Genomic DNA, 60,948 nt, shown 5'->3' with positions numbered 1-60,948 from the left:
CCTTGAGTTGGTAGGAAAATACAGTAGCATAAAATTTGTGGCTTCAATTAACAAATTCTATCCTGCTATATTAATGAGGCTGGTGATTAGTACTGTTCTTACTGTTTTAATAAGGGGCAAGTTAAGAAAAGTAGATTTCCCCAGCTTAGTTTCCCTTCTAACCAGGCATTGGCTGTGCGTAAGAAAATAACAATTAGTGGAATGGAGCAAGGTTGGATGAATGTAGACAGGTGTTTGCGATGGCATGCAAAGTTTTAGGTGTGGAAAAATTGCATACCTGTAATCTCTCAATGTGGGTTTCTCTGAACATGGGTCTAATGCTTTTCTAGAACAGCACAGAACCTGCTATTTTTTGAATAGATGGCAGGCATGATAGAGGGACACAGAATAAACTGACAGTAATAAAGAGAGGGCTAGTACTGTTTTACAAGATCCAATACTGTTTCAAAAAAGGATTAAGGTAGCTTAGAAGTTGCCTGCATAAGATCTGATAAGGTGTCTAGTCTCTCCTATGATTCAAGCCAAAATAGTATGAAGATCAATGTAAGGAGAGAGAATCTTAAGAACTGCAGTAGCCTTGAGTGGATAATATGAGATGGACAAATCCCGCCTCTGGCCACATAACTGATTGCTAGATTGTCTTCATGGAAAAAATGGTGTCAAGGGAAGAGGGAAACCAGAAGCCTTCTTATTGGGTATAGTCGGAAAAGAAATTCCCAAAAAAGATGTTACTTTCTTTCTGTATGCCACAACAGCGGCGAGAATTTTGATAGATAAGAATTGGAAGACACAAGAAATACCAACGGTGGAAGAATGGCAGATGAAAATGATGGACTATATGGAACTTGCCGAACTGACAGGGAAAATCCGTGACCAGGGAGAAGAGTCGGTGGAAGAAGACTGGAAAAAATTCAAGGATTATTTGAAGAAATATTGCTATACCAACTAGTTTGAAATGGACTTGGAGGTGTTTATAGGTTGTAGTTTTAGAATTTAATGTTTAGCATTAAGGATAATATGAAATAATGATTGTTAAATGATAAGAAATTAAATATAGGTAGATATTAAATACGATTTAAAATTATGAAATAGAAATTGCTAATGAGGATTAACGAAGAAACGCAGATAGGGGGGATTCGAGGAAGTCACCCGAAAATGATTAGAAAGATTAGGAATAATGGAAGTTAAGTATTCTTTTTGTATTTTTGTTGTTGATTGTATTGTTTATGTCATGTCTTGTTTTTTATATGTTTTTTTTTGTTTAAATATATGTTTATATAAAAGCAATAAAAAAAATTTTAAAAAAGGGAAGAGGGAAAATATTATAACTGGAGTGGCTAAAGACAACTTTAGGCTGATAGCTATAGGAAGGGTGGTTCAACAAGATTTTAAGCATATGGCAGACATAGTCCTTACAAGGTTTTTTTGTATCATGTAAGTGCACAGCTGTTTGCTGGGATAAAATATGATTGGTTACTTGGTCATTAACAATCTGATGCATTATGCCAGACATGTCAAACTCACAGTGTCACATGACGTGCAACGTATCGGGATGTATTTGCCATTGCTGGCAATGGGGGTGACGTATCTGGCCCACAGGCCGGCAGTTTAACACCCCTGCATTATGTAAATCCAGACAATTTAGCTGACAGATCATGGTTCAGTTAAAATATGTTAATAATAATGATAAAAGCAAGTTTGAGACAGAGGAGAGAAAAAGGCAGAAATCATCTGAAGTCTGAAACCAAATCTCATAGGAGAAAATCATATTTATGCCAAATGAGAAGCCTTCTTTCAAAATGAAAGATAATCTTGGAACTCTATATGGTTGGTGGCTTCCTTCTTCTTTCTATATATCTGTATATTTCTGTTCTTTCTATCTGCATTATTTTTAAAAAGCAATCAAAATTTTTCCCACAAACATATTTGCATGGCTTATTCTTTGGGTTGGGCAATGACATCTTTTTATTCTGACCAAGGAAGCTGGACTGAAAAAACGGAATCTTTGGCTCTCTTTTCCAGTTGGCTCTCTGGTCAGAAAAAAACTAGGGTGCCAGAGACACAATAAGACTAATGGACATCTGATTATTATTGGGGGACACTTGGAAAAAAGTGGTTGTGAGAAGGGAAACCACTCCATCTTGCCAGAAGCTTCACCCTGAAGTAGAAACCCCAGGAACATACATAGATGGATTAGATTAAATACAATCTTCAAATTAGTAGGAGCAGTCTGGAAGCTTTGTGTTATATATTATTACTGTTATCATTACATTATAGTTAAGCATTATAAACCGTGAGGTAAACCAATAAGATTCAGGCACCGCGGCAGCCGTTTGACAGCTAACAGCTGTCAAAGGCTGCCGCCAGCCAATCGCGCATGCGCGGCGGCCGGCCGACAGCTGACAGCTGTCAAAAGCTGCTGCCTGCCAATCGCGTATGCGCGACAGCCGGCTGACAGTTGACAGCTGTCAAAACTACCAGCCGAGTCACGCAGGCGCAGTTACATGGAGCTGTCAAACCTGCCAGCAGCCGATTGGCCACCGCAACAGTGGCGGGAGAACGCGCCACGGGGATTGGGCGAAAGTTTGACAGGACCTGTATAAAAGGAGGATTCCTTCCTGCTGTCAGCTGTCCGGTGTTCCCCCGAATAAATGCTTCATGAACCAAGCCAGCTGTCTCTAGTGATCCTTACACGCTGGACTTTTCACCTGGCGATGAAGGTGGGATACGAGGTCACTTCAGAGCTAAGTCACTGAGCTAAGTCACGAGCCAAGGAAGGAAAACCGATTCCGCCAGCCGCTGTAGTCACTCGCTGAAGTCACTGGCTGGGAAAAGGAACCCTTCACTTCTCTCAAAGCTTAACCACGGACCCAGACAGCATGGCTAATCTCAGTCACATTGGGGAGTTTGACATCAGGCAACCGGAAGGCTGGGAGTCACACTGGGGGCAGGTTGAAGGCTACCTCCTAGTGAATAAGATCACCGAAGACCGCCTTAAGGCCGCGGCATTGCTATGCCTCAGCGGACCAGTGGTCTACACCATTGCTGTTGGACTCTGCAGCCCAGACCCGGTCGCCACCGTACCTTACGCAGAACTGACTGAGCGCCTCAGCAAACATTTCATGCCTAGGCGGTCAGAGTTATACTGGGAGTTAAACTTTGCCCGCCGATGTCAGCAACCGGGTGAGTCAGCTACCGCCTTCATCGTGGGGGTGCGTCATACCGCCCGTAGATGCCAGTTTCCCGACCTAGAGGACCGGATTCGCAACCAAATAATAGCTGGGCTGCGGAACAAATGGTTGCAGTGGAAGATAGTGGCTAAACCAACAATGGACCTTGCTGAAGTCACTCTGGAGATCATGGTGTATGAGGACAGTCACCGAGAAGACTTGTCCTCGCCTGGCCGCGGCCCCAACGGATCGGTCCACCAAGACAGCATAAAAGAACATGACAACAGGGATCCTGAGGACGACACCGGAGTCGACGCCATCCTCCCATGGTTCAACAAGCCCCAAACACGTCACGATGGAAACAGAAGGCCAGACAGACCTGGGGCCGCAAACAAAAACCTCAACCCCCCCCAGCGCAAGGTCAAGGTGTGCCAGCTGTGGTGGGTCCCACGCCAGAGCCACGTGCCATTTCAGAAATGCCAAGTGTCACAGATGCGGGAAGACTGGACACATCCGCACCGTTTGTCGCAGCCAGAACCGGGAGAACCTCCACGAATTAGAGGCATCCCACCAGGTAGGACAAAACCACCGCCCCAGCCCAAGGAGTTCCCCTGGCCCTAAGTTCTAATTGTCCTCTCAGACCAGGGTTCCCTAGACATCCACCATTTAAGGCCAAAAGTAAAAATTTGGGTCAGATTGCAAGGGGTCCCCTGAGAAATGGAGGTGGACTCAGGGTCCTCAGTCTCCATTATTTCATGGGACACCCTCCAGGGAATTAACAGCCACAGCAAGCGTCAAATTCCCCTTCAACCTTCCCGAATCTTGCTCGCCGATTTCCAAGGGGCTCCCATAAAGCTAAGGGGGCAAACCAATCTTAGGGTAGAATTCAAAAAGTTCTGTGGGGAACTCACTGCCCAGGTCACCAAAGGGACACAGGCCAGTCTCATTGGCCTCGACTGGTTTGAAGCCCTAGGAATTCGATTAGAACAGACATGTCAAACACAAGGCCCGGGGGCCGGATCCGGCCCGCGAAATGGTTTCATGTGGCCCGCGAAGCCATCCTGGAAACAGTGAGGGACCGGCCCCCACTGCCTTGGCCCTGGCCCAGAGACCCTGCTCCTGCCAGAGACCTTCAGATCTGTCCCACTCCTGCCCAGGCCCCCATAGGCACCCTTGATGCGAACGATGTAGAGCTGGCCACGCCCACTCAGTAGGCCACACACACTCTAGCCACGCCCACCCAGTAGGCCACGCCCACCCTGGCCACACCCACCCGGCCCCCTGAGGGCAACCGCAATGCTGATGCGGCCCTCAATGAAATTGAGTTTGACACCCCTGGATTAGAAGGCACAAACCTTACACAAACCCGAGCCCTCAAAGCCGTCTGCAAACAATTTGCAGATGTGTTTGACGGCTCTTTAGGCAAATACACTGGCCCCCCAATAGACCTAAAACTAAAACCTTAGGTCTTACCTGTCAGGATCAAGGCCAGGAGGGTTTCTTTCACTCTCAAAGGGAGCATTGAGAGCGAACTGGACCTGCTGATTAAACTAGGGGTGTTAGAACCCACGGATGGGGGAACCTGGGAAACCCCTATAGTTACCCCAAATAAGCCAAATGGAGAGGTGAGGGTCTGCACTGACTACAAGGCAACCCTCAACCGCGTATTAAACCCCCACGCTTACCCGGTCCCCGCTGTTAAGGACGTCCTCTCCAAAATCAAGTCAGGCACCATCTTTGCCAAGCTTGATCTGGCGCATGCGTTCCTTCAGCTCCCAGTCACCAAGGAAACGGCGGACGCCCAAACAATTGTAACTCACCACGGGGCTTTTAAAGTAACCCACCCGCAATTTGGCATCTCAGTGGCTCCTGGCATATTCCAGGAAGTCATGGAAAAAACGCTTAAGGGAATCCCTGGGGTTTGCCCCTATTTCGATGATGTATTAATCGCAGGGGAAACCGAAGATGTTTTAGCTGAAAGACTGCAGGAGGTGCTAAGCAGATTCCGCACCACTGGTCTTAAGCTAAAACGGGAAAAATGCTCCATAGGGGTGCCTTCCACTGAATTTTTAGGTTACAAAATAGACGCTCAGGGAATCTACCCCACCGATTCAAAAATTCTAGCCATCAAAGCTGCCCCAGCCCCCAAGAACAAAACAGAGCTTCAAGCCTTCCTAGGGCTCCTGAATTTTTATCATCCCTTCCTCCCCAAAAAGGCAACAATCACAGAGCCACTTCACAGATTGCTGGACAAAGGAGCCCCATGGCATTGGACCACAGTCCACGAGAACAGCTTTAAACAACTTAAACAATTACTTTCCAACAATTCCACAATCACCCATTATAAGGAAAACAAACCCCTGTGCGTAACTTGCGATGCCTCCCCATATGGAATTGGAGCAGTTCTGAGCCACCTGCAAAAGAACGGGGCACAATCACCTGTCGCTTATTACTCCAGGACTCTCTCAAGGGCAGAACACAACTACGCACAGATTGATAAAGAGGCACTAGCAATCGTGGCCACCGTAAAAAAATTCCATGACTACCTATACGGCCGCCCATTCACAATTTTCACTGACCACAAGCCCCTGTTAGGTCTGTTTACATGGGACAGGCAGACCCCTCAAATCCTGTCTCCCAGGATGCTGAGGTGGACCACATTCTTATCTGCCTACTTGTTTAAGCTGGTCTATAAACCAGGGAAGCAAATGTGCCATGCAGATGGGCTAAGCAGACTGCCTATACCCAGCACAGACCCAGGCCCAGCCCCAGCAGGCCACATCCTAGCTATCCAGGAACTACCAGAGTGCCCCCTGTCAGCAAAAGATATTACTGCAGCAACAAGCAACGACAAAACCCTCAGTAGGGTATTGGCATGGGTCACATCAGGGTGGCAGGCCATCAGCCCTGGCACAGAATTCCAGGCTTACTTCACAAGGCAACATGAATTATCCTCCCACCTAGGCTGCATACTGCAGTCTCCGAGCTTCTTCAAGTCCGTGAATGTTACAGACTCCAATGGTGTTGGCACAAACAGGTTCTCTGCTATGTCAAACATTGCTGGGCCGCACACACATAAGAGCGTGGCGACCTTCAGGCCATCTTCGGCAACCTGGTTCATTCGAAGGTAATTCTCGACCCTGGACAGGTACGAGGACCACCTCTCTGGGTGAGTTATGTTGAATTCTTCCAGCTTTCCGATCTTGGCCATTTCTGCAGGTCTTTGTGGCTGGAGCTCGCTGTCTTCGCATCCTGCTCCTCCATTGCCCAGGGACTGGTCCTTTGGCCGTGTGGTCATTAGCGTGGCTGTGCTAGCCGACCGTAAGGGGGGGGGAAATTGCTTTTCCCACCAGGTGTGCTCAGTCTCTCCCCTAGTGACTCTTCAGCTCAGTTGGAGGAGCAGGATCCCATCCTCGTTGCTAGTGTTAGATACTAGGTTCGTTGCTTCAATGACAAGACGAGGCAAGTGAGTTCAGCAAAGATCATTGTTTATTGCTTGCAGGATCTGATCTGAGAAACAGGGCTGCGAATGCAGCAATTTATACCCGGGCCTCTAGGTGGCAGCCAATAGGTTTAAAGCAACCTATTGCCACCCTAGAGGCAGCCAATGGTGGCGCTGGAGACGGGTTGTCTGAGGAGATGGGAGCTGTTAGCCAGCTTCCCTGCTTAAGCAACCTTCCAACAAGACAAAGCCCAATATATTACATTCTGTTCTTTATTGGGGCCTTTCTGTAGTCAATGAAAGAAACATTGACTTAACTTCTTTGTACTCTAATCTGCATTGAAGATCCTAAATATTGTTTTACTATCATGTAAAATTAAAAATATTGTGCAACAGTTTGCATCATCTGTTCAGTCCCTTTTATTTGATATTGTTGACTAATCATTCTTCAGATTTTCTAGCATTGTTTGATTATAATCTCTAATGATTCTTCTATATTTCTGTAGAAATTACACCAAATCTTTAATCTTTTTAAATTGTTTTTTAACTTTTGTATTTTGTACTGCTTGATTTTAAATACCCTGTAAACTGCCCTGAGTCCTTCGGGAAAGGGCGGTATACAAATCTAATAAAATAAAATTAATTAAATTAAATTAAATCGTGTAACTTTCTGATTTGGTAATGGCCTGAATGGAAATCTAACTTCCTCTTTCTCTTGATACCTGGATTTCAGTATATACCGTCCACTCTGATTCTTTCTGAATCAGTTCCTAGCTATCCATCCTGTAAATTGTAACACACCAATTTGAGTTGAAACCTCCTTCTGTGTTTGGAGATATTTTTTTTACATATTTTCTTTGTCCTCCCCTCTCCTCCCTCCCCCCACCCAATGACTGTTTTCTTCGTTAGTTCTTTACAGATGCTATAATACTGTTTCTGTGCTGGTCAATCTGCCTAATGTTAAGTAAGTATACGTAATACTATTTCCTGTCTCTTTTAATTACTTCTGAAATGCTTTGTGAAATTTCCTTCTGAAATGTTTGTCTTTCTTGATTTTGGCTTCTCTTCTCTTCTTAGCATTTTTTTTAGTTGATTCTAACATGCAGTTTGCTTTCTTCTGCTTCTTGGTCTTTAATAGTGTCTTTTCACATTTATACATAACAATTTCAATTTATTTTCATTGCATAACTCCTTTGGTTTTCTATCAATGAGATTCAGGATGGCTAGAATGGCTGCAAACCACTCTACCTGCAGCATTACTTTCTTCCTTTAAAAATAAAACCAAATCCTTCAAGTTCTATAGGAGATTGATGTGAGGGGTCAAATACCTCCCCTCCCAATCAAACATCGGTTCCCAAATTTTTATATATTTTATATATTTAAATTAAAAAGTCACAGTAAGTGCTAACAAGTCACGCACTACAAAAATATTTGACCTATGGGTCAAAATAGCTATTATCCATGGTTTGGAATAAACCTAACTAAACATGAAATCATACTTACAGAACTTCATTATGACTTTTGAGGGATTGGCTCCCTCTGGAGGAAGAACAATGAACCTGCTTTATATGCATTCTATCAACCACGAAAAATCAGTTGCTGAAAGAAACAGTGGCTCTACTGTACTCGTGATACAGAATATAGCCTAGTACAAATAATAGATGATTAGCAGTTTTGATGTAATAATGGGGTTGGTGTATTCATGCATTATGGTACTTCTGGGAGTCCTATTTGTTTTATTTGTGTTTGGGCAGTATTTTTTCTTTTAACTTTTTATGAATTGTATACTTTTCCCACCATTGGAGTTGGGCAGTTAATAAATTTGAACAAACAAACAAATGAACAAATGAATGAAGTGTTCTAGTGGCAAGCATTTCTTAAACCCAATGCCTAGAGAGCAATTATTTTGGAACATATCCCAGCCACGTGCACTAACTGAATGGCAATTCTTCCACCGTTAATAAACAGCAAACAATAATTCAGAGTGACTTCAAAGTGAGATATTAAACACCACAGAACTGGGCAAGATCAAGAAAGCAAGTTAGAAATATTTTTAATTCTACTCTTATTGTATGTATACATTTTAATTCAAATTGTATCTTTCAGTGTGATTTGTTTATAATGTATCACACATAAAACAGGTGAATTGTAGTTTATTATGTTTAAGAACTACTCATCTCTCTATCAGAGAGGGTGCTATGCAGTAAAATATTAAAATCATAAAAATATATACAATTTAAAAGAAACAAGGAATGTTAAAAATTAATTAAAAGCAGAGGGGGACTTTCCAGGGCACTAACCAGCCCCACAGCTGCATGCCTCTTTGTGTTCCCCAAGCAAGGTTGCAGAACTATATTTTTACCTTTTACAGAAGGCCAAGGCAGTGGGGGCCCATTTCAGCTCTGTTGAAGTGTCCCACAGGTTGGGGACAACAGTAGAGAGGTCTCCTTTTCCAGACCCCACCAGTTGGAATTTTTTTGACCAAATGGATTTCCACCATATCTTTCTTGCCTGATTGGGTGGGATGGGCTAATGTATAGGGATGAAGACAGTTCTATAGGTAACCTGGTCCCATGCCATGTAGGGCTTTAAAGGTCATAACCAGTCTGGGAAGCAGACTGGCACCCAACACAGCTCACACAGAAGAGATTTACATGTACCAGAGTTCCTGTGCAGTCGCATTCTGTATCAGCTGAAGCTTCCGAATACTTTTTAAGGTCAGCACCATATAGTGCATTGCAATTGTCCAAGCAGGAGATGGCCTGGGCATGAATGACCAAATAGACAGCCTCCCTATCCAAGGGGTCAACTAGTGCACAACACATAATTGAGCAATGGCCCTCCTAGACATAACTGCCACCTGTTCTTCAAGTAGGAGTCATGATTCCAAGAACCCCAGAATACCCACCAGGTCCATCTGGGTTGGTGCAAGCCTATCCAAGATGCCAAGCTCCTGGATGCAGAAGCATGCCCTACTCACAGCCACTTCATCTTCCCAGAGTTCAGTCTGTTGTTCCCTACCCAGATCCTCACAGCCACAAAAACTCAATTGGGTCATGAATCTGGGAAACATTACAGCCAACCCTGAGATGGCCTCCAGCAGTTCAGGCACAGACGGCACAATAACAACAATCCCAACTTCTTCCATGAACCTAACTTCAGAAATAGGGTATTATAACTGGCAACTTGTGGAGCAATGCCCCTGATGGCTGCCTGTGTTTCAGACCTTTCCTCTCCTGCCTTTCTCTGGAATCTTGGCTGATGCCAAACTCTAAAACCAGTGAGAGAGGGCAACTTCCCTCTGAGTTCAGCCAGCTCTTGTAATACATAGTAACAAATCCCCATCTTGACTTTTTTTACTGGTAGATATGCAACAGATCAACATCTCTGGTAGAGCAATTGTTGAAGTAAGGGTGCGCTAACCTCTGTATAGCTTACCCTATTTTACCTGCTTGGTTGTACAAGACATAGACAGCCCTCAACTTACAACCATTTGTTTAGTGAGTGTTCAAAATTACAGTGCCATTGAAAAAAAGTGACTTACAACCAGTCCTTGAATTTATGACTGTCACAACATGCTAGTCATGTGATCAAAATTCGGATGCTTGGCAATCAGCATGCATTTATAATGGTTTCAGCATCCTGAGCTCATACGATTGTTGTTTGCAATCTTTCCAGCTGGTTCCTGACAAGCAAAGTCAATGGGGAAAGCTTGGATTTACTTAATGACCATGTGATTCACAACAACTGCAATGATTCACCTAACAATTCTGATAAAAAAGGGTCATAAAATTGGATGTGACTCTCTTAATAATTGCTTTGCTTAGCAATGGAAATTCTGGGCTTAATTGTGGTAGCAAGTTGAGAACTATTGAAGCCAAAATGAGACAGAAATAAGACGAGTGAGAGCAAAGCCATCTCTACCAGTTTTTAGCGATAGACCACAATATCTCCTTGCCAGCAATTAACATCCAGATTAATAACAAGATTAATATTAGACCAACAATATAATATCCCAATATCCCAATCAAGGAACTACCACTCAGATAAACAATCAAACAGTAAACAGCCTAATCAAGGAAACACCAAGAATACTCCCACTAAAACTGAAAGGGCAAAATATTTGTATATAAAATGATCAAGCCCATTTCCCTCTAACACTGATAATGTTACCTAGTTGGATAATTAAATGTCTGCAAGAAAGCAAAGAGAGCACCAAAGACCCCTCAGTCATATATCTCTAGCTGTTCAGTCAAGAGTAAGCTTCACTAAATTCATTGGGACTACATTCTACGTAAATGTATAAAAGATTGTCAGTTTCTTCTACAGCAATGTTTCTCAAATATATTTTTAATGAAATATTTTATTATTTAGAATATGTTGACAGAATATGTGATAATTCAGAAAAAGGAAGGTTTTGTAATGAAAAACTTGCTATTTCAGAATATATATAAATATATTCTTTGAAAAATAAATTTTGAATCTGTAAGAACTAATAGTACAAATTTCATACTGTTTTATAAGCATTTCACTTCCCAACAGTCATTTCACTTCTATACGTAAAGGAAATGCTCTTTTTTTTAATTAGAAAATTTTATTAAATGTACATTTAAATACAAAAGTGGACATGATTCAATTTCCCTGGCTACAACACTACTATTAATATTATCTTATGTTACAAAAAGAAAAAACAAAAACTTAAAATACATTCTATGACAGGACAGAGCATAACAAACTGTACATATAACATCTGTAAATTTTGTGGTAAACTCTCTTTCAGTCGTCAGCGTTATATTTACATATCTTTCAGTTGTGTCCTGATATAGGTGCTAATAAGAAGTCCTTACGTTATCAACTAATCAAACAATAGTCATCTCAGTGATCCTCCTTATCTCTAACCAATCGTACAAATTTTGCCAAATTTCATAATACTCTATTTCAGTCTTATTTTTGATCTCTAGGGAGCTGTCAAACGGAATGGCTGTGTTGAGACGCCGCTCCGAATGAGTGTGCCGATCTCATAGCCTTTTCTCTGTTCCCGGTGGGTTTTTTAAAAGCCCCAGATCTCTCGGAGGGAGATCAGCAGCGGAGGTGCCCAGCTGAGCAGTTCAGGACGGCAGTCCTAGCTGCAGAAAGCAGGAAAGCCTAGGAGAGAGCCGGGTGAAGGAGACGGCCCATCATGGTGGCTGTGAAGAAATGACAGCTGTCAGAAATAGCAATGACTCAGCGGGACAGCGATTCAACTAACCTGGCAGAGGAAACACTCAGCGAACTCTTGTAAGTGTTCCGGATTGCAAAATCTCTCCAGAGAATTTCAAAGAACAGAAAAAAAGAGGAGAAGCCCCAGAGCGAAAGGGGAAATCACCTCCCCTGTCAGATAGTGGTGAAAAGGAGACGGGGGAACTTATATGTTTAAAGCAATCTATTCCAAACAAGAGGCAAAAGTAATCATAAACGGAGAATTAACAAATAGCATTCAAATACAAAAAGGTACAAGACAAGGCTGTCCACTATCTCCTTTATTATTCATCCTTTCCTTAGAAGCACTCACAAGAATAATCCAAAAAGATAAGCTGATTAAAGGATTAGAAATCAGAAAAGAGACATTTAAATTACAGGCTTATGCAGATGATTTAGTTTTCATTCTGGAAGACCCATCTGGAAAAAGATTATTACAGGTGCTGGAACATTAGACTGAGTTCCGCCACGTGTTTATTAGACCCGTGCCCCTCCTGGCTGGTATATGCAGCCCGGGAGGAGACATGAGGCTGGTTCCAGGCAGTAATAACTGCTTCTTTGAGGGAGGGTACCTTCCCTGCCGCCTTGAAGGAGGCGGTGGTAAGGCCCCTCCTCAAGAAGCCTACCCTGGAACCCAGCTATTTTGAACAACTATCATCCGGTCTCCAACCTTCGCTTTCTTGCAAAGGTGGTTGAGAGCATGGTGGCACTTCAGCTCCCTCTGTTCCTGGAGAAACTGATTATCTGGACCCATACCAATCGGGCTTCAGGACCGGGTACAGCACGGAGACGGCATTGGTTGCGCTGGTGAATGATCTCTGCCGGGCTCGGGACATGGGTTGTTCCTCTGTCCTAGTCCTATTAGACCTCTCAGCAGCTTTTGATACCATCGACCACGGTATCCTACTGCGACGTCTCAGGGGGTTGGGAGTGGGAGGCACTGTTTTGCAGTGGTTCTCCTCCTACCTCCTGGGCCGCTCGCAGTCGGTGTTGACGGGATGGCAGAGGTCTGCCTCGAGGCCTCTCGTTTGTGGAGTTCCTCAGGGATCGGTCCTCTCTCCCCTCTTGTTCAATATCTATATGAGGCCGTTGGGTGAGCTCATTCGTAGTTTCGGGGTGGGGTATCATCAGTATGCTGATGATACCCAGCTTTTTCTTTCCACCCCGAACCAACCCAGTGATGCCCTCGACGTGATGTCCCGTTGCCTGGAAGCGGTCCGGGTTTGGATGGGGAGAAACAGGCTTCCTCTCAATCCTGCCAAGACTGAGTGGCTGTGCATACCGGCATCTCAGACTAACCAATCTTTTCCATCGTTAACTATGGGGGGTGAGGTGTTACCCCCTGTTGATAGGGCCCGCAACCTGGGTGTCCTCCTGGATTCACAGCTCAGTTTGGAAGATCATATAGGAGCTGTGGCCAGGGGGACTTTTGCCCAGGTTCGCCTGGTGCGCCAGTTATGGCCCTATCTGGACCGAGATGTGCTACGCACAGTCACCCATGCACTCGTGACCTCCTGGCTAGACTACTGCAATGCTCTCTACATGGGGCTGCCCCTGAGGATCACTTGGAGGCTTCAGCTGGTGCAGAATGCAGCCGCGCGAGTTGTGATGGGAGTCTCCCAATACTCCCATGTAACACCTCTTCTCCGCGAGCTGCATTGGCTTCCGGTTGCCCTCTGGGTGAGATTCAAGGTGCTGGTGATGACCTATAAAGCCCTAAATGGCATGGGCCCGGATTATCTAAGGGAACACCTGCTGCCAGGGTCAATTTCCCATCGTCCTGTGCGCTCCCACAGGGAGGGCCTCCTCAGGGTACCGCCGGTCAAGGATTGCCGATGGGCGATCCACAGGGGGAGGGCGTTCTCTGTGGGCGCGCCTGCCCTATGGAATCAACTGCCAACGGAACTCCGGACTGCCCCCGACCTTCGTTCATTTCGCCGGGACCTAAAAACCTGGCTCTTTGAGCTATCTGGTCTGGACTGAGGGATTTAATGTTTTTAAATTGTGATTTAATTTTTGCGGCTAGACTTAATTTAATTTAATTTTAATTTTATTATATTGGATTTTTTCATTTTGCCTTGTAAACCGCCCTGAGTCCTTTGGAAATAGGGCGGTATATAAACCAAATAAATAAATAAATAAATAAATAAATAAATAAATAAATAAATAAATAAATAAATAAATAAATAAAATAAAATAAATAAATAATGGAGATGTTGCAGGATTGAAGATCAATAAAGAAAAAACTAAAATGTTAGTTTAAAATATGTCCAATTTACAAGAAACTGAGCTAGTAGAAAAAATTAATATCCAGATATCCAAAAGAGTAAGGTACTTGGGGATCCAACTGTTGGCATGACGTATTACACTCAAAAGAGAAAATTATGACAAATTAATAGACCAAATTACAGCAGACCTAGACAGATGGAAAAACTTGCAGCTCTCCTTTATGGGGAAAATAGTGACAATCAAGATGAATATACTTCCCAAATTACTCTTTTTATTCCAATGTGTACCAATTAAATTAGGTAAGGATTTTTTTTGAAAATTTAAACAGAATTACATCCAAATTTATCTGGCAAGGTAGAAAACCAAGAATTAAATTAAAATTATTACAGGATTTAAAGGAAAGAGGAGGGATTGGCCTCCCGAACTGGGAAAAATATTATCAAGTAGCAATAGTGGTATGGATAAAGGATTGGATACACTTAAGGAACAGAAGACTCCTAGCATTAGAAGGTCATGACATGCAAGTTGGGTGGCATGCTATAAAGTGGGATGGAAAATATAAGGTTCATCAGTACTTCCAGAATCATCATATTAGACAGGCACTATTAGACGTGTGGATAAAAATTAAAAAATTTAATTATATAGAAATCCCCAATTGGCTATCCATATTAGAGATTTTCATGCACCCCAAATTCATAAATTTAGGAAGAGTAATCACATATAAACATCTCTTAGATTAAAATGGAGACCTGAAAACAAGAAAAAGATTATTAGAAGATGGTATAGAGTTGGAATGGTGGGCATACTTACAAATACAGTCATGATACAGAAAAGACAAAAAAGAACCAGGGATAAAATTAGAATGTGGTGACTGACTTTTTTATTCACAAATCTATTTTTGGAATATTATATAAAAAAAGAATTGTAGTCCATAATGAGATCACAACTTCCTATTCTATCAGAGAGGAATCAAAATGGCTGCTGTGGAAGGGGGGGGGACAAAACCCCCCCCCCTGAATTCTTCCTTAGTCAACCATCCAATCAAAAGTTATTTACCATTTAATCAAGCAATGAAATGACATTTTCAGTGGAATACTGAAGGTGCGCTTGCAACTTCTTCTCACTGAAAGATTTGCATCTATGTATTAAGATATACAGCATTCTTGAAAGCATCTAAGTTTACTCACTTATACAGTGCTAGAACAGGCAACACAATTTCAAACACAATACATTTTTAAAAAGTTTCAGATTCAGCAAAGGAACCATTAGCTTGTATCCGATTAAAAAATCCATTAGAGGATGTAACTTCAGAAAATTTAACATTTAGAACAGCCATGTTAAATTGCAATGCAAATTCCACATCCTTTTTCAGATTTCCTGAATGAGTAAAATCTTTTTTATCCTCCAGAATTGCTAGAATAGAATAATCTGGGTCATCTGGCAATTTGAACTGTAATACATCCTGAGCTGTGAAGCAGGAGTATGCTTTATGCTTATGAATGGAAATGTAGTTTAAAGAGATTTCTTCCCTGTTATAATTATTTTTTCCATACCAGTTCTTAATGGCTTGAATCTTGAATTTTGAATCTTGATCTAGCCAATGTTCTTCTGTCACATTACTATCTTCATTACCAGGTTTATGTTCAATTGGGTGAATCTGGATTATTTTTTCATTATCAGTTCCACGTGTAACTTTATCTAGCTCATTATCATCATTTTTATCATCATCATCAATATTAACCAACTGCCTTTTTTTCAAATTAATATTGCCTTGTCTCTGCATCTGTTCCTGGGCCTTTCTTTTACGGTTGATTTTTTTCTTAGAGAACATAAAGTTAAGAAGTTTCTTAGGTATTTTTTCTGATTTCTTACCACTAGAAACATTTTGCAAAAATTCTTTCAGTTCACCGTTTCTAAACAATTCATAATATTTCTGAGCAGTAAATGAAAAAAACTTATTCAGCACATTACACATCAGTTCTTTTTTCAGTGTCTCAAAATTATCAGGTTTCAGGATCTTTTCTAGGTGCATTATTAGTTGGTCTTGATTCTTTGTTGCATAGTCTTGCAGATCAAAAAGTGTGTATTTACCTACAGGTGGGGAAAACATGAATGAATGAACTTTAAAATGTTTTATTTATTTTTTTATTTTAATTCCATTTATATCCCGCCCTTCTCCGAAGACTCAGGGTGGCTTTACAAGCTTAGCAGTAGCCTTCATTCTATGTATATGCCTGCTTATTAGGGCTTTCACACACACACACCAGCGGCATTATTACAAAGTCGGCTTAATTGCCCCCAACAATCTGGGTCCTCATTTTACCTACCTGGGAAGGATGGAAGGCTGAGTCAACCTTGAGCCTGGTGGGATGCGAACCTGCACTAATTGCAGGCAGCTGGTGTTACTTAAGGAGGCATTAGTCCACTGCTCCACCAAGGCTCTTGTGTTGCAATAAATGCAAATGTTGCAATAAAATTTTAGTTTTCATGAAAATCAAGCTTTACAGATTGGATAATGTGTTGAAAAAATTCAGAGGTAAGTTGATAATAACTAAAATTATTAGTTATTAAAAGTATTTAATAATCAATAGCAACTTTGCATGAGTAGGAAATATACTTTGTTTTTCTTTAAAGAGGTACGTAACATATCTATTCTTCCATGCTTACTAATGTTTGATTAGCAACAGGTACCAGAATATCTTTTTACTTTTGTTTTATAGCAGGGGTCTGCTCTAATGATCAAACAGACATAGTTCTTAGCATCTTTCTAGACTCTAAATAAATATTATTGAATAATTCTGTTTTATTAACCTTGCATTTTTATACATACTGTGCATGGCTGTTACTATTATAATAAAAATGTTCATGTTTGGGAGAGAATGAAGATGAGAGCAAAAAACAAACTGGAAGGATGACTGGTTAATAAAAATAATGTTTTAAACACAAATTTATGAACACAACATCGCTTCTAATTATCTGGCAGGTCCACAACGAGAATTGTTCAATATGTCAGCAAAACAATAATTCTAAAGTAAAAATGAGGTGCCCAAAAATCTCAAGTTATTTTAAAAATTGCAAAAACTGTATAGATTCATTTCATCTATACCCTTCTGCACATATTTTATAGTAAATGTTGGTAAGCCATCTTCATTTAGTTATCTGTGAAGCTATAATTTAGTGACATTGAGATAATTTAAGAAAATAAAATGCATGGCATCATGTCAACATGTGGAGCCTAATCAACATGTGGAAACATAGTTCAAGAGACAGTTGCATGCTTATCCAAAATAAGATTAAACCAAACATGGCCATTTTAGAATTAACAATTACATACCAGTATATGGTGGACGGTCAGTGTTTACTGGGCAGGAACTTATTAATGCAAACTTCTCATTATTTTGAGCTTCACCTTTATTCTTCATTTCTGCATTTCACAACAAAATATAATGCTTTGATATAAATATTTTCATTAATACAAAATATAAAATGAATAACACTGGATATAACAAAGTGTTACATCTCAATAATGTAGATTATGGTTGTCCCAAAAGTGCTTTTCTAAAAAGAAACTGGACCAACTTGTTTTTTTTTCTTTGAAAACGTTTTCCTTCTCATCCAAGAAGCATCTTCAGTTCTGTAGAACTGAACTGAAGAAGCTTCTTGGAAAAGTGAAATGTTTTCAAACAAAAAAACTCCAAGAAAGTGCAGTTGTCTTTTGGAAAGGCACTTTTGGGAAAACTGGATATACAAAAGTTTACATAGCGTTATATAGGTCAGTGACTATTTACAAGGCTGAAAAATATCCATAAAGATTGAAAGCAAACTAATGTCTTATTTGTTTGCTAATAAAATTCTCTTCCAACAGTTAAAAAACAATCCTTTTAACCATTACCTTCATTTTACATCTTCACTTTTTAATTTTGTTAATCAAACTGTCTGCCAGATGTGTATAATTTTGTTTTGCTTTGTAGTTGTTTAATAATCATTACATATACAGCTGATAATGCTTCAATGCCATTGACTCTAATGCATAAAAAATAAGTATTTGGAATTGTACACAATAGCTGGGCTACAGTTGTTAATTATGTTATGCTTATTGCTATTCATTTTTATTTGTCTATATTCAAACTGAGATATCAAATTTTTGTTTTAATGTTTTTATGAATGCAAAATGCTATGAACATGTGTTAATTAAATAAATTGTTCCAAAATGTCATGCAATTTTTGGAATTATTCAGTGTCATATTTTGACAGACAAATAGTATAAAGTCAGCTAGAATAGTCAGTTGTTTTGTTGCTGCCTTGTCAAGTCCATGCAGTTTTATGGGCAAGATTTTCAGAAGTTGTTTGCCATTTCCTTCTTCTTAGAACGAGATGCAACAGATGGAAACTAATCACAGAGAGAAGCAACCTAGAACTAAGGAGAAATTTCCTGACAATTAGAACAATTAATCAGTGGAACGATCTGCCTACAGAAGCTGTGAATTCTTCAACACTGGAAGTTTTTAAGAAGAGACTGGACAGCCATTTGTCTGAAATGATATAGGGTTTCCTGCCTGAGCAGGGAGGTTGAACTAGATGACCTCTAAGGTCTATTATTATTATTATTATTATTATTATTATTATTATTATTATTATTATTATTATTATTATTATTATTGTTGTTGTTGTTGTTAAATGGAAAGGCAATATTCAGCCCTTTACCCCTTACATCAGGAATATCAAAGGTTCCTATTGACCCCTCCCTAATTGTATAATCTTCCTTGAATTATTGGCACTGCTGGCCACAAACCATCTTTTTGTTCATTCATCTTGCAATAAGCCAATCATTCACACAGAGTGGAGGAAAGTGGAATTCAAACACTTTATGTCTGCATACCGGTAGGAACAAAATGTCTACTTCAGCTGATGGTTTTTGTAAATTTCAGCTTAAAAGAAAATGGGCATGCCAAGTGAGATTTAAATCATAGCTTTTATATTTTTTTCAAAGAAGTACGTAGATACAATGCCACTTATTGGTTATTAACATTTCCTGGGCATGCTGATTGCCCATGCACTCACATGTGCTCTAGAACATGTTTAGCATGATCTCTAAGTTGCTCATTTAAATACTCAAGGACTGAGTTTTTAATATATTAATGATGAACTTTTGTTCACCTCTGGACCCCTGCCCTGATTTATGTCCACAGCTGTAAGCTAAAGCACAGTTAAATTACTCTAAGTAATGGCCCCCTTGCAACAGAATTGTTTTCAGACGGTATCCTGTCATCAAACTTCCTCTAATTGGTCGCTGCCTTCAACAAAGCAACAAAGCCAATTCTTATCTGTGGTTTATTTCTGCTGAGAAGCTTTCATTTATCTGTTGCAAAAAGCTTCTGTTTAAGTAATAATAATGCATTTTATGCAACTTAGAGCATAATTTTTACCCGAGACTCCTTTATAAGTTAATATTAAAGTAGCTCGCCTTACCTGACTAGGCCTTCACTGGACCAAGGTTAAAGAACCATGCCTTCAGTATTGCAGTTGCTGCCCTGACCACTTATTTGTGGAAAGACCCCTATTTCTAAAAGTGGGTGACCATGAAATCTGCTCCATAACAACTGAGGGCACTTAACAGTTTGACCTCTGTTCCAAGAGGACTTGGAGAGAGACAACTCATCTTGCAAAATAACTGCATCATTGATAAATTTTTGTAAGATAAGATGTTTGGTTTGAATAATAATGTAATAAATTCTACTCTCAATATCCTAAAACTTTTATAGAGATTTAGAAATAAACCAATTTTGGAATATCAGGTGCCTTTAGATACTTCACCTACTATCTTCTATGTACTACGCATCATTTCCATTATAGCTGGCCATTACAAGAATAACAAAATATTTAAAAATTGGTGTATACTGTTTTCGTGTTCTCTTCCCACCATTAATTCCTTCACTGTGTTGTCTTTTTAAATAGTAGGTATTAGGGCTATGCAACAATATGAATCCAAAGGGGAAAAGATTATTCAAAGCATGGGTGGGCTCATATATTGCAATTCCCTAAAGAATTTACATGTGATCCCAGGAAAAATGTGTTTTAGGAAGTATTAATTGTTGTGATATGCACACTAATGCATGTTGTAAACCATCTTTTTCTTATGAATATAGATAAACCACATTTTTGGGGTGGGGGACGCTTGAAGATTGCAGTGAGATTTGGATGATTTGGAGGGTCTTCCTTCCATCCATATCTTTTTCCTATTTGTTGTTGCAGAATTCAGTTTCCATATGTTTTTAAAAGCAATGGTCTGAAAAAGCTGCAGGGCCACAAAATAGTTGCTGAGGAACTACTGCTTGTTACTTACCTGGGTCATAGTGGAAGAGATGACTTTGAGTCTTCCTATTGCTCCATAGAGCTATGCCAATTGGCCAGTCTCTTGTCCCTTCTGTAGTTAACTGAGGATTGCAGGGGATTGTAAAAATGAAGTGGGGAAATAGCATTTTCCTATCTGAGATCCCCAGGATACTGCCTCTGCAGTGACTGTTGTAACTGATGGTCATAGGTAGCTCTGGGTCTACCTGGCTCAGGTCAACTTAAGTTCTTATAGATATTGGGACATTGACATTGACTTTTAAATGCAGCTGAATTTGAACCCCAGCTTTGAGATTCATTATAAATTGAAAGATACACCAACAACTTTATTGATTAGCCCTTGCGCCATATCAAAGTACAAAGTTCCAGCAACAAACCGTCACCAAAACTAGATAAAAGCAATCCGAAATGGAATTTGATAAAATACAATTTAAAATGGAATTAAAATACAATTTAAGTTAAAATAGTAATAAAATACAAATTTAAGATATAGATAAAATATGGTAACGTTATATTTCGGAGTCGCCCTTACAATCTACCCCAATCAGTCCCACATATGCAGATCTTAACTGGATCATTTTGTTCAAATACTGTGCTACGTTGAATGTTATTTTCAAGTTCTGGCCGGACATAAGGTAAGTTATTTCGATATGGGGATCCCAATGGGTCATTCGTTTGGTATATAGACCAAGATACCTGTCTCTCACCCTCTTATACAGACAACAGTCAAATAGGATGTGAGCCAGGTCCTCTACCTCTGCCGCTCCGCAAATGCAGAGACGCTCATTGTACGGTATAGCATGAAATCTCCCATATCTGACCATTAGAAAGATACACAGAGGTAGAAGCAGAGTAGAAAAGGCAGAACTGAAACTGAATTATGAAAATTTAACGTTTTTACTCTCTGGTTTTGTCTGTGCATGAGGCTGCTTACCCCAGTCCCCCACTTCCCACATCCATTTTCCTTTTCTGAGAAGAGAAGGTATTTAGCTATGCTTTGTGAAAAAACAGGAAGCAAACGGTTCCAGTCAGTAATTTGCAGAAAAACATGTCCCAAAGAGTATGAAATTGAGCATCCCTGTAACAGTTAAAAGGACATTTGGGGCAGTGTCTCGATAACAACCGTATACGTGTTTTATATGTGGAATGTGGCTTCGAATTGCCACTTTCTTGATGTGAAGAGTGTTTAGTGGCAGGGTAACCTTAACAAGCATGAAAGGATAATACAGGCTCAGTTATTGTTTTCTTTTGGACTTTTTCTGGTCAAGCAATGGAAAAATGGCTTGCAGTATTTTCTGCCTCAAGCGTTCACTGGAAACAAGAGACACGTAGGTGTTCCGGAGGAAGGGTTAAATTTGCAAACCATCGCAACGCAAGCTCTGACACTTAGATATTCATCTGTTCAACGTTAGTACAAAAGGTGGAGCTTGTGTTGTGACATCATAACAAGCCTTTCACTATTTTTTTTTATTTAAAAAGTTTTACAATACATTTTGACTTTAATCCCCCCCTCCCCCACCCCTCTCCCTCTCCCCCCCTCCCTCCTCCCCCCCCCCGACTTCCCAGAGCTAAATACAGGGCATAAAATCAAAAAACAAACATAAACACCCCTATGTTATCAACAATAAACTATAAATTCTATCTCTCTCTATCTCATATAAAATGAGTACAAACAATATTAATATTACAAATAAAGTAGAAAAGAAAAAGAGGAAAACAGAAAAAGATCTTTACTCAAAATAAAATTTCTTAATCCCAGTCCTTATTCATATTAATTTCAAAAGAAAAGAAAAGAAAAAAAAACTTTCACATGCTATTTGCATTCTCCCACCTTTCTCTAATTTCCAAACAAATTCTCAGTTACGCACCAAAAGCGCTTATCTCTGTTAATCTTAATAATCTCCAACCAAACTAAACTATAATCAAAAATAGTTCTTGCATGTATCACGCCAAATGTCTCGCAGTTCCAAATCATCCTTAAGTTCAAATAAAAGTTCAGATAAAAAGAGTATATATATAAAAAAAATTTAGACAATCTCTAAGACAACTTGTTGTTAATTAGGAGCTTACATACCCACTCTTAGTTCAACACATACTTTAAGTCCATAACCCTAATATACTTTTCTAGCAAGCAAATAACATCAATCTTAAATTGTGTAAAATATTAAAAAAAAGAAAAAAAACTTTCTTTCTCCTCTATAATAATTTTACTCCATTGACATTCTAATCTAAAAATTTAATCAGCAATCTTAACGCCCCAAAACTTTTGGAGCACCTCTGTCATGACCCCCAAAACTTCTTTAGACCGCTCTCCTCCTACATCTTCACTGTAAGCACACTTTGAAGATTCCATAACTTTCTGCTGGTCTTGCTCTCGCTCTCGTCTCGCTCTTCTTAGGGCGGCACGCGTCATCTTCTGGCCTCCTGCAGCAACCGATGAAACTGTAGCTTGATCCCCTCCAACACCATTGTCCTCTGTCTGTCTATCTGCAACATCTTGAAACTTTCCCACACCGTATCCTTTTGCAGCTTCCAAAAATGATAGGGGGGTTGCTTTTAACACATTACTATAAAAATCACGTGCCTGAGCCACAGTAACCAAACGATGTCTTTTACCTTCGTGCGTCGCCACCAACCCAACTGGAATCTCCCATCTGAACTTAATATCACGTTTCTTAAGTTCCTGTACTAGAAATGCAAAATCTTTCCTTCTCCTTAGGATCTTCGGAGGGATCTCTTTTAAAACCAAAACTCCTTGCTCAGCCACTACCAAATTAGTATCATAAGCAGCTTGAATGACTTCATCTCTAATTACTCTCTTTGTAAAATAGACCACCACATCTCTGGGTAACTTCCTCTGTCTTGCAATCCATGAATTTACACGAAAAACTTTGTCCATATTTCCCTCAATTTCAGATGCTGACTGGCCCAGTACCCCTTCCAGAGCCTCAGAAATCAGCTGCTTTAAATCTTCTTTACCATTCTCCTTTAAACCCCTAATTCTAATAGCATACTGCATCTGATTATACTGAACAAGGCTCAATTCTTCGTCCATTTTATCCCTTATATTTTCATTTTCTAATACCTTTGCTTCTAATATAGAGTTCTTTTGACTGAGATCCTCCACTTTTATATCCAGCTGTAGCACACATTCAGCTACGGATTCAACCGTAGACAAGATGTCCGCCCTCATTGCTCTCAGCTTCTCTTCCATCTTCTTCTCCAATTTCTCCATTTTCTCCTCCAATTTCTCCTCCAGCTTTTTCAACTTTTCATCCATCATATCAGACATCAGTTGTGCATGCTTTCCAAGAGCGTCTTGTAAATCCTTAAGCGTCAATACCGGGGGAGATGCAGGAGGAAGCAAAGCTTGCAGTGAGGTCTCTTGCACCAGGGAAGACCCCGCATTCCGAAGAGCTTTAGAAGTTTTAGCCGCCATCTTCCCCCACTTTCACTTATTACGCACTTTCACTTTAAAGCTATAAAATCCATTGAGCTAGAGAGTAAAAATAAAGAGTCCACTTCACCTTGACCTCCTGTACCGCTCTGCCTGCATCTTGATAATCAAAAGTATTTCCTTTTGGCAGGGGTGGTTGCTAACGCCTGGCTCTGCTCCAAGAATCCCAGAGCAGAGGCGCTGCGCAGCTCGGAGCAACCCAGGCTTCGGGGGGGCTCATCCTTCAGCCGCCCAAGCTCTCAGCTCAGGCAGCCCTGGAGAGCTCAACCCCTACCTGGGGCCTCACCCCCTCCTCTTCTCCCGAGGAGGGGGCTTCAAATCCATCTAAACAGCTGATCGGCGCTGTTTACGATGGAAAAACACAGCTGCGGAGCGGGCAGCCCGAAAACGGCTGTCTTTCGACGTCGCGTCGCCACCGGAAGTTGTTCAGATGGAAAAGTTTATTCCTAAGAAGTTGGTTATGCATATTAAGCTAAAAATATTACATTTTCAGATTTCTGTAATGTAGAAATTAGAAAACACACAATGTTTGCATACATTGTTTTCATGCTCCTGAAACAAAGAAATAATATGCTGTCAAAATGTTAAAAAATAGTATTAAACTTTTTCATTATTTTGAAAGGTTCAGCAAATATATTTTAAATTCTTTTATAAGGATGCTAGAAACATTTTTTTAATATGAGCCTAAGGAAGAAAAATCCTAACTAAAAAACTATAAATCTCAGTAGGAATCATGGTGTCCTATAGCTAATATATTCCAGATACTTTCACCATAGCCATCGTGGTAAGGAATTCTGGGTACGGTAATCCCGCTCCCAGACAATCTGGAGTTAAAGAAATTGAAGTAATGTGATGTTAGATATTAGTTTATCAGATTCAATCCTTTGCTGCCTAGCCAGTTATGAGTGAGAGCGGGAAACCAATTAAGAAGGTGCCATTTGGGGAAGGGAATATAGAGCAAACTCAAGTCAGAAAGCCCATCTACTTACACATTCATTTCTCTTCTCAGCTCTTTCTGCTTTATTTTTATTGAGTTTGCCTGTCTTCTCCCTTCTCCCCATTTGTATGTCCTTGACTCAGCTGTCCCAGGGAATCTGGAGATTGTGAATACTGCTTTTTAGTAGTTTCTAGCAGATCGGCTGCAAGCAAGAGATAAGCACATTTTTAAAGCTGCTCTGGAGTGGAATTTTTATAGTGGAACCTGGTTGCCCCAGGAATTGGTGCCCCTTCGGTTAAGTCAGCTGTGGTTGACCAAGCTGCTAGCCTTTTCATTCTTCACATGGATGTTCCCCCAAATCCCACTTCTCTGGTCTGTCTTGGTAAGCACCAATGTCTTCATACGTATCAGCTAGTTCAACTGTCAGCCCCTGTTGAAGAACAAAAATGGAATCAGCCTATGAACTGAAAGTATCAGCAGTACTTTGTTGTGGGGGTGGTGGTGGTAGAAATATGCTGTCCAACTCAATTTTGTTCTTTCTGCATGCCAGTAAAAGAGCTGCTTAAAAATGTCCTAAAGGTAAAGGTAAAGGTTCCCCGGCACATGCGTGCTAGTCGTTTCCGACTCTAGGGGCCGGTGCTCATCTCCGTTTCAAAGCCGAAGAGCCAGCGCTTGTCCGAGGACGTCTCTGTGGTCATGTGGCCGGCATGACTAGCACGGAACACTGTTACCTTCCCACCGTAGTGGTCCCTATTTTTCTACTTGCATTTTTACTTGCTTTCGAACTGCTAGGTGGGCAGAAGCTGGGACGAGTAACAGGCGCTCACTCTGCTACGCGGCACTCGGGATTTGATCCACCAAACTGCTGACCTTCTGATCGACAAGCTCAGTGTCCTAACACACTGAGCCACCGTGTCCCTTAAAAATGTCCTATGGGGACATAAAAGGAATTCTCTTCAGTGAAATAAAAAGCCCATCTAGTCTAGTTCTTGACTGGTGAGCTGTTCAACCAGAAGTCAAAAATGAAAGAAGCTGACTTGTACAGTATTGAGCTAGATCCATAATCTATCCAAGACAAAATTATATATTTTAACTGGCAATGGCTCCCCAGAGTTGCAAATAGATATTTTTCCAAGCCCCACATGGAGAAGAGGGGAATTGAACATTTCTGCATATAAATTAGAGACTTCTCCATGGCTGGCTACAATCCTCTGGCCCGAAGACAATAGGACAGTATGGAATATGAAGAAAAATGCATACATTTTTATGTGGTTAAGACCAAGAATCTCTCACTCTGAAGCTTACCTCGTAAGTATGTTCGTCCCCAGAGGCATCTTTTCTGTCACCCTAAAATGAAATAGAGATATATAATCAAACTTCAATTAGCTTGATATTTTTTTCTGATAATCACTTGAGACTCATTCGTCTCAAGTCCTTTTTTATTTCTTGCTGAGCTTATTTATTTAGTAATGTTTTATTAAAAATACCATATTTCTTTATTGAGGGACTATAGAAAAGGCTAATTAATTGGAGAAGATCTTTTTAGATGAAATGTGATGGAACCAGACCTGATTTTTCTTCCCAAAAGGGGCAAAACCAAGAGTGCACTCTGTTTGCCATCTTTGTAAGGTCCTCTTACTCTATCTTCCTGCTTGGGCCTTATGTTAATATTTTTCAAAAGAATATATGCTTCATCCTTGACCTTACCTCAGCCCGTCACTTAAGCTTCTATTTTGAGGATTTGTTTCAGTGTCTGTTCATGATGGGAACTGTAGTCCAATAAATCTGGAGAATGGCAGGGATCAGGCTATGTCATCCATAGCCAGGGGTGAGGTGGGAGGAACCCATGGCTCAGAAACAAGCTTGGAAGCATGAGTTTTCTCAGCCTTCATTGATTTAAGCATATTTGAGTTTGCTCAATTTGTTGCTTCTGGAGGCAATAATCTTCAAATAATCATTTGCCAATTTGCATGTTACTGAAGTATTTCAAGTGTTTTATCATTTATTTGTCCATATTTTACATTTGTTCATTTACACATATATAAGAACATGAAACAAGAAACAAAATCATGCCAGACATATTAAAATGCTGGCACAATGCATCAGTGAAATATCAGCTTTTCCCCCAAATTTCCTCCAGAAGAGCCAGATCTCAATAGCTTTCCAGAATAAAAATAAGAAAGATCTCACCCTTGTATCTGGAGTCCACTGTTCCAGAGGAGAGGGTCTGAGAATAAGAAAGTGCACCCTCAGATGCTTACTAGTGGCATTTCCTTGGGGTTGAGTCTGCAGGAAAGCTCTCCCCAGATTCCACTTTGAGAAAGCAGTCCCACTGTCTTGAAGTATATTCCTGCAGTGCTTCAATATGCCCCAAAGCCCTTCCCTTATTCAGGGAGAAGTCAATGACATGCACTCATATCAAAGATCATGGTTACAGTCTAGTGGTCAGTCAAGGCCCCAACTGAACTGTTATTATGAAAGTCCCACTCACTCACCTTCCTTTGGGTTAAGAAGACCGGTATGCTTATAAAAAGGACAAGAAGAATTGTCTGGATTAAGATGATAGCATCTTTCACCTTGTGCCGACTCTGCACTTGCTCATAGGTGCTGATACCTTTAAAACAACAAGAGGAGCCCTCCTGACGTCTCAGTTTTGCTTGTCATAAAGTGATTGCGTACCCCACTGCCCTAGGATTACATTGACAGAAATTTCCAGTTTTGATCACTGTTTTCATTTCCATCTTTCAAATGAAAATAGTCTTGTACTACATGCAGGGCAGAATCCAGATCCTGTAATGTGGTTTAGGTACCGCATGTGTGTATACAAGCTAAATATCCTTAGCTTGTATAGCATTTCATCTAGCTAAGACAGGCTGCCAGTTTGAACTGACAGAGTCCCAGATATTAGCTGGTATATTTTTCTCTGCGAATAAAATGTATGGACTTTTATCCAAGAAGTATTGTCCATAGATAGCAATACCCAAGCATATAGCATCAGAGAGGGCAATATTTAGAAGATTAAAGATTTACCCATGACTTTGAGTTCAGTACCACAGAAGGGCTTCAATGAGTCCTTGATCATACAGTGGTAGATACCACTGTCGGCGTGCTGGAGTTTGTCGATCTGTATCATTACCATTGAATTATTTCTGGTCACATGGACTCTGGAACTGTTCATAATCTCCTGGTATTTGTCCTGCTCAGTCTTTCTATGCCAACTTGCCACAGAGCCGAAAGAACAGCTAAGGGAAATTCGAGCCCCGCCTCTTGCAGCAATGAAACGTGTATTTAACACATTCATGAAAGTGGTTGTATCTGTGTAAAAGAAGAAAAACCCACAGTAAAGAGAGAAAGATAGAGCACAGTATGGAAAAGAAGGGTAAATATCTTTACTGGACCTTCTACCAATCTTCCCCAGATAGGTTCCCTCTAGAAATGCTGCATTAACGGGCTAATCACACACAGCCAGTATCTGGACCATGCTAGACTAGGAGGATAGATTGCTCTAGATAAGCTATTAAAGCATGTATCAAGTTCCAACTAATTCCTGACTAGAGGAATGAGTTTGTCAATTCTTCACTGGAGGTGTGGAGTTGTTCCTTTTCTAAGAAGGTCTTGGGCGAAGACTTCCCAACACCCTTGGAGAGTTCCAGAGTGGGGAGACCTAGTTTTGTGTCTTCATTCATTTACAGAGCACAATAGATTAGGACCCCTAACCTATTTTGCTTTGTCTTCACCATTGGGGTGAGATTGACATATGGAGCAGGGAACTGGATAGGGTCAGGCGCTGGTTGGTCCTTTCTCAGTTCAGGCTGGCTTTTTGGGATTTGAAAGGCTCATCCTCTTACAGAGTTCAAGTCTCTTTGGATGAAAAGGTAGCCAGATGTGGGAGAGAAGGTACTGACAATCAAACACAATCCAAGTAAAAACACAATCCTTGGATTGGTCCATGGATAAACAGCCAAAGGTCTATAAGGCACCCAGCGATGTGATATAAATGTGAACATTGAATTGTTTTGCAGAAGGTAAATTGTTCCAAAAATAGCAGCCATACAACTCTTGTTGTGCTCAAAGCCTGGCAATTATTTTACAAGTGACAAGTAACACAACCTTGGAAAAAAGATTATTGCAAGGGAATTTCAGAAATAGGAACTGAAAGACAATATTATCTTGAAAGTACACATATACCTTGTTTTTGAGAAATGTTTCTTTCACTAGAAGCTTTGGTGATTGTCATACCTGGGGAAAGAGAAAAAATGGTTTGAAAAAGAACCAGTTTACCTCTTCAACTAAAATTGGAATGGGGGCTGTTTGATTTTCTTTCTGTCTTCTGTGCCTTCAAGCAGAATGACCTAAACAAATGGAGAGAAAAAAATCAAGCAACATTTCCCTCTCCCAAATTCACTTCTATAAATTTTGATGCTGGATATGCTTTCAATAGTCTTTGGATGTGTAAATGATTGGCGAAGCAGGATGTTTTGAATGTTACATCCAAAGATTGAGCAGTTCCAACCAGGGTTCGCTGCAGTCTGACAAAGGCTGCTAGAGTGGATAGAAATTGGTGTTTGGCAGGATATAACAAGAAGACTCAGTGCATCACCCAAGACAGATAAATAGGCAGCCATGTCAACATGCTTCCCTCCAGCCCTTGAGCTGCAAAGAAAAGTCCATTGGCATCAATTGCCCGGCCACAACAGACAAGCCTTATTCTGACTCAGAACCCAGGGTGGCAAACGTTCTCTTTAGAGTTTCCATGTGGAGCAAGATAAAGAAGTTGATGCATGGATTCTCTCAGTTTCATTTGTATCACCATCACCAAGCATGATTATTGTTCCAAAAAAACCTCCAACCACAAGTTGCAGTCCTTAATATCACCTGAGGGAGGGACTTTACCCTCTTCTTAAGTTTTCCAAGTCACGCATGAAGCCTATGTCCAAAATAGCCAATCAGATAGGCCATAGAGGAGATGTGCAAGGTGAAGAAGAAAGCACAACTGATAATGATCGAATTCCATCTTCATATAGACTGCAAGGGAATGGCCATGCCTGTGATAGGCAGGGTAAAGATGCTGCCTGTGGAGAAGATGAAAAGTTGTTTCCCCAAGTAATAAAAACAACAGAAAGAGTGACATCAGTAAGGAGGCAAGAGTTGCGGGGGGGGGGGGGCAGAATGGTGAAAGCAGAATTACGTGGAAAGCCCAACTTTTTTTGCACGTGCACTGTGATTTGTATGCATGTGCAAAAGGGCCAGAGGTATGGGGCAAAACCAAGCCACAGGTGCCTGAGCAACTGCTTGAAATTGCTTGTCAGCAAAACAACGGAAAACCTGTAATGCACTCACTGGCGGCAGAATCAGCAGACAAAGCTGAGAGAGCCTTTCTTGATTTGAATTCAACTTCTCTGGAGCACGGGGTTGAAATATATTGAGGTTTAACACTATTTTACTGAGGGCCATCTTGTATAAATGAGGAGCCTGTGTAAAGCCTGACAACAAGTGATCATTTTGGAAAGTTGTGGCCAGGCCTTATGTATGCAGATGTCTTTGTGGAAGCCAGGGGTCTGGCATCTTCTGCCACCCAAACCAAAATGGTCCTGGAGGTCCTGGAAGTGACCAGCAATCTGTAGTAGTCTAATGGGGTTAAGAAACTAGGTAGGCCACCACCCCTGACCATAGCATCTGCTGCATCTAAGATGAGATCCATGGGAAATATTGTGCTGGGAGAAACCCTACTTTAAAACTAGAACTGCTGAAAACACCATAAGTTGCCTCCTCTGTGAGTGGAGAATGATATCATGAAGGCACTCATATTAAAGCTCTCATCAGGGCATAATGAGGAGATGTGAGGATGAATCTTCAACTAAATAAGTTTTTTATTTAGTTGTGTAAGCCAGTCCCTCTAATGGGCAAGCCTTAATTTATGACTTAGTGTACTATGTAGACCAACATCAAGGCTTTTTAATAAAAACCACATGGCCTGCTCAACATCTACCTACATTCTGCTGGAGGGTAGCTGGCTGGTTATTCAGGACTTCTCTACTCGTCATGGACTTTCTCTAATCCCAGTTCATAGTCAAGGCTAGGTGATCTCAGGTTTTTCTGAACCATCAAAGCTGAAGTGGTATTTTCCATGTTCTCTGAAATGAGCGTTGCTATTAACATGTTTCATATGTACCTTGGGGACAACTGAATTGATGATACAAAAAGGAGCTGAAGGTTTGGTGTCTATCTGGGCACATTCTCTGAAGTGGCTAATGGGGCCGTCACATGGTGGGGAGAGTACTTGAAATCATAGTTCCTCTTCCATCCCAGGTTCTCTACATGGTGTGTTGGCAGCCCAGTTAACAGATCACACACGTGGTGGCTGCTAAAACAGGAGATCAACTATCAGCCGGTCAAATACATTAGCGGGCTGGTTGACTTTCCTCCAATTTTCCCACCAGTCCTTGCTACTTCAACCTTCATTGTCATGAACAGGGGAACTGGGTCAGCAAATCTGCAGGGGTGGCAGCAGGTTTTTCAGAGATGTCCTCCCTATAACTCAGATACTGCAGGCAACCCAGGAAATTGGCAGGTGCTGAGGAGGGGGAGGGCTCAGTAGAAGTTCCAGGGCTTTTTTTCTCATAGAACGCTCAGAACGGAGTTCTGGCACCTTTTGTGGATGGAACCTTGTAGGGTAGGCAAGGTGCGTTGTATGACATGTGTGAGTTCCGGCACCTTTTTCTTTTACAAAAAAAGCACTGAGTAGAACTGAATAGTACTTCCTCCGAAGCTTGGCCACCCATACAGGTTTCAGCAGCAGAAGCACAATACTGAATGTCCTGCCTCTCCGTCCCCACTGATAGGCAGTGCACAAGAGTAAAAGCACCCAACAGGGCATTTTTATTGTTGACAACTCAACCCCCAGCCATTCTATGAACACTTGCATCACCTAATACCTGGGATCAGGTGGCTATCTGAGTTATATTTAGAGGATTTAAGGAAAGCTGGGGAGGACAGTCTCTCCTACTCAACTGAATAACACCCAATCAGCTTCTGACAGTCAGCTAAGTCCTCCACTTCTATCCATTTGTCAGAACCTGCCTCTTCTCTTAGCCCCAAAAGGGCAATTGGATGTTTTTCTCATGGATAAGAAAACCCACCAGTCTCTGCCTCTTAACTTGCCTTGCCTTGCACATTCTCCCCTCTTGCTCCTGAAGTGGATTGCATCCTACTGACATAGCTGTGTCATCTCATGGACTGAGGACAGCATGTTAAACTGGCTGATTGGATGTGCTGCCCTGAGAAAAGCAAGTGGAAGAGATTAAGTGAGATCTGAATCCAAAACTGAGGACCTTAGTCTGCAAGGAAGTTTTGCAGACTAGAGTATTCATACCTTTAAAGATAAGAGAGCCTTCGCACTCCTGACTTTCTGTGTTTTCAAGACTCACGGCCTATTGCCCACTAAGGTACATTTGCAAATTGTACTTTCTTAACCATGATTTACTGATAAACTACAATTGACTGGATTCATTGCATATGTTAAGTCAAAATCCAACTAGCTATATTATGGCTTAATATGCCCTGCAAACCTAGCCATTGGATGGGTTCATGCCTCATGCTAAGCCATAATGTTATTTGATTTTGCCTTAGTGTCCTGGATGAACCCAACAATTGTGGTTTGTTCAACAATTCATGATAAAGTACAACATGAGTTAGTGTAATGTGTGAATCTATTTCATAACAATCTTTCTAAAACAGTGTATTCTTTCCACAGGATAACTATTTTTAAAAATATTACAGGAAACAATATAATAAAGTTTACCTTTTTACTTCTTGTTATTTGATCATGCTTTAGGCATGCGTTTTCAGTTCAGGTTGGAGGGGGTTAAAGATTGCATCCTTTTTATAATTAATTTCTGCCCAGGAAAATGAAATCTGGTCAATCCTATTTGTGCATTTACTAAAAGGTAAAATGTGAAATGCCAGGTAGCTTGAGTCCAATATTATTAGGCCGGAAAGAAACTCCTTTGCACTTAAAAAAACTTACTTCTGAGAAGTCATAGCTAGGATTGCATTGTGGAGTTCCTGTGCGCACCGTGATAGAAAAGATGATAGAAAAGAAAGTTTCCTATTTTAGAAAGCAAACACCAACGTGTCAGCTTCTCTCCACATTCAAAGCAGCTGGACAGGAAGCGTAGCAGTTCTTGTAACACAGCTCAATGAACACAATTTTATTTCCTGTTTCTGTAAAATTTCCCCTGAATAATTCTGGGGTAGGGGGTGGGAGGTGGATGAAGAAGCTCCTGGGCTCCCTGTTAGATATTTCCATCTCCCACCAAAATCCCCACTCTCTCTACTATTGGGAAAAGACCATCCTTTTTTTGTAGAATGTGGTTACAGGTGTTTGGTTGCAGTTTTGTAAAACTTCATTTCTAAAATAAAGCATGCTCAGTAACAGAGGATGCCATTACCTCTTATTTGCTACTGTATTGCTTTTATTGAATTCACAGCAGAATTTTCTGCTGATCCCTCTGTTAATCTAGTTTTATTTCTAGCCCTCCCATTCCCTCTTTTGTACCTTTTTCCTCCAATCTTGCAGAATAACTGGAAAACCACCCTCTGCCTCTTCCAGCTGAGTTTCAGGTTGTGCACCTTGTTTATTTATAAACCAAATCTTTACCTGGGATCCAATTCTCAGCCTACTATGAATTCAGATCAGCCTTCTCAACATGGTATCCTCTCCATGCCTTATCTATACCAATCTTAGTCAACTTGGCAGTATGGAAATTCTAGTGCTAGCATCTGAATGGCATCAATTTAGAAAACCCAGTAAACATAGTTTTTATTTATTAGGCTCATGAGAGAGGGAGGAAAACACTTTTTCAAAAAGGCAAAAAGGTTTAATCCGCCTAGGACTTTAAACCATCTTAATCAATGGATTTAGCCGAAGGAGATGGAAGAAGCCATACCTGTGACTACAAGCAAGAGCCCCAGGGTGGCCCCAAAGTCCCTGCAAATCCAGAAGGAAGAAGCTGCCATAGCTGAGCAAAAGCTGAGATGGAAAGAATGTGTCTTGGATTGGATTCAGTCGGAGCCTTGAGAAAAACACCTTCAGCCCTCAGATTCTTTTTTCTTTTGACAAAGGATGAGGCTCCTGGGCTGAGCTCTTGTTTCCTGCCCATGCAGATTCAGCGGGCAAGAGGCAGTCCCTCGGGTGACTTGTGGGCAAGGGAGAGCTTTGAACAGGGTGCAGCCGGTCAGGTGACAGGGGCGCTGAGCAGTTTGATTGGCAAGAGCTGCACTTAGTGACTGAGTCTCACGTGGAAAGTGGAGGAAGTTATTTTGGTTTGCCATCATTTCTCTTGTTGGGGATATTGTGCTTTGAATTATTTTATTTTTATTTATACCATGCTGTTCCTTTCCAAAGACTTCAGGACAGTACCCAGAAGAAAATCACAACTAAGAACAATAACCAACAGTAAAAATGAGAACAGTAATTGAGTACAATAGTTGAAAATGATTTATTATGGCTAGCGCATAGCGACCCTTTCAATCATTTAAAGGCTTCTCCCTCCAGGAGCAAATCTACAGTTGCTGAACTGAACTCATGCTGACCACTGAACGTAGTAATAAGTGCATTCAGCCAGCTGGGCAGGTCCTGGCAACCGTCCACTGGATGGACTCATGAACATAAAAACAAACAGAGAGTGGGTGCTGCCTAATTCATTCTCTAGGTGCCAGAAGGAGCCAGAAATATTTCTGAAAACTGAAATGGAGAGGAGGGCAAAAGAGGAGGCCCCCAGGGGGAGGGCATTCTCAGTGGGTGCGCCAGCCCTCTGGAACAGCTTACCAACCGAAATCCGGATGGCCCCCGACCTCCGCACCTTCCGGCGCGAATTAAAAACTTATCTGTTCCAGCAGTCTGGCCTGGCCTGATAGCTCTAATCTGGGGTCCCAGCTTGTATTTTACTATTGTTTGTTTTCACTATTGTTCATTCTGTATGCCTACCTTATTCTGTACACCGCCCCGAGTCCCTCGGGAGAAGGGCGGTTTATAAAAACAAATAAATAAATAAAATAAATAAATAAATAAATAAATAAAATGTGCATCTAATAGGATGCTCCAGTTCAAGGTTTGGCTATTCTTTGTGAATGCAGCTAGCATTTATGAAGTTGTTTCAGTAAAAGAGAGTTGTCATGGATGTTGTGGCAGATGGATTGAAAAGATTCAATTTTTTTTCTTTCTGTAAGCTTCAGATTTGTGGCTTCTTCCTGCATAAAATTCACAGAGTGGGAATTTCCCTCTCTTCTGGCTGTTCGTATAGCCATCCCATAGTAGTAGCTCTGCCTCTACATTTTACTAGGGAGAAGTAATCTGGTCCCTGTAAGACAACTCTTACCCATGATGCCAGGGCTAGCCCCTCCCCTGAAAAAATGGCACCCTGTTGCTCCTTACAATCTTATCAGTTCTTAAGATACTTTAAATGTTACAATATTGCATGCATGTAAAGAAAATATTCCAAGAGCAGTTGTGTAAAGCAAAGCAAAATTGAAATAAGATCATAAGCTCAGTCATGGTTTCATTTAGCGACAGCTTTGCTTAAGGATCAAGTTGTCAATCCCAACTGTGGTCATTAAACAATTCCCTGTACATGGCACAAAACAGTTTTTAAAAAGGTTTAACTCTTTTCTGGTGGCTGCCTGGATTGTACAGACAGCTATGGCAATGTAGTAAGAATGCACCCCTCCAATCCTTTTTACTATATCCCCTCCCCCCAATCACAAGAATAAAACTCAGGAAAAGAAATACAGAAAGTTTCATGAAACCCCTGGATATTACAAAAAGTGGAAACATTGAACCAGGCCTATTGATTCACAAAGAGAGCTCAATGGAGGTAATAGACTAAAGATAAGGCGTAAAATTAATTACATTTGTGTGACAGGATTAAAAGCTAAGGAAGTTAGTATTTTAGACCCATTGCTAGCCTTTGCAAAGCAAGCTAAACAAATTAATAACAAAAGCCCACAAAGCAAGCCGCCAAATTACAAATTTATTTATTTATTTATTTATTTATTTATTTATTTATTTATTTATTTATTTATTTATTTATTTATTTAGATTTATATACCACCCTTTTCCCGAGGAACTCAGGGCGGTTTACAGGGCAGATTAAAACAATACAATATATACAAGTTAAAATAAAAATTAAATTAGATAGCCCCCAAAAATTGAAAATTAAAACCTTAAAAACCCTCAGTCCAGGCTGGCAAGCTCGAATAGCCAAGTTTTTAGGTCCCGGCGAAACGAGCAAAGGTCAGGGGCCATCTGGAGTTCCACCGGCAGCTGATTCCAGAGGGCAGGCGTGCCCACTGAGAATGCTCTCCTCCTGGGGGCCGCCAGCTGGCACTCCCTGACTGGCAGCACCCTGAGACCCTCCCTGTGGGAGCGCATAGGACGATGGGAAGTTGATGCTGGCAGCAGGTGCTCCCGAAGATAGTCCAGACCCATGCCATTTAGGGCTTTATAGGTCATCACCAGCACCTTGAATCTCACCTGGAGGGCAACTGGAAGCCAATGCAGCTCGCGGAGAAGAGGTGTTACATGGGAGTATTGGGAAACCTCCATCACAACTCGCGCGGCCACATTCTGCACCAGCTGAAGCCTCTGAGTGGTCCTCAAGGGCAGCCCCATGTAGAGAGCGTTGCAGTAGTCTATCCGGGAGGTCAATGAGATTTTTTTTAAGTACAATTACCAAATGCAATAAACTGGTTTTAGGTATATTGGTGCACTAATTATTTCAACACCAATACATTTTAACAACATATTCTATTTGTAAATGAATGCAAATGCAAATTATAAAAAATTTTGTGCAAAAATTAAACAAAACAACAGATTTAAGAGCTGTTATCATTAGTTATCCTTAGATAAAAAATAATTCCATCATCCAAACTTTGTTATACTGTATTTAATGAACAGATGCTTTGGGATTAAAAAAAAAGACTGACTACATTTGATTGTGTATCACCATGGCATTAAAACAAAATTTGAACAATGTATGAAAAATAAAGGTTCCCTAAATGTCTGCTGGCTATATCTATACATTTTCCTTGATAGCACTCTATTGCCTTCTTTTTATCCTTTTTTTCAACTTCCCAGCCTAAAAAAGGCAAGGCACCAGGAACTGAAAGAAACAGAGACTGTTTAAGCAGGTTGCTAAGCAACCTGTTCACACTCGGCCCTTCTTACCTTCCCACTTTTAAATTAGCCTGTACGGATTGCATTTCCTTCGATTTGAGCCATCTGAAGGCCCGTCGCTGTGATGCATTCTGCTACTCTGCAACCTGGCTGCCTGAGGAGAATTTGGCTGTCTGGAACAGTTTCCTTCAGCTTTTTTTTGTGTGTGTGCAGAAAAAGCTGCCGGAACGCCATTCTGAGCATTCTATGGGGAAAAAAAGCCCTAGATATATCACATATAATTGAAGATTGTAATTAGTTGTGTGTGCACGTTCAGCAAGTATAATGTACTTGTGCTGGCATTTCTAGGCCTCTTTCCAACCACATCTAGACAAATTTGTAACAAACATTGGAATTCTTAAAGCCATGTTTGGTATTTCCCAGCAATCTGTTACTGGAAGGAAAAAGCAATCCCTGTTGCGTTACTGATGCAAACTTGGCATTTCTGGATGTAATACAGATATTTTGGACTTATTTTTCTTTCTTTGCATGTTTGATATTTTTAAAAAGGCATATGCTACTGACTACGCTTATGCACATATGTAACATCTTTTGCTAGGATACATGACCATTGCTTGTCCAGAATGTGAAAAGTGAAAGATTGTGACTAAACAAAATTTTAATGTACAGATAATACCACCAGAAATTATTTTAGCCTTTTTAATAAATGTTGTTATTGATGTTAAGCTCACCATGGAAAACATCATATATTGTTACGTATATACTAGGTTAATTATTTAAAGACTGAAGTGCAACATAACTTGATTCTAAATAATCAATTTTTCAAAACACACAACAATCCAAACAGTAAAAGTAAAGTCCAAATTAAGAATATTTCATTCTTAAGAATTGTTTAATTTAAAGTGGTTTAGTTGTAATAGATTCAAAATAGTTTTCAAGAGTATGTACAAAAGATACTATTTTTTCTAGCATCAACTAAATTAGACATATTACATTGAGAAAAATGTTTCTCATTTCTTTCCTGTTACCTTATTAATTTCATTGCAGAGATGTTAACATAGGAAATAGATTATTTTGTTATCTAATTTTACCTTCCAAAAGACAGAAGCAAATGAAAAATGTGAGGTTCTTTCCTGTTGGCTTTTTTGAATTAGCTGTTTTAGATTCTAAAAGTTTAGTTCCTAGGGTAAGCAACCTTGGCTCTTTTATGACTCAAGGACTTCAACTCCCAGAATTCCTGAGCCAGCATGGCTCAGCTTGGAAACCTCTCCCTTTCACCTCAGCATGGCTGGCTCAGGATTTCTGGGAGTTGAAGTCCACGAGTCTTAAAAAAGGCCCAAGATTGCCTAGCCCTGCAATAGGCTCCCTCTCAGAGGGAGTTTTTTGTGTGTGTGTGTGCAAAAAAGGTGCTGGAATGCCATTCTGAGCATTCTATGAGAAGAAAAGCCCTGGGTGTAACTTTTTTCTGAGACTGGATCTTGGGCCTGCCATCATCAACGGAGTACATTTAGAGTAAAAGCCCATTTGAATTTACTGCTCAAACTAAAGAACCATAGTTACTCAGGGTCCCTAGCCCCATTAAACAAGGTTTATAAGGCTAAGGTTGCCACAATGCTCTTGTATGGAACAGAAATTTGGGGTCTTTACTCAACCACAGTCCTAGAACAAACACAGTCCCAGCATTTGAGATGTACAGTATTTTGGGTGTAGATGCAAAAACATCTGCTGCAGCAGTTAGAGCTGATTTGGGAATTCATACAATTCATGGCCCCATTTATGACATTGGCTGATCTCCATCTATATCCCCTGACAATTCTTATATACAAAAACCTTTCTCTCAGAGAAACAAACACCAGCACAGAGACCCTCACACACCCCACATTTCTTTCTCAGTCCTGACAAGAAAAAGAGGACAATAAGGGTGGGATGGGGAGCTGCACCGGAGAGAAAGGTGAGAGAAAAACTGGAGAGAGGAAAGGAAAAAGTAACCGGAAGGGGAGAAAAGATGTCCTAAAAGAGGGAATTTCAGCCCAAAGGACTTTAACAAGCCTAATCTCAAGGGCACAAATAGTTTTCAACAGCAGTATTTGCCAGCCTTTGCATCTCTTGCTTCTTCAATTCTTTTCAACAGTTTCTTCTGTTCTTAGCAGCCCCCTCCCTCAATTCACAAACAATCTGGTGGGATGGTGATGGAAATAATCACCCTCTTGGATATTTATGGTAGAAAGCTGGTATCCATTTTGTTGAAAATATTTGCTACTTATGAAAAAAAAACCATATTCATGTAGCCAAGTGGTCCTTTTTCATTTGGAATTCATTTAATAGAAAAATAACATTGTCTTTTCAATCATCATTAATTATAAATAGGCAAATAGTTTTTTCTTGGAAGAGTGCTATCTTCTGACTGTTAGCTTTCATTTGCTCTAACAACAAGGAGGACCAATTTCCAGGCTGGACAATGTGCTTAGAAAAGAACAGGATATCTTTCTAGATCAGCAAGAAGGAAACAGAATTTTGTCAATAACCTACTATTCTCCATCAATCTTTGCTGGTATGGCAAATTTTTAGCTTTTCTGGAACTGTTGGTAAGAACATTAAAAGTTGTTTGTGCTGTTCAAATTGTTCTGGTGTACATTCAAAGTGACAATAAAGTTGTTGTTGTGATTATTATTATTAATCATCGCACAGTCAGCCAGATGTTCAGACTGGATTTGGCATGTTTGTCTACCTATCGAGTCTTTACCAAGGACCTGGAATAGATGTGGATAGATATTGTCGCAGGATGGAAGCAGTTCCTAATAAGGCCGCCTTTTGCAATTGACTAATGGCGAATTTGTCAATGCCAATGGTGTTCAAGTGGTGCTCCCAAGGCACCTATTACTATTGGTACTAACCTTGCTTGCCTTTGCCACAATCTTTCTATTTCTATTTGTAGATCTTTGTATTTTGTTATCTTCTCCAGTTTTTTTCTCATCTATTCTATTATTATTATTATTATTATTATTATTATTATTATTATTATTATTATAAAAATTTTATTCATAAAACATGAAACTCAGTCAACTGAACACTCAAATTGACTGGCACTAATGGTTGACACAGGTTGCTGCCAGCATCCTAGGTATCAACCAGGTACCTCCTTAAAATGTAAGATGTTCCAAGTAGCGCAGTTTTTGTAGCATTGCTGGAGTTATTGCAGGAAGCTGCAATTTCTTGATGTGTTTTGCAAAGATTTTGGACATAGTTCCCAGTGCCCTGATGACAGTGGGTATCACTGTTACACGTTTCATCCATAATTGTGCAGTTTCAATGGCCAGGTCTCAGTATTTTGTAATTTTTTCCAGATCTTTTTCTTTGACTCTGGTATTTCTTGGTACAGCGATATCAATCAACTGTATGCTTCAATTCTCTATGACTGTGATATCTGGCATGTTGTATTCCAAATGGTGATCTGTATGTATTCGGAAGTCCCACAAGATCTTCACCCTCTCATTCTCGACAACTTTTTCCACCCTATGTTCCCACGACTTTTGGACACAGGCAAGTCATATTTTTTACACAATGCCCAGTGGATTAGTTTAGCAACTCAGTCATGTCTAGCTTTGTAATCAGTTTGCGTGATTTTGCTGCACTCACATATTAAATGTGAAACAGTTTTAACTTTGTCATTGCAAAGTCATCAATTTGGATTGTCAGCAGATTTTTGTATCTTCGCTTTCATGGCATTAGTTTGTAGTGCTTGTTCTTGAGCAGCCAGTATTAAGCCTTCCATTTCTTTCTTGATGGTTCCCATCTTGAGCCATGCCCATGTCAACTTGTTATCACATTTTCCTTCAATGTTTTTCAAATGCTGTCCATGCAAAGCTTTGGTTTTCCATCTATTTAATGTGTCATCCAACTGTTTTTCCTTATATTCTGCTTTTGTTTCTGTTATTTTTATAATGCTCTCTGTTTTCACAGCCTGCAGTAATTTTTCTGTACTTTGATTCACATAGTCATTCAAGCTTCATTTTTCTTCTTCTACAGTTTGGTGGATTTGCAGTAGCCCTCTGCTCCCTATTCTTCTTGGCAGGTACAACCTGTTGATGTCACTTCGTGGATGGAGAGCATGGTGCATATTCAAAAGTTTACATGTTTTGCGGTCTAGGTGTTCCAATTCAGCCAAAGTCCAGTTGATAATTCCAGCTGGGTAGCGTATCACTGGAACTGCCCATGTGTTAATGGCTTTAATTATATTTCCAGCAATCAGCTTTGATTTTAGTATTTTGGGGACTCTCCTGATGTATTCCTTTTGCGTTGACTCTTTGACTTTTCCATTCAAGATGTTATCTGCCTCCAATATGCCTAGGTATTTGTAACTGTCATTCTTTGCTAGTGCTTTCACAATACATCAATTTCCCAGTTCTATTATTTCTATTTTTCCCATTTTTCCTTGTTGCATGGATAATATAGCACATTTTCCAAGTCCAAAGTTCATTCTGATGTTATTGGAAAAGAGTGTTTGATATGACAATTATATTCTCTTAACAAAATTCTGTCAGCCTGTGCCCTGCTTCATTTTGTACTCCAAGGCCAAACTTGCCTGTTATTCCAGTTATCTTTTGGCTTCCTACTTTAGCATTCCAATCCCCCATGATGATAAGGACATCATTTTTTGGTGTTAGTTCTATAAGGTGCTATAGGGCTTCATAGAACTGGTCAATTTCATCCTCTTCAGCACTGGGGGTTGGGGCATAGACTTGGACTACTGTGATATTGAATGGTTTGCCTTGGGTTTGAACTGAGATCATTCTGTCATTTTGAGGATTGTATCCCAGTATTGCTTTTCCTACTCTTTTTTTTATTGAAAAGTTTTAACATACAATTTTTCTTTAAGGATCCCCCCTCCCCCTCCCTCCTCCCTCCCCCCCTACCCCTCCCCCCTCCCCCCCTCCCCCCCCCGACTTCCCAGAGCTAAATACAAGGTATATATAAAAAGAAAAACAATCATAAACAACCATATACTAACAACCATAAACTCTAAACTCCATCACTCTCTAGCTTATATAGGATAAGACAAACCTTAGTAATATTAAATATATATAGAAAAACTAAAATAGAAAAAGAAAAAAAGAAAGAAGACTCATTCAAATGCTACATGAAACTTCTTAACCCTATACTTGTTCTGGATAAACTCAATCCATTTTCTCCATTCCATAATATAACGTTCTTGCGAGTGATCTTTCAAATAGGCCGAAATCTTCGCCATCTCTGCCAGGTCGGAGACCTTTAAAGTCCACTCTTCTATGGTCGGCAGTTCCTCTTTCTTCCAATACTGACCTATCAAAAGTCTTGCTGCCGTAATTAAATTTAACATCAACTTAGTGTCCACAACCGTAGCATCCGTAATTATTCCCAACAAAAAAAGTTGCGGACAAAACTTTATCCTTTGCTTAAAAATCTTCTGCATATTCCACCAAATTTTTATCCAAAAAACCTTGATCTTTTTACAAGTCCACCATACATGAAAATATGTTGCATCTTCATCTCCACATCTCCAGCATTTTGGCTGATAATTCGGATACATACTCGCAAGCTTTTTAGGATCTAAATGCCATCTATAAAATATTTTATAAAAGTTCTCTCTTAAGTTTTGAGCTTGTGTAAATTTTACGTTCCTCACCCAAATCTTTTCCCACGTGTCCATTGTGATAACTTCCTGGATGTTTTGGGCCCATTTTATCATACAATCCTTAACAAGTTCTGTTTCTGAATCAATCTCTATCAATGCAAGGTATATCCGTTTAATATGTGCTGGTCCCTGATTTCTAATTTGCTTCATCAGATTTTCATCAGTCATTGTAAAACCATTTTTCTGATCTTCTTTCCACCTAGCCCGTAGCTGAGTATATTGAAACCAATTTTGAACAATCTTCTCGTCTCGCAAGAGACTATATGGCTTCAAACACCAAACATTTCTTTCCAAGCTTAAAATCTCCTTGTACGTAGTCACATCATGTTTGAAACCAGCATGTATATTTTCTATTGCGTGTTTTGGAATTGCCCACAATGGTATCTTACAATCTAACTTATGTCTGTACTTCTTCCAAACTCTCAGCAAAGCCTGTCTTAAAATATGCACTCTAAACACATTATCTACCTTCTTGTCATACAACAAATATGCATGCCAGCCAAACAACAAGTCGTGGCCCTCAAGATTTAATAATCTCTCTTGTGTCAAATTAATCCAATCACTTATACCTGCTAACGCAGCAGCTTCATAATATAATTTAAAGTTAGGCATTTTAAGACCACCTCTTTCACGAGTATCCTGCATAATCTTAAGTTTAACTCGTGGCCTTTTCCCTGCCCAAACAAATTTATTGATACCTCGCTGCCATTCCTCCAGATTAGAATCTTTCTTAAGAATCGGTATCATTTGAAATAAAAATAGGAATTTAGGCAGGACGTTCATTTTCACTGCTGCGATCCATCCCAACAAGGACAATTGCAATTTCCCCCAACTCTCCAATTCTTTTTGAATTTTCCCCCATAGTTTTTCATAATTATTTTTATATAACTTTGTATTAGAGGGCGACAAAAGCACCCCCAAATATTTAACCCTTTTAACAATCTCAAATCCAGTTAATCCTTCTAAGAGAGCCTTTTGCGAAACTGTCATATTTTTGGCCAGAATTTTGGTTTTCTGTATATTAACTTTAAATCCAGAAACCCTCCCCTATTGTGTTATTATCTCCATCAGGTCCACAACAGAGTTCTCTGGCTGGGTCACTGTAACAACCAGATCATCTGCGAATGCTCTCAATCTATAATCCTGATCTCTAATTTGTATACCCTTAATTTTTTCCGAATTCCGTATTTTAACCAATAATATCTCTAATGTTAACACAAATAACAAGGGCGATAACGGACACCCTTGCCTTGTGCCCTTCTCAATATTACATGCTTCTGTCAGACTATTATTAACTATAATTCGGGCAGTTTGTTTTTGATATAATGCCCTAATCGGTTGTAAAAATTTTTCCCCAAAATCCATTTTGTCTAAAACTTTCATCAAAAATTGCCAATTCAATTGATCAAAAGCTTTTTCAGCATCTAGAAAGATTAGCGCCGCAGGGATCTGGTTGTTCCTTTCCAAAAACTCTAACACATCAACTATATGCCTCACATTATTTTTCATTTGCCTACCACTAATAAACCCCGTTTGGTCCCCATGAATCACCTGTTGCAGAACCCTCATCAGTCTATTAGCCAACACCTTAGCAAATATCTTGTAATCTGTATTTAAAAGCGATATCGGTCTGTAATTTTTAACTTGAGTAGCATCTTGGTCTTCCTTCGGAATCAAGGAAATAAAAGCTGTTCTCCAAGACGGTGGCACCTTTCCCCCCCTCTGGATTGTCTGGAACAGTTCCTTTAACGGTTTCATCATCTCTAATTGTAAATTTTTATAATAAGCCGCAGACAAACCATCCGTACCTGGTGCTTTATCCATCTTCAATTCCTTAATTGCTGTAAAAATTTCTTCTTCTGTGATTAATTGATTAATCCCTTCTTTTTGTGCTTGCGTAAGAACCGGGATGCTAGCATTCTCCAAATATATATCAATGTCTTTTTCATTAATCTTCTCCTTAGCATATAATTTAGAATAAAAATCCACAAAAGCATCCTTAATAAGGTCCTGTTGAAACACAACCCTTCCTTTGTGCTCAATTTTGTCTATATTAGAAGCCCTTTGCTTTTTCCTCAATCTATAAGCTAACCATCTACCTGGTTTGTTGGCGTTGCAAAAGGTATTATGCCTGGCAAACCGCAAATTGGTTGCCACTTGGTCAGCCATTAATTTATCAAATTGTCCTCTTAACAGTTTAATAGCCTCCTTAATCTTCACATCCTCCGAATTCAAAATCAAAGCCTTTTCTTTTTCCTTTATTTCATTCTCCAGTTCTTTCCTCCTAGCTTCCACAGCACGTCTATGTTTATTATTCATATATATCAACACCCCTCTCATATAGGCCTTACTAGCATCCCAAACCATGTCCATAGAGGTGCCCTTATTCATATTAATTTCAAAAAAATCCTTCATCCGCTGTTTGCATTCTTCCACATTTCTCTGATTTCTAAACAAATTCTCATTTACGCGCCACGAGCGCCTATCTCTATTCTCCTTATCAATCTCTAGCCAAACTGGGCTGTGATCAGAAATAGTTCTTGCACAAATCTTCACCTTCTTAGTCCTTAAAAAAAATCATTAGTCAACAAAATAAAATCGATCCTGGAAAAAGATTGATGTCTGTCAGAAAAAAAAGTATAATCCTTTTCCTGCAAATGTCTCTCGCGCCAAATATCTCGCAATTCCAAGTCATCCTTCATTTCAAAAAAGGATTTAGGCAGTCTAGCATGACTTGGGACGCGCTTAAAAGCTCCAGCCTTGTCCATCTGTACATCCAAAACACCATTCCAATCCCCCATAAAAATAAAAGATTTATAATCCAACTGGGTAAGCTTTGTATGAAGTAAACTAAAAAAGTCAGCTTGTTGTTGATTAGGAGCATATAATCCAACTAAAAGCGTCTTTTTACCTTCTAGCAGCAGCTCTATCATAACGTATCTTCCATGCTTATCTGTTTCAATTAAGTCTGCTGTTAAAGCACTTTTAACATAAACAACCACTCCATTTTTCTTATTCATTGCAGAAGCAACAAATTGCGTACCCAACCTTGAATTCGATAAATACTTTTGATCCACAACCCTAATATGCGTTTCTTGCAAACATATAACATCTATCTTGAATTGTTTTAAATATTGAAAAACTTTCTTCCTCTTCTGTGGTGAATTTAGTCCATTAACGTTCCAAGTTAAAAATTTAGTTGCCATGCATATCATCCCAAAGCTCTTGGAGCACTGCTTTGATAGGACTATCTTTTTTAGGCCGTGCTCCTCCCACTGCTTGGCTGTAAGTACGTTGTGGAAGTTCCACAGACTTCTGCTGGTCTTGTTCTTTTATTTTTTTTTGATCGTTTTAAAGCAGCACGCGTCACCCTCTGCTCTCTAGGATCATCCAAAGAAGTTGTAGCTTGATCTCCTCCAGCACCTTTCTCCTCTGTCTGTCCATCTTCAGCCTCTTGATGTTCTCCTTCTCCAGATCCCTTTGCAGCTTCCAGAAGTGATAATGGGGTTGCTTTTAAAACATTATTGTAAAAATCACGCGCCTGCATCACAGTAACCAGACGGTACCTTTTACCTTCATGCATCACCATCAACCCAACTGGAATCTCCCATCTGAACCTTATATCTCGTTGCTTGAGCTCTTGCACAAGAAATGTAAAATCCTTCCTTCTCCTTAAAATCTTTGGAGGAATTTCTTTTAGAACCAAAACTTCTTGATCAGCAATCACAACTTTAGAATCATAGGCAGCTTGTATAACTTCATCTCTAATTTCCCTCTTAGCAAAATAAACCACCACATCTCTAGGCAGCTTTCTCTGTCTAGCAATCCATGAATTCACACGAAACACTTTATCCATGCCTCCCTTTATTTCAGATGCTGGCTGATTCAATACCACTTCCAGAGCCTCAGAAATCAGCTGCTTTAGATCTTCCTTAATATTCTGTTTTAAGCCTCTGATTCTAACAGCAAACTGCATCTGGTAATATTGAGCAAGACTCAATTCTCTGTCCATTTTGTCTCTTAAATCTTCATTCTCCAATACTTTTACTTCTAATATGGCATTCTTTTGAGTCAAATCTTCCACTTTTTCATCCAGATCTTCCACACATTCAGCCACTTTATGCACTGAGGACAAAATGTCTACCTTCATCACACTGAACTTCTGTTCCATCCTCTCTTCCATTCTCTCCTCCAATTTCTCCAATTTCTCCTCCATCTGTGCAAATTTATCACCCATTGATTCCAGAATTACCTGGGCATGTTTTTCAAGAGCATCTTGTAAATCCTTCGGTGTCAATACATCAGGAGGATGCAACGCCTGCAATGATGATTGTTGCACCGGAGAAGTTCCAGCACTCCGAAGAGTTTTGGGGGGAGGTTTAGCCGCCATCTTTTACTTTCACTTGTGGCGCACTTTCACTTTAAGTTTAGAAAATCCATCAAGCTCGAGAGTAAAATATAATAATCCTCTTCACCTTTTCCTCTTGTACCGCTCTGCCTGCTCCTTTTATTCCATAGTCCTTCCTTCAGGCAGGGGTGGTCGCAAACGCCTGGCTCTGCTCCAAGAAATCCGGAGCAGAGACGCTGACCAGCTGGGAGCGACCCAGGCTACGGGGGAGTTCGATCCTTCAGCCGCCCAAGCTACAAGCTCAGGCGGCCCCAGAGAACTCGACCCCTACCTGGGGCCTCACCCCCTCCTCTTCTCCCGAGGAGGGGGCTTCGAATTCACCCGAACAGCTGATCGGCGCTGTTTCGGGTGAAAATTACTCAGCTGAGCCGCGGGCAGCCCGGGAAGGCTGTCTCCGGCGCCGCGCAGCCACCGGAAGTCTTTTCCTACTCTTTTATTGACTATGAAGGCTACTCCATTTCTTCTGAGGGATTCTTGCCCACAGTAGTATACCTGATGGGCATCTGAATTAAATTCACCCATTCCTGTCCATTTTAGTTCGCTCATTCCTAAGATGTCGATGTTCAGTCTTGTCATCTCTTGTTTGACCACATCCAGCTTGCCTTGATTCATGGATCTAACATTCGAGATTCCTATGGAGAATAAATCTTTACAGCATCAGACTGAGCATCCTTTCAGCTTTGGCCCAGTTGCTTCATTAATTCTGGGGCTACTAGTACTAGCCCTCTTCTCTTCCACAGTAGCATATTGGACATCTAACGACCTGAGGGGCTCATTTTTAATTTAATTTAATTTATTAATATTTCTATACCGCCCTTCTCCCGAAGGACTCAGGGCGGTGTACAGGGCAAGAATAAAACACAGAAATTTACAAAAACTAAAAGATAATTAAATACATGCCCGATTAAAATACAATTGATACATAGTAAAAACCCCAATAAAAATGATAAAAACCCCACCAATCCCCCCTCAGGCCAGGCTGGCTTGCTCGAACAAGTATGTTTTCAGATCGCGGCGAAAGGAGCGCAGATCGGGCGCCGTCCGGAGCTCAACCGGTAACTGGTTCCATAGCTCCGGGGCGCCCACAGAGAAGGATCTCCCCCTGGGGGCCACCAGTCGGCATTCTCTGACCGGTGGCACCCTGAGGAGGCCCTCTCTGTGGGAACGCACAGGGCGCAGGGAGCTTGATGCCGGCAGCAGATGTTCCCTGAGGTACTCCGGCCCCATGCCATGGAGGGCTTTGAACACCATTACTAGCACCTTGAATCTCACCCGGAAGACAACTGGCAACCAATGCAGCTCACGGAGCAGAGGTGTCACATGGGAGTATCGGGAGACTCCCAACACAACTCTCGCGGCTGCATTCTGTACCAGTTGGAGCCTCCGGGTGGTCCTCAAGGGAAGCCCCATGTAGAGAGCGTTGCAGTAGTCTAGACGAGAGGTCACGAGCGCGTGAGTGACCGTGCATAAATCATCCCGGCTTAGATAGGGCCGCAACTGGCGCACCAGGCGAACCTGGGCGAAAGCCCCCCTAGTCACAGCCACCATGTGATCTTCCAAGGTAAGCCGCGAATCTAGGAGGACTCCCAAGTTGCGAGCCCTATCTACGGGGGGGGTAATAATTCTGCCAATCTGTAGGTGCCCAGAAACACCTTTCATGAAGATAGTTTCTTATTAAATACCTTTCTCAGACAAGACACATGTCGAGATAGATCTTTTCTCACTTCCAGTGAAGACTTGACCGGCAGCTGAAACATATTGGACATCTAACGACCTGAGGGGCTCATCATCCAGCATCATATCTTTTTTTCCCTTTTGGTACTGTCCATGGGGTTTTCAGGGCAAAGATACTGGAGTGGGTAGCCATTTCCTTCTCCAGTGGATCACATTTTGTCAGAACTCTCTGCTATGACCTGTCCGTCTTGGGTAGACCTGCACAACATAGCTCATAGCTTCATTGAATTACGCAAGGCCCTTCGCCACAGCAAGGCAGTAATCCATGAAGGGGAAATTTAATCAATAGTATTTTGCAAACTTTGGGAATTATTCAGCATTACAGTAGACATTCATTTACAAACTCATATACATACAAAGCTACCCTAAAGCTTTCTTTCAATAGATATATCAAACTTATAAAAATCCATGCTAACTAATTAAATCATTAAATTTAAGTCACTCCCTCTAGTTTGTCTTCATGGAATGAAACCTCTTTCTTCTCAGGAGCGTCTTTCAAATCTCTTTTCTTCAAGAAATTCTCAGCCTTATTTATATCCATGAAAAACAAGTCAGACAGAGAAGATCCCTTGGGTGTTTCAGCTGCCGGTCAAGTCTTCACTGGAAGTGAGAAAAGATCTATCTCGACATGTGTCTTGTCTGAGAAAGGTATTTAATAAGAAACTATCTTCATGAAAGGTGTTTCTGGGCACCTACAGATTGGCAGTTTATTAAGAACCACTTCAAGAAATGATTTGGGCAAAAGAGATCAGATGACATTAGATGACCTAACCTGACCAAAGGATTCAAGATAAGTCCAACCTTACCTGGGTAAAACTTAGAAAATACTCTTAATGTCTTTGCTGACGTCTGAGGCTTGAAAAATAGCAATAGCACTTAAGATTTATTCCTGAACCAGAGTTGCCCCTAAAAACCTGAGCAGTCTCCGTGATGAGAAATAAGCATTCTTCATCAGCTTTGGCTGATAAGCTAGTTTATTTATTTATTTATTTATTAATGGGATTTATATCCCGCCCTATCTCCCGAGGAACTCAGGGCGGCTAACAACATCAAAACTTAAAGGTCTCTGTACAGTAAGTTAAAAAATAAAATTTGAAATAAATTAAAATAAATTAAAGAATAAAGTTAGAATTGTAAATATAATTAAAATCCCTGTCAGTCTAGGTCAGCCAGGTGGAAAAGGAGTGTTTGTCGTTTTTCCTGCAAGTGACAACCTGCCCACCTTCACCCTGTTGCGATCATCTTCCCGAGTGTGTTGTTTTCAAAGAGTCTTAAAATTTCAGTAGGCCAAATAATGCTGCAAGATTTTTGGAGACGGAGCAATTTGCTATGCCACTCCAGTGGTTTATTAGCTGCCCAGGATGTTTGTGGACTCAACATCTAATGCTATTTTGACTTGGGACTAAATTTTTAGAAGGAGCATGTCCTCTCACATCTTTCAGTTTGTACCATGAAAACTTTTCCAAAGATTGTTTTATTTATTTATTTATTTTTGCTCCTGACAAGTGAAGTGAAGAAAATGGAATGCTTTGACTGAAAAAGGAGAATAGTCTTATACACCTATTTATTTTTTATTTTACCATCAAGTGAATTTTGTTTCCCCCCCGTCTTTTTAATACCTATTAATGTTTTCATTGTGTACTGTAAGTGTGGATTTTTAGTCATACTGTGAGTCTTCTTTCATTCCCTGCTAATTTTTTATGTCACAGTTTATAGTCATAGTTTTAGTTACAGATATACAAAGATCTGATACCGTATTCTGCATTTGGGAACCCGAAAATATTATTGAAGATTTTATAGAGATGCAATAAATAAATAATACATACATATGGGGTAATCCTGCCGCTATACAAACATCATGTGGACGTTCTACACATTTGTAAAACATCCTTCTGGCACCACGAAACCTATAGATTTTATCATTGCTAGCCACTAGGGCCATGAGTAATAAGACCTTTAGCCCAACACAGTTGTAGTGGTTCCAGATGGGAGAATGGCTATTATGAAATATTTTTAAGCCTCAGGATAAGGGTAACAATAACAAAGATGAATGACAAATAATGTATTTAATTATAAAATATTTAACAATAAACAGTGCTTCTTAGTCTTCTTCATCTTCCTCCCCCTCTCCCTCTTCTGAACTTCTGTAGATAGAAAAGGAATAACAGATGATATTACAATGTGCTTATAAAACTTCTAATAGGTCTCTTCAACTTTTGTCAAGCTGCTATTATTATTATTATTATTATTATTATTATTATTATTATTATTATTATTATTATTATTATTATTATTATTATTATTATTATTATCGATCCAGAATCCTTATTCTTTTCTGAGAAGAGCAAGGTTTTCAGTATTTCAGACCTGTTGAATTTCTGCCATGCTGAGTAGTTACCATGCAGAAAAGAGCAGAAGAGAGCAACTATACGTAGCAAAGATCAAGGGAGTCCTAAGACTGGCTTGTCAAAGTTCTGCCTCTTGATTGCTCCTACTTGCCTTTTCCAACTGTTCAAGCCATTAAAGGTAGGAAGATAATAGAAATTCAATACCCATTTTTCAGTTTCATGTCAGAGCCAATGACACTGCCAGAAAGGGCTTGAAAAGAATAGTGAGAGATTATGAATAACCAGGCAGGATGACAGGAGTTCAGAGAGCAAGCGGTGTTTTTATCCATATTTCCAAGAAAAAGTAGAATGGACACATTGTTAGCCCTCTGCTAAGAAGCAGAGAATCAGCAATGTTGTCACTGTTTGCTTTCCTATCAGCTTTCTCTACTGGTGCCTATCTTGCTAAGAGCTTTACTGATGCACAACACACTGCCTCATGAGAAATGAACTCATTGATTGAATTAGCCCAGTGTCCTGGGTTGGCACAACACCTGGAGATATAAACTAAGCAACCATATTTAGTATCTCAAGTGAACCCAGCCTAAATACGGTTGCTAAGAAGACAGCTCAGGTCCTGAGATTATTAACCATTGTAGGAGCTGCTCTAAGAGGATTCTAATGCAGAACGCAGGATGAGAAGCAATTTCAACAACGCTCTGGTAGCCAGGCGCCTTAAGGGAAGAGGGCTCGGTAACCATCCGTAGAATCTTCTCACAACAGCTACTTTGGGTCTGGCAGCATCACTTTCTATCTAGGATGGGGAGAGGGAAAGAGAGAAGTGAAGCCCTAAGGTGAGCAGTAAAACAAGCTTCCAGAAGCCTTCCAAGAAGACTGAGGAGAGAACTACTGTGCTCTGGCTTCCCTTTTTTGACATGTTTGAATTAAATTAGTTTTTACAACATTAATAAATGTGTTAAGCTGCCTGGAATTACCTTATGGGAGTTGGGGACTTATACACATTTGTTTAATAAATAAATGAAAATTTCTCTGTCCCTATAAACCAACGTCTGTGCTCAATGAAAGTTATTTCAATAAAATTTGGAATAAAATGGATGCAGTTAAAAACCAAAGTACCGTTTATCCCTAGTAAACCACTCTTTGGAAGGATTCTTACTATGGCATCCCAGTGTAAATGTACTTAGGAGTAAAACACACTATATTCTCTGTGGTTCATCTTGAATTGGTTATATAGGTCAGGATGCATATTCTTACATCAAAATCAGAATTTTAACAGGCAGAACACAATGCTATCTTGCCAATTGAGATAATTTAATGAATCCTTTGAGTTTCCGTTTGTTTGTTTTCCCCACTTCCTACCCTTTCTCAACAATCCTCAACTCTTTTTCTCTAGTTTGCCAACTGCAGTTCACCCCCTACCTTGCATTACTTTCTGTCCTGAACCGTACAGCTAATTACTAGTATGCAGTATTGCAGGGAGTCCTCCTAGATTCGCGGCTTACCCTGGAAGATCATGTGGTGGCCGTGACTAGGGGGGCTTTCGCCCAGGTTCGCCTGGTGCGCCAGTTGCGGCCCTATCTGGACCGGGATGCCCTGTGCACGGTCACTCATGCGCTCGTGACCTCTCGCCTTGACTACTGTAATGCTCTCTACATGGGGCTTCCCTTGAAGACCACTCGGAGGCTCCAACTGGTACAGAATGCGGCCGCGAGAGTTGTCTTGGGAGTTTCCCGGTACTCCCATGTTACACCTTTGCTCCGCGAGCTGCATTGGTTACCAGTTGTCTTCCGGGTGAGGTTCAAGGTCTTGGTTATGATCTTTAAGTCCCTACATGGCATGGGTCCGGGTTACCTCGGGGACCACCTGCTGCCGGCGTCAACTCCCCTCCGCCCTGTGCGTTCCCACAGAGAGGGCCTCCTCAGGGTGCCTCCGGTCAGGTAATGCCGACTGGCGGCCCCCAGGGGGAGAGCCTTCTCTGTGGGCGCCCCGGCTTTGTGGAACCAACTGCCGGTGGAGCTCCGGATGGCATCAGACCTCCGAACTTTCCGTCGTGGCCTGAAGACCCATTTATTTGAATTAGCTGGTCTGGCCTGATGGGGGAGTTGGGTTTTAAATTGTTGTTTTAGGATAGTATTATTGTTTTTAATTGGGCACTGATTTAATCTTTGTTTTAATTTTTGTATTGTTTTGTATTGTTATTTATATGCCCTGTGAACCGCCCTGAGTCCCTAGGGAGAAGGGCGGTATATAAATTAAATAAAACTAAACTAAACTAAACTCTGCCCACAGCCAGGAGTTACATCCTGATCAGCGCAAGGTTGACTCATCCGTTTCTCTTCCTGAGGTTGGTATTGCTCCCAACAATACTTTCCCCATACTGTTGGGGGCGTTATTCTGACACTATAAATATCTCAGAGGGGGCTGTAAAGGAGGGCTTTTCAAACTTTTCAGAGATCGTACCACTTTTAGGGCACGAAAATAATTGAGTACTACCAGTGCTTAGCAAGGGGTCAAAAACTTGATGACTTAAAAAAAAGTGGGGGATTTTGGGTTTTATTCTTAGATTCATTTGTTGTTATAGAAATGGCTAGTTTATAATATGGAAAAGTACAAAGTTGAGGTTCAATATTAATGCTTCCTTCTACTGCAGCAGAGAAAGTGGAAGTCTATGCCTTTTCTTTTTCCTTTCTCCCCCTCACATTTTTCCTTTTTTCCTTCACCCTCGCTGTCTCTCTCTCACACACTTCTCCCAGAAAACATTTCCCCCTCTATCTTTCTCCTCATCGCTTCTCTAACAAAAGCCTTTTCTGTCTCTTTCTCTGGAGTCTTTTTTTTCTCTACCTCTCCAGCCCAAACTGCCTCCTTTTATAGCCTCTCGTGTTTCCGCCCCCCACCCTCCTTTCTCTCCCGGGTGTGCTGGAAGTGCCCATCCTGGGGCCTTTGTCTTGGCCCAGCAGCCCTGCAGCTCCCCCACTACTCTTGTGTAGGCTAGGCAGGGTCGCGTACCACCTGCCAGCTGCCAATGGCACCACAGGTGATACACGTACCACTGGCTCAAAAGTCCTGCTGTAAAGCACTCTGGGGTGGCGTGCAAGTTTAAGTGCTATTGCTTTTGTTAAATCTGCAATTCCAGATTCTATTAAAGCAATCATTGTATATTTTAACAGACATTGGAAAATATCATCCCCCCAAAATGAATCTATTAATAAACTCTAGAACCACCTAAAAATAACAGATGCTCGAAGCTAATTTTTCATACCCACTAAGCGTATCTTTGCTTTGTATGTCCTGTATTCTAACAAAGAAGCCACACAAAAGAAAATCTTCTAAGGAAAAAATCTCCATCCCGTTTTTATATTTTTATCCATTTGGAGTTAGAGTTAGAAAGGAATAATAGTTTTATTGTTTTATCTTTCATTTTAGATTTCATGCTGTTTTAATTATATAGTGCTCCAGCTGAGAACTTTATTAATTTACCATTTCCATTTCTAAAAAGAGCCATTTGTTAATACCTTATTGCAACTTTTCTGACTATTCTTCAAAGAGTAAATATAGGATCCAATTTAAATTAAATTGAAAAGCAAAACTGAAAAAGCCTCCAAACTGTTAGAATCAGATAGATAGAAAAATGATGGGAAACTGCATCCACATGTATACAACACAAACATACAATGAACAGACAATAAAGGAGTATCTGCTCCGTTTTGTAATAGGTGTTTGATATTCCGGAACTGGAAAAGGTAAAAAAGGTTTTGCTCTTTTCTAGTTTTTCTCCTTCCTTTTCCTATTTCCTACTATAACTTCTTCTTTCTACTGATGAACAATGAAATAAGCAAGTTATTAGATGTTTTATGCATTAAGTATCCTATAAATGTGGATCTGCAAATGCATTCTGAACCACTTCAAAAATTCTTAAAGAGAAATAATCCCGACTTGCACACTGAAGCTACTTACGCCTTCTTTGAAGTGCCTTCAGTTCCTTCTTCTTCTTCTGTTCCTGAAGTCCTGATTAAAAAAATAATAATTTAAAGCAGAATTTAAGTATTGCTCTGGCAGCAGTTGAATATTTTATCATCACCTGGTCAGCTTGGCCTAGTGATTTATTTGTTTATTTATTCAATTTAATTCCACCCATCTTGTTCCAAAGCAACCCTGGGAGCATTGAAAGCATTAAACCATGAAAGATAATTATTTCTAAGATGATAAAAATGAAATTATAATAAAGACAAAGTTAATAAATAAAAGATAACTAAAAGATGTAAGATGGGCAGGGAGCAGGATGCTCAGGAGGGGGGAGGTGGGATTGTCTCCTAATTCATCCACCACCTCCTGGGTGATGCTCCCCTCTTGGGGCCCCCAGCCATCTGGTAGAGCCAGGTCTTCTTTCCCTTGTGGAAGGCCACAAGAGTGGGAGCTGATCTCAGGAGCTAAGATCTTCCAAGGGGGAGGAGCCACAACAGAGAAGAGTCCTTCTCCTGGACCCCACCAGCCAAAATTCCTTGACTGACAGGGCCTGCAGCTTGCCTCCTCTGCTGGCGTGGTGGAGTGGGCCAGCCTCAGTGGGTGCGACTGCTCCTCAAGTAACCTTGACTTATGCCATGCAGGCCTATAAGGATAATGGCCAACTCTTGGAACTGCACCCAGAAGCAAACCAGCAACCAGTGGAGCTCTCAGAACTGTGGTGTAACATGGGCCATTCTAGGGGCCACAAGATCTTCCTGCACCAGTTATTGCTTGTATGTAAGCTTGCTTTTTTTATGGGTCCCTCATGCATTTGAGCTATCATTTTAGTCCTTTTCTTCCAAATACTGTTGCCTTGAAGTTGCTTTTCTTGTCTTTCCAAATTCAGTTACGAGAATTTTATGAACAGGACATCAGTAAGACGGTGCTCTTTCATCTCACATTGCGGTCTCTTCTGTCGGGCTAGAGGACAATCAACCTCATATTTAATCCTTCTTATTCAAGCCCCAGTCAAGTTGGAACATAGTTTGCAGGTAAATTAACTGTCATGGTTTTGACAAATGAAACTCTTCAAAGAACTTCAAGGCATTCTTTACCTAAAGAACCTTTAATAGAATAGCATAGCTTTGGCACATACATGGTTGAAGCTGAAATCTGAATTCCCCTCCCTAAACACATAGTATCAAAGCACAATTCCCACCTTTAATTTACAGTCATAAATCACATTCTCCAATTAATTTAAAATGCAAGCTTTCCCTCCTGTTTCCAACCCGCCATTCTTTATCATCTCTTATTTCAAAAGCCCCAGAATTGACATAAGAGAATTGTTATGTCTAATTAATTCCCATCGCATTCCTACTGGCACTTCTCCATTCCTATTGTGCCAGCAAGAAAATCAATTTGGTAGCATCATTAACTCAGTTCACTTGCAAGTAGAGAGAGTAAGAGGACTTCATAAAATCTTCCTTAATAGGGGCACCAAAAATAAATTATGCCTCCATGGGAGGGAGGCACTCTCTGCTGCTCAAATTTGAGCAGCAAATAATTTTGGGCAGTTTCTAGCACCCAGCTAGAAACTCTCATTTGGGTTTGGGGAGTGGAGCAGTCTGGAAAGAATGGTGCTTTTTGCCTTGTATTTTTCAACCAGGTTAGCGAGTGCTAGAACTAGGAGGCATCCTGTGATTGCTAGTTCTGCTTCTCCTGATCTGAATTTTTAATTCAGAATGATCTTAGAATCTGAAATGTCTTCAGCTAATAAAAATGGATCTTCTATTTTTCTAGACCATTTCATTCTATTACAGTGCAGGAGGAATTAGGGTATTACAATTCTGCATGCAGTCTATTTTATATTTAATTTATATATGCAAAGTTTTTTGGGTGTATAGAATTGTTAATTTTAATAATGATGAAAGTGGAATAGTAACAGTATAAACTAGATGTTTTAAACAAACGTATCATGTAGATGACGTATCTTGGAGGGGGGGAAGAGGTCTGAGTTAAAGAACAGTTCTTGACAAACCGTTCTTTATATATATATATATATATATATATATATATATATATATATATATATATATTCATTTTTATTTTTCCATTTCTTCCACAAACAAGTCAACAAATATATCGCAATACATAGATACATACACGTAAGTTTTGGTGCTGCTTGTCCATTTCCCCTTTCACTGTATCCACCCTCCTTCTCTCTCTTCCCTCTTCTCTACTTTCTTTCTCCCTTTCTCCTTTCTTTCCTACTTCCCTCTTCTTCCTCTCCTCTCCTCTTTCCCTCTCCCCTCCCCTCCCGTTTCTCCCCACTTCTCCCCCTCTTTTCTTCCAACCTTCCTACTTCCTTCCCCCTCCTCTACTCTCTCCCCTCTCTCATCTCCTTTCTTCCCTCCCATTCCTCTTCCGATACAATTCAGGGGTAATGTCCGAGCAGCTCCTCTCCTTAGATTTTCAATGTCTATTTTAGGTATGATAACATTAATTTTCTATTACATCAATATTTCTATAAATATGGCCTTCTCGGTATATACTTCCTATAAATTTTCATACTACCTCCGGTTATGCAATACTGTGTCGCCTGGGTCTCTCTCCTAATCTCCTCATTTTTCTTCCATCTAAATTGGTGTTAGCCGTCTTTTAAGCATATTCTCTTTTTCACCCACTTGTAAAATTTTCCCCAAATTTCATAATACTGACTCTGTACTATCTTTAATTATCATTGTTAATCTATTCATTTCCGCACATTCCATTATTTTCCTGATCACCTCTTCTTCTGGAGGAGCTTTCAGTGCCTTCCAGTTTTGTGCAATCACAATCCTAGCTGCAGTGGTTATATGAATAATCAAATATGTATTCTCTTTGCTATATTTCTCTGGTAAAATACCCAACAGGAATATTTCTGGTCTTAATTCTATACGTTGTTGTATCATCGTTTCTATCCATGATTTGATTATGTTCCAATAGGTTTTAGCTTCTGCACACGTCCACCACATATGATAGAAAGAGCCTGGTATTTGATGGCATTTCCAACATTTCATAGATCTGTCCTTAAACATTTTAGCTAGTCTTTCTGGAGACATATGCCATTTGTAGAACATCTTGTACATATTTTCTTTGTATGCTGTCGCCATTGTCAGTTTACAGTTTCTTTCCCACAATTGCTGCCAATTCAATCGTATATCCAAATTTTTTTGACCATTTTATCATTGACTCCGTAACTTGCTCCTCCTCTAATTCCCTATATAATAAGTAGCTATACATTTTTAATCCATTTTTCTTCAGTTCCCGTAAGTATTTCATTAACTCTGTTCTCCCCAAATTAAAACCATCTATTTTAGCATCTTTTTCATATCTAGATTGTATTTGCATTCTCATGTACCAATCCATCTTTATTCCTTGTTCCTCTAATTGTTGTTTGGTTTTCAGCTTCCACGTGTCTGTTAGTAGATCTTTATAATGTTTCCCATGTTAAACATATTGGGGTGTATTAACACTTTCATAGTTGAGAGCCAATCTGGGATCCTCAAGTAATACTTCCTCTTTATTTTCTCCCAAATCATCAATAAAGAATTCCTGATATGATGTCTCTGGAAATAGCTGTGTATTCTATTTTTCCCATACCACATGAACGCATGCCATCCCAACTGTAAATCATGTCCCTCTAATGTCAATAATCTAGTATTCCTCAGTAAAATCCATTCTCTCATCCATGACATCGCTGCAGCCTGGTAATATAATTCCCAATTAGGTAAACTAAACCCACCTCTGAGTTTTGCATCCTGTAACATTTTTAAATTAATCCTTGCCTTTTCCTCCTGCCAAATATATTTCAAAATTATTTTATTTAGTCCCTCAAAATATTTCTTTTCCAATCTTATTGCTATTGTTGAAAACAAAAACAACAATCGTAATATATTCATTTTGATTATTGCAATCCTACCCATTAATGATAGTTGTACCTTTTTCCATTTATCCAGATCTACTTCGATTTGTCTTTTCAATTTATAATAGTTACCTTCTTTAATGGCTGTACACCTTGCTGTCAGGTGAATCCCCAGATATTTTACCTTCTTTACAATCTGTATCTCTAACTTTCCCATCAATTCTGTTTTTCCCCAGTAATATTTTTCACTAACATTTTTGTTTTAGCTTTATTAATCTTCAAACCTGCTACCTCACCATATTTTTCTATTTCTTCTATTAATACAGGTCCTGTCTCTATTGGCTCCTCCAAGATAAATACTAAATCATCTGCGAAAGCTTGTCGCTTATATTCTTCTCTCTTAACTTTCATACCTTTTATATCCTTATTCTATCTTATAGTTCTATTTAGTATCTCTAGTGTCAATACAAACAATAATGGGGATAAAGGGTATCCCTGCCTTGTTCCCTTCATAATGTTAATCTTTTCAGTCATATCTCCATTAATCATTATTTTGGCTATTTGCTTATTGTAAATTGCTTTAATTACATTTATAAATTTCTCCCCAAAATCCACAATCTGTAGTTGTCTTATCATGAATTGCCAATTCACATTGTCGAATGTTTTCTGCGCATCCAAAAACATCAATGCCATCAGTTTTTCGGGATGTGTTTCATAATATTCTAATGTGTTTAATATAATTTGCATATTGTCTCTAATCTGTCTTTTGGGCAGGAACCCATTTTGATCCAAATGTATAAATTCGTTTAGGAACTTTTTAAGTCTTTCGGTCATGACTGATGCAAATATTTTATAGTCCACATTCAGCAAGGAAATCGGTCTATAGTTCTTTATTTCCTGTATTTCTGTTTCTTCCTTTGGTATCAGGGTAATAAGTGCTTCCGACCACGAATCTGGTATCTTAGCTTCAGAGAGGAGTTCATTATAGAGTTCCAGCATTACATTGCCTAACAGTTCCTGCAATGTTCTATATAGTTCTGCTGGTAACCCATCTGGTCCTGGTGTTTTGCCATTCTTTTGCTTCTGTTAACTCCATCATTGTTATTTTTTCTTCTACTAGCTTTTTAACCTTCTCTAGTATATTAGGTATTTCTTTTTTTTCCAAGAATTGTTTTATCCTATCATCTGAAACTAAAAAGAGCCTTGGTGGAGCAGTGGGCTAATGCCTCCTTAAGTAACACCAGCTGCCTGCAATTAGTGCAGGTTCGCATCCCACCAGGCTCAAGGTTGACTCAGCCTTCCATCCTTCCGAGGTAGGTAAAATGAGGACCCAGATTGTTGAGGGCAATTAAGCTGACTTTGTAATAATGACGCTGGACAGCCACCCAGAAGTCAGTTCTGTTTAATTTGTTCTGCACCCAGATGACATTCCTGCTTTAAGTTAACCAGTTTTGAGGGATTTACATAAAGATTTTTGGTGGATTTGCTTGTTCAACAATCATTGCTTGTTTACATCCCTTCCTATCAGTATTGATTCCTGGCAACCGCTTGGACTTGTCCCTGCGGTTTTCTTGGGAAGATATCAGAAGTGGTTTGCCATTGCCTCCTTCCTAGGGCTGAGAGAGTGATTGAGCCAAGATCACCCTCCTGGCTTAATGCCCAGCGTGAAACTAGAACTCAGTACCTCCTGGTTTCTTGCCTGGTGCTAGAAACTGGATCTCTATCAATTGCAGCTGTTTCTAAAATGTTAATTTAATTTTATCCTCACTTTTGGATTGCTAAAATATGAGGAAAAGGTAGCTACATTTGAAAAATAAAATACATAATTGCAGAGGGTAAGCCCTTTAATATGTAGTCTAAAAATACCTAATATATTTAAAATTAAAAAAAATTAATGAAATACCATAAGTATTCTTTCAAAGTTTTGAACTCTGCTCCGTTA

General features: G+C 40.1%; 1 protein-coding gene across 4 annotated transcripts; it reads right to left on the bottom strand.

The window, feature by feature from the left end:
• Positions 1 to 15,105: 15,105 nt before the first annotated feature.
• Positions 15,106 to 33,921, bottom strand: LOC308677027 (B-cell antigen receptor complex-associated protein beta chain-like). Of its 4 annotated transcripts, XR_014028400.1 has the most exons (8): positions 33,773 to 33,921; positions 29,013 to 29,063; positions 27,855 to 28,139; positions 27,320 to 27,438; positions 26,130 to 26,171; positions 24,877 to 25,254; positions 17,414 to 17,503; positions 15,106 to 16,170 (listed from the first exon to the last, which is right to left on the bottom strand). XR_014028400.1 is itself a non-coding variant. In XM_081343148.1 (6 exons), exons 1-6 carry the CDS (start codon positions 33,840 to 33,842, stop codon positions 25,156 to 25,158), a joined length of 666 nt encoding a protein of 221 aa, XP_081199274.1. In that variant the 5' UTR covers positions 33,843 to 33,921; the 3' UTR covers positions 24,552 to 25,155. The 4 variants fall into 4 exon arrangements, 3 of the variants coding, with proteins under 3 accessions (XP_081199273.1, XP_081199272.1, XP_081199274.1); XM_081343148.1 differs by lacking the exons at positions 15,106 to 16,170; positions 17,414 to 17,503 and having other exon boundaries at positions 24,552 to 25,254; XM_081343147.1 differs by lacking the exons at positions 26,130 to 26,171; positions 27,320 to 27,438; positions 27,855 to 28,139; positions 29,013 to 29,063; positions 33,773 to 33,921 and having other exon boundaries at positions 24,877 to 25,153.
• Between the last annotated feature and the right edge of the window lie 27,027 nt (positions 33,922 to 60,948).

The sequence above is a fragment of the Vipera berus genome, assembly GCF_964194415.1.
Source record: "Vipera berus genome assembly, chromosome: Z".
NCBI lineage: Eukaryota > Metazoa > Chordata > Lepidosauria > Squamata > Viperidae > Vipera > Vipera berus.
Note: the sequence above shows the minus strand (reverse complement) of the source record. Positions and strands in the feature narration are given on the sequence as shown.

Bases quoted from the DNA above. Each gene is read 5' to 3' on its own strand.
- LOC308677027 (XM_081343147.1), bottom strand. From the start codon at position 17,501: ATGAAGAATAAAGGTGAAGCTCAAAATAATGAGAAGTTTGCATTAATA. The intron at 16,171-17,413 runs GTATGTAATTGT...CCCCACCTGTAG, and splicing joins TGACCGTCCACCATATACTG to GTAAATACACACTTTTTGAT.